This window comes from Rissa tridactyla, chromosome 2, assembly GCF_028500815.1.
Source record: "Rissa tridactyla isolate bRisTri1 chromosome 2, bRisTri1.patW.cur.20221130, whole genome shotgun sequence".
In the NCBI taxonomy this organism is placed as follows: Eukaryota; Metazoa; Chordata; class Aves; order Charadriiformes; family Laridae; genus Rissa; species Rissa tridactyla.
This window is the reverse complement of record NC_071467.1, coordinates 128,357,688-128,429,776: the sequence shown is the minus strand read 5'-3', so window position 1 is coordinate 128,429,776 and position 72,089 is coordinate 128,357,688.

Here is a 72,089-nt window from a genome sequence, read left to right as displayed (position 1 = left end):
TAACTGCTTTCTGCAGAGACCAAACAGCTCCTCAAATGCCTTACCACAAATAAATCATTTAAGTATCTTCTGCTTGTCTTATAGCATGTCCTGGCTACCAGTACACTTGCTGTCAATCTTCAGTAATGGCTTGTGTCAGGTGGAACCTCCTGGGAAAGAAATGGGTTTATCTTAAAAAGTTTATGAGAGCGTCTCCTATATCTCCAATGCGTGTCATAGAAAGGGATTATTAAATATAGAATAAATAACAGACAGCCGTATTACTGGGCTTTAATTCCATTGAGGGGCTCCATTTTTTAAAAGAGGATTCAGTGCTCATGAAAGCTGTCAGGTTGAGGTCGTCGGAAGCCAAAGTGGTCTTTTAACCCACAGATCAGGAGCGGCATTGGGAAGAAGCGTGCAAGCTCCCCCACGCTGTCCTGACCTGCGGCACCTGGATTTGTGCTTTAGCCAGTCCGTACGAAGGGAGTATCAGGGCAGGTCCAGGCGGTGCAATGGAGTTTGGTGCAACTAATCCAAAACTAGCTCTGAGAGGGCTGGTACCTCCACGTGCCACGGCGATGTGTACAGAGGCATTAGCTGGGGTCCCAAAGCTGGGCTTGTTGCCTGAGCATGGTGACCCCCTCCGGAGCTGCGCTGATGGGTGGGCACAAGCTCCCAGCGGCAGGCAGGCGCTGCATCAAGGGGGGAATAAACCCAGAGCAGGGAAGTCTATAAAGCCCATGGGCAAAATGATCTGACTCAGAGGACTCTTATCTCTGTTAGGCTAACCCATAGGGAGCCTCACGTTGCTGGGGCTCGGCAGGATGTGTGGGCATATTCAGGCTTACATTTTAAGACTACACCTTTATAGCACAAGGCCTATCAATTAATTTACCTACTCTTGTGTCAACTTTGGCAGCTTTATAAATTGGAAAAAGAGATTCATGATCTAAATCCAGCCCCTCACTCTGCGATGCATTGATGCCTGTAATTCCTCATAGAAAATATCTTTCCTGAAGTCTGCAATGTGTTATAATCTCTAATTATGAATATGTTCACAGAATTTGTTCATCTCAAGATGCACTTGTGCATCTGTTATTTATGCACTATACATTAAACTTTACATATAGCTTTAGAAATATTTCTGCAGATGTGCACTTGTACTTAAAAGACCATAGAAAATGATCTGTTAAACTGCGTGACGAGGTCCTTGGGTAAGGATTATAAAGTACTGGAAGGAGCACCATCTTTCCCCGTGGCGGAGTCGTAGCTGGAGGCAGACAACCCTCTGCTGAAATTATGGGCTGTGGAAGGGGGTCTCCAACGTCACGGCTGCAGGCGATGCTGCCGTCCACCTTCACCAGCACCTCACCAGCTGTCTGTGGGCTGCGTGTCTCTGGTGTCAGGCACGGTGGGGCTGGGGGGGTCCCTGTCTACCCAGCAGCCCGGGCACAGGCTGCATTTACAGCCTCTGGGTCTTCACGGCAGGCAAGCCTGGTATCGAGGGCATCCTCAGGCCACCCTTTGAAGATGATACAGCAAGAAGCCAGTGCGTTTGCGAGGGCAAAGAAAGTCTGGCACTGTGCAAGAGAGACTGTAAACTTATTAGGGAGGCTGAACTTTATGTTTAAATAGCGCATAATGCAGTGGGGACTGGTCCCTGCCTGGCACTTTTAATTGCTGCTGTAATAATACGAAAAACAGAGCCACTGTTCTGTACGCAGCCATATAAAAAAATGATAAATTGTTATTCTACTTGTTTTCCTATTGTAAAGTAATGCTGTCAGTATGGAATTTATTTAACTGGAAGATTAATACTCAAATGATTACCTTAGAATCTGAAGGGGAAAAAAACACAATTCAGCACTGGCCACTACAAGAAGATTAGAATTAAAGCTAATGTAGCTTAAAAAAAACCCCACGAAATATTGGAGGACCAATAAACGCATGATGTACAAAAATATACTTATCTTTGAGCGCACCTAAAGGTCTCCTCTGGGCCATGGTTCCAGTCAGTCCCAGAAGGACATAAATGCCACCTTAAAGATGTGACTGCTTCAGGACCATAATGTCTTTCTAATAGTGCTTTGCTGAAATGGAAGCATTAACTAATAGGTTTTGATAGGGCAGATGCTACCAGATTACTTTGTATGTTAGGCTCCCTTGTGCAAGCTAGCTGAGGATGCACATGGTTCACAGAGATGAACCCTGCAAGACCGTGAGCGTCTTTGGAAAGTACTGAGGGTCCTTCATTCCCACTGCAAGTTAATGAGGACACCGTACCCGAAAGGAATACAAATCTGTCGTGTGGGTTTTTTTCTTTTCTCTTCTTTCTTCCTCCCCACCCCCCACCCCCCGTCTGTGTTTGTGCTTCTGTGCTTTGCAAACAGAAGCTTTTTCTCCATGGAGAGTGAAGAGACCAACATATCTATACAATGTGCCCCAGCATCACCTCAAATAGATAGTTGCTTGTTAATCTGGAAAATAACCGTGTGCTACAGCTTCAGAGCTCTATGTTTTCTTTTCACCTTGCAACACTGTTTTGCTTTTCATGTTGTTTATGTTATGCTGGATAATAGAATACCTGAACTATTTGGAGATTGACTGAAAAAAGTCTCCCTCGCTTTGCCTTGAAGCACCGTATCTTTATGGAATCGTAGAAGCTGGAGATTGTAAAGGCATTTTGGGTCATCGGAGCCACCCACGTGCCAATGCTGGATTGACACTCTTTTCTTTTCCTGTGAAAGCTGCTTGTGATATGGTGGTGCAAGGAAATTTGCACTTTAATAGGACACATTTTCATAAAGGCTCAACCTGATTTTGTCTCCGGTTATGGTCCAGATATATACGGTGCTATACAGGCCATATGAAATTACAGCATGAAGTTGTGAATGATGTAGGAAATGAAAAATTCATCACAAAGAGCTAGGAGGTAGCAGAGCTGTGCTGCACTTTACCTTTTGATATTAAACTCAGATATAGCCGGGAAAGGAAACCGGACTCAAAAGGTCTCAGGCAAAAATAAACCCCTAAGAATAAAACTGAGAAAAATAAAAAAAAACTAATTTAAAAACTTTTGGTTTTAGCATATCTTGAAAATGTTCATTCCCTCCCATTAAAAAACCCACAACACTTCCCAGCTGAAGGCAGCGCTTCTAAATGTGGCTTTGTCCCAAATCAAGACAAACTGAAAGGGCTTCTGACAGTTCTGGGAAGTGCTAGAGTATTCACACCAGAGAAAGCTGTTTGGGTTTTGTTGGATTTTTGGTTTGGTTTTGCTTTTTCCCTGCAAGGGCGGGGGCTGGAATCGCTCATTCTAGGGCTGGTAAACAGAATATGTAGAACTTATAAGTGGTGCACATAATAAAAAGAAGTCCTCTTACTTGCTACAGGTGGCCTCTCAAGGTGAAATCAGGTAAAAGGTAGGTAATGTTTAGCACATCAGTGCTGCAGCTATTCCGACCTGGTTTACTTCCACCCCATTGCGTAAGCATTCTATCCCACACTGTTTTGGGGGAATAGCAAATGTTAGAAATTTCGACAATGCGCTATGCAATCCTTCTACCTTCCGTTTGGGCACACAGATTTCTTAATCACTTGCAGAACACTTATTTTTCTGGTGGTGAAGAAGGCATGGACTCCTCCTCAGGCAAAGTTCGTGCAGCACGTGAGGAGGTGTATGTCCCTCGCTGCTTAAAGCTGGGCATGTTCTTCAACACCTTGCAGAATTAGGTCCTTAATCATCATCACCCTCAATAGCTACTGCTTACCTGCTCTCCTTGCAAAATGCGACTTTTTAAACGTGCAGCCCTGGGACTTTGTGCTGGTCAGCAAAGCGTCCACGCTGAGCGATGTTCCCTGCTCTCTGCATACACATTACTTGAAATCGCTGCTGTAGCTCCAGTCCTTTATGCGTTTGCTAGTGAGCACCTGCACCGAACATGTGGGATTCTAATCTTCACATGCTAGATGGCCTCGGATAATTTCTGTGGTTTTTATAGGCGTTTCTGTGGTGATCAAACTACTGTAAAGAGAGACCTGTGTCGACCTACCATTTTTTCCCCTCCTTTCAAACATATAATCTAAGGTTTCCCTTGTGGGTGGCCCTTCTTTCTTTTGTGCCATTGTGATTTCTTCATAGGTGGTACCTGACAAGTCCTTTTTTACCCTTAGAGTTTTTTGTTCAGATTCCATTCACTTCAAAATATCATTACCATTGCAAACAAGGAAAATGTGTTTATCAGAAACTGCAAACTCCTTTAGGGCCTCATAGGATTAATCACGGTTATAAAGTTTTATTAAACACAATTTTTGTTTAATGACAAGCTCCACCAGTCCTTCCCATTCCAAACCAATCCTGTCCTAAGGGTGTATCTAGCACAGCAGATTGTTTTCAACAGACTCTCAAGACAATCCCTATTACTTTGTCATGCACAGAGATATTTTTCTTCCTGGATAATTTGAACTTCCTTAAAAATCACATCTGTTTCATACTTTATTTATTTGTAATTTAAATCCTTAAATTGAATCTTTCATTACTAACATCTGGGCTTGAAATGCAGCCCACTTGAAAAAATACAAATTTTATTTTATTTGTAGTTACCCCCCTTCACTCAGTAGCATTGGTACAAACATTCCCTGGCCAGAGGCAAAACAGCCGGGTATCTTAAAGCTGTGATGCCGTACCACGTGTAATATGGCTCACTTGAATGTCCCTGAAGTGACTGGCAATTTGCCCAGAATTAGACTGAATGCAAGTAATAAGCTGTAGAAATTCCACAATATTGACAATTAGATATCTCTATACAGCAGCAGCTGTGTATTGTTCTCATGGTATATTCCTCTCAAAGCACCTCCTAAAAAAAAGGGGAAAAAAAAACCTGGCAGAAGGTTGCAGGCGGCAGAAAGGTAATATACATTGTATGAAATATCTCAAATTCACATTAATAGGAATGTTTCTATTAGTACAGTTTTCTACAATAGAAATAATGGCTAAAACAAAATGCTGAGGAATTTTCAGTTTATAATACAACATCTGTACTGCAAAATTGCTACATTTTAAACATATTTTCTGAGAAAGATACCTACCCACTCTTTCCTTTCATCATGAAAAAGAGGAAATGGGAGTACGGGCTTGCCTTTGGATGCTGGTTGGGAAAAAGCTTCACCTGGCCCCCAAAACAAAAAGAGACATTAGTGTCCTGCACAGTGGGGTCTCCACGAGACGTAACAACATGGCCCGGAAGGGAAAAGCACTGCTAGGAGAAAAGCTTTAATTTTTTACCTGATTTGAGAAAATTCAGATAGCTCTGAGGGACTCGCTGGAATAAATACATTTATTCCCTATCAATTCTCAATTCCCTCACATTTCAAAGTTTATTTGTCAGCCTTTCTACAGAAAATGTGGAAAATGAATTCACTGAGCATTTATTTTATTTTACTCACAAGAAGCAGCTGCCCACAGTGAACGGATTCAAATTTTATTTTTTAAACCATACTTTTGAAGTTTGCGTTATGAGCTATTCATCTTTGATATTTTGCCCAGTGGATATCAATGGAGCTTGTTTCTGTCTGCTACTAAGCTTGTCAAACTTTGGTTTTGGTATCTGCCTTTATTGTAATAGAAATGATCATTTTTAAAATAAGCTGCAGGTTTTTTCAGAAGTACCATAAAACTGAGGGAACAATAAGATGTCAAGTTTTATATTGCAGATGCTAATTTATCAAGCTAATTACCAACAAAATGCAACTAAATTGCTGATAATCTTGAGACTGATTAATTCAGCAACGGAGATATTGATGAGTATTTAAAGGTTAGGAATAGGGGTGTTATGATGCAGGATCCCCTTCCTACTTCTGTGCTGACCACAGGAGAAGAATAATCCCGGCACCGCATGGCGTACACAACATTTTGACGGATACGTGTGCCGTATGCCAAACAAATCGCCGGAGAAAGGAAGGGCCAGTTTGTGCATTTCTCTGCATGGTGGGACCATGCCGAATATTGCTAAAAAAGAGGGAAAGGTTTTGCATGGCAGTGTGTATTCAAGGTCCCCCCTCTGACATCCGTCATGCCGGCTCCTGATATTTTCATTTCCTCTTCTATATTGCCTGCCTTTGTGCAACTTCCCTGCCTTTCTCCCTCTCTGCCCTGCAAAAAAACACACAAAAAAACACCCCACAAATGCAAACACAATAAGAGATCGTGACTCATGGTCTTCTCCAGCAGCAGGGAAAGCATAGGTGATGCCCAAATCCATCAGTCCTTTGGTCAGAGGTGATGTTTCCTCCTTGGGCAGTGGGGAGAGCGCTTCTTCTGGGCTTCATCCGAGCTCTGCCTCCTCTCCTCTGGGCAGTGAGGATGCTGAGTCAGTGCCGGCTGAGGTCAGTCGTGATGCCCGTTTCTCGGAACTGGAGACCAGGCTGAAACGGCCCAAAATTGCATCACTTGGGCCCTTCTCCTGCCAGCAGCACAACATCGGGTCCCTTCCGTGCCAACCGTACTCCAATAAAGGAGGTTAAAAAGGCGCTTCATTAATTGACTCCAGCACTGACTGAGTCCCTTTTATAACCTGTGTTATCAGCAGAAGTACAAGTGTGGTGTGGCGAGGAATGTGATTACGGACGAGATTTCCTGGGAGAGGAATTAGCTGGCTCTGGTGGCAATCTCCGTTGTAATGAGCACGCTGCCATCTTTATGAATACAGTTACAGACGTACTCCCACAGCCCTGAAAAACGCAGAGCTCCTCTGCCTCACCGAGCAGCGCCAGCCGGGTTCTCAAAGGGTTAATATGCAGTTTACTATTGAATAACATAAAATGAGCTGTAAATAATGTAATGATATGTATTGTTAAGCTACATATACTGTACCAGGTGCAAGTACTCCCACTCCTCACTTAGATATAATCTGGGGCAGTCAACAAACACAGATGTATTTTAACAAAAAGAAAGAGAGAGGAGAAAAAGATAAAGAAAGGATGAACAAGAAAAAAATTAAAACATATGTAAGATAATTTAACCGAGATAACGATCCAGGTAAAACCTGGGCTATTTTTTAGAGCCACTTTAACTGCGCCGTGTAAAATACAATGGCATTTTGACTTGTTTTTGGAACATGCATGAGCCAAACACGTGTGGAAACACCTTGACAGGCCTTTTGTATAACTACAAGAAAACTGATAATCCTAAATCAATTACATGGGGGAAAATATGAATCTTTGAATACTAGTAATTATAATGGTTATTTTTCACTTTTGTAGCACCTGCAAATGATGCACTGTATATATAACAATGATTCAAAAAGCCCTAATTAACTGTTTATTTTTTTCTTCTTGTTTGCTGGCTGTAACCAGTCTGCATTAATTGACAATTTATATGTATGTGTGTGTGTGTGTATATAGATATAGATGTATATTCTCCCCTGCCCCCCACCCCCCAAATATTTCCTATTACTTCCGACTGCCTGGAAATCAAGCATTATTGAATTTGCCTCTTCTAGGTCCGTTCCTAAAGCCTCATCAGAGACTTTTTGCTGAACTTCCAGTAACACTCAAGGGACAGAAAAGCGTGGTAGAATATGCTGGGCTGATCCTACCTAGTGGGGACAACTGCGGTCCCTTCTGTAGTGCAATGACATGACTCCTGACTAATAGTGCCAGTCAGAATTCCTAACTGCTCCTACCAAATGTGAAAGAACTGATTTTGGAAGACCTCCAGCCACAGCTTTCCACTGCCGACAGATTACTCTGGGCTATTCATGGAGCAAGATTAGCCTGACCACCATGAAGAAAACTCTTTGTTCCGTGTCATTACCTAGGACGGGTTGAACCGTGCTAAGGCAAAGCTGCATTAGTGAGCTAAATTCATACGGAAATTGGATCAGCGATTATTCTGAAATTATGCTATTATGGTCGAAGGGGAGTGGAGGCGGCGGATTTGTCAGGGTTCTAGGTAGGGAATGTAAAATACAGCAGAGCTCGGCGTAGGGAGCATGGGGACAGCTTGTGGTGGGCACTGTTAGGATTTTTAATGTGGGTGCGGGCATGCGGTAGCCATAAAAGCAAAACACAGCGGAGCTTTGTGTTGAAATGAAAATGCAACCGTGCCGAGGCAGTGGGCAAAGGGTGCCGAGCCTTGGGCGGGCACCACGCGCTGCGGCTGCTCCAAAGGCACCGGGAGCGAACCGGCCGGCGCCTGCAAGGAGGCACGACAGCGCCACGCAACGCGAGCGCAAGATGGCTGCTGTAACCATCTGCAGGACATCAAAGTCTGCTGCCTGATGGCAAGTGGGCTGCCAAAGCTTCTAAAGGCTTTGGCGCCTGCATGTAAATCGGATGCAAACTGTCCATCTGCTGCATGGCACAAGTGACAGCTGATTCTTTTTGCAGTCCGTAAGATGAACTAGACCTAAGCCAATCCGTCCCTGTTCCTAATCACACAAGGTTTGTCCTACCAGTTTCATTAGCCAGACACACGAGATACAGTATGTGGTTTTTCATTTTGCTCGGTACGTGACACTATAAAAAACAATGCTGGGGATGGGCTGTGAAACCAAAGGGGACACACTGCTGCTACTGCAGAGAAAGCATATTGGCAATGTTCAAAGCATATTGGGGCATAACAGTAGTCTAAAAACCCCAATATGGATTAGGACAGCTGACCAGATGTCTTGACTGACATTTTTTAACACGATTCAAGGGTGTCCCTACAGTACATAAATGCAAACTATACATCTGTGTACTTTTTTTTTTTTCCACTGGAAATACCATACATGGATGCTTTGATTGTAGCTGACAGCTCCAGTGTGAGGAGAAAGCCGTACAATGCTGCGGCTCTGGCCTTCTCCTCCGAGGAGCTTGCTGGGAAAAGTTTGACTTGGGTTTCTGCGCAAATAGGCAAGAAAGAGATGTTGTCTTCGGCAGAAAGTTACCTACCTCCTTTCCTCATCAGATGGGTAGTGGGAACTCGCTGGGATGCTGTGTTGAAAGTGGGGGATGAGATGTGATATACTGTTATAATAAGGGAATGTTGTTCTTTTCTAGACTGATCTCAAATTTAGAAAGCAGGATTACTATCAAAACGTAATCACTCAGCTGCGCAATTGTTTGTGAGAGGGAGGGATCGGGAAAGGTTGGGGAGGGGAAGGCGCTGCAGGTATATCAAGGAGCAAGGAACAAAGAGGGCGAAAGAACAAAGAAGTTTCTCATTTCTCACTTCGCAGGAGTCAAAAATGAAATGCAGACCCCCTTCCCTCCCCACCCTCCTCAAATTGAACATGAGAAATGGCAATGTTCAGTTTGAACCAGTGCACCGAGTCTGGACTGCCTGCCCGGTGTGCTTGTGTAAGCCCAGCCGGCGTCGCTCCCCTTAGTTTACAAGAAATGTTTCATGTGCATCCATAAACATGTGTTGGTACTTTTTCCCCTTCCATCCCTTGCACATTGCTGGTACGGGATTAGGAGCTCTGCAGGTAGGAAGCCAGTTTTCACACCTGCCCGACCAGCAGCAGCTTGAGGTATGGCAAACACCATTCTCAGCAACTAGAGTTTACTCCAAAATATTGTTCTTCACCCCTGACCCAGCCTCAAAGTACAGGGAAAGCTGAAATCTTGCCTTCTTCAAACGGGGAGCTGTGTTATAAGCTAATCACAGACTCTGCCTCTGTTCCCACTGGGCTTCGGTGCGAAATTTGGTCTCCTCCACTGATGCTCCTCATTAGCGTGTTAGAGAGGGCAGATTTACAGTGTTTGCAAGGACATAACCAAATAGACTAGTTGGTTTCAGCATGTACTCTCTGGTTTCCTGGTAAATGTAAAGTGGTGTCTAAATTTATGTTTGCTTTGATCCAACAGTTTCCTCCGTAAAACTTTCCTTTTCCCAGCAACCAGCTCCAAACTGCACGCAGAAACAAAAGATGCCCTTATAAAGAAAAAGGCCCCATAGTATCAGCGAGGCTGCAGATAAAGTTCTGCCCAGCATCTGCGTGTATGCTTTCTGTGGTGCCGGCTGCTTGGCTGCACACTTTATGGAAACACAATTCTTATTTAACACTTTTGATAACATTAAGCTTGTGCCTGCTGGTGATAAAACTTACTGATGCTTAAGTTTGGCTTTTATGTACCTGTTCAGATTTGTAGTGTACCCTTAAAAAAGGCATTCTCCTGTGACTTTAATTACCTTTGTGCCTATGCAGATATTGTATATTTACCCCAAATCTAACCTTGGTGACTTAGATGAGTATTTGAATCTACGGGGAGAGAGTTTCTCTGTGAAACTGTTGAATGATAAAAATCTGCTCCTGTGGTTCCCAGGGCTGGAGACCCCCCAGCTCGACCCCAACTCCTTCTTGCTGCTGTAGAGGATCTCACAGTGGCAGCAGACCCCACATTCCCCCTTTCCCCCCCAACTCCATTCCCTCCCTGCAGATGTCCTTTGTGTGGCCCTGGAAGACTCTCCGATGAGCTGCTCATGCCTGGTGTCCTCAACGGTTGTCCTCCCTCCAGACAGAGGGGCTGCAGGTGTCCCCAGCTGTGCACAGCCCTCTGCTGCTCATGGAAAGGATTTTCCCGCTGTGCAGGTGAAAGCTTGGATGGACGTGTGTGCCAGAGCAAATGGCCTGTGCCTGCTCCATCTCTTTCAGGCATCAGCCGATGGCTGCTATATCGGTCACCTACATTAGGAGGGTGGAAAGAATGAAAAATGAGGTATATGGGGTTTTAGAGGAGGCAGCACAAGCCTATGAAAAGAGAGCTGTCTACGTTCCTGTGAACGGCGATCAAGAGAAAACTCTATTCTTGAACACAGAAAATCGCTCTTGGTCTGTGTGGTGATAAGCACCTACGTACGTAAAAATTAAAAACTTGCTAGCACTGGCAAGCTACTGATAATGTGCTAACATGACTTTTATGCTTACATTGTTAACTATAAAACTGGTGATTCGAACTAGAAAGTGCTAATAGCATACATTGAACTGTGGAGGTACACTACAATTCATTTGTCTTTCCCGAAACGACCTTCCTCTTTGCCGACTGATGGAAAATCACAAAGGTGAAAATGTCCAGGATGGAAACTGATGGGAATTTTCCTTCCTTTTGGCCCTGTGCATGTAGTGTGCCCTCTCTCAGAGAGGGCCCAAGATTGCAGGGATTTTACTGCTGAGATTGTAGGTCCTACAGTAAACCTGCACTGAACAGACACACCTATAAATTGCTATCATGCTGTTGCATCAATAGATCAGCTTACAGTCCCTTTTAGATTCTCTTTGTCTTGCTATTTTCATTCTATTCAGGAACTGAGCATCAAGATTGATATTTAAAATACAGCTTTCAATTTACTGATCTACAAATATACCTCTGACCACCACACACAGGCTATTAAATCCCACTGATTTGTCTTCCCGGACTTTTCTTATTATTATTTCCATGAGAAAGCCTATTCCTGCAAACCGGATGGGGATTTTGACCCAAACAGAATCTCTGACCTGGGAATGTGCCTGTCACCAATGGTTATTGGAATACCCATTTGTTCATGCTAGACTCTAGCTCGGTAGCTCTGCGAAAATAAAACGCATCACAACATCCACTTCAAGGCAATTCTGAGAGCCTCTGAAAAGTACAGTTCCCCACATCCCTGGAAATAAGAATTAACACTACATCTCAGCATCAAATTCAGAAACATAAATAACCTCTTTGCTAAGGATGCTCCATTAGTTCCCCATACCGGAAGCCTTACTTAGAGCATGAGGAAGAAAAATAACTCTCTTACCTCTACCAGTGAATAATGTAAAAGGAGGGCACGGATACTGAATAGGCAGGTGGTGCTGCCACACTGTGACCCGAGGGCCAGGGGGCCTTGGTGGTAATGATGGGGGGCAGAGGTAAGTGCTGGTGGTTGACTGCAGTCCTCATTGCAGACTTGCCTTGAACTCATGCCAACCATCCTTCAGCAGAGGGGCCACTTAGCATTTTTCTCCCTTTTATTGCAATGAAGCTTAATGCACAAATGGGGGAAAAGGCTCTTAACGATGTAAAGGCAGCATTTTCCCTTTTCTTTGATCTCAGTTCAGATCTGTTCTTTCATTCTTTTTGCCGCCAAATGAAAGAACTCAGCCTTCGATGTTTTATACTCTGACGTGACAGAGAAGGTGCTTTCTGCTTTTCACAGTCCAGTGGTTATGAGTGGTGCAATAAATACATAGGGGTAAGGTCAAAGGCTTAGGGCTAATATATATGTATTGAGATGTATATATTTGTTCAAGCCTGAATATTATGCGGTATCTGAAACAAAATCATCTAGCTAACTCTCTGTCCATCCTTCCATCTGTCCATCCAACGTCTAGGTTATTTGTGTAGTACAAGGTCTCTAAATTCTGCAGAATATCTCTCTGCCATGGCAACTAAGGGCCAAATCCTATTGTCTTCACTCAGTTTCACTCAGACGACCTCCCTCTGTATGGTACCTTTGCAACCCGATAGAGATGCAGTGCAGTCTGCATGCTGGCCCTGAGCTAGAACACATTATTGCTCAGGCTGTGGAAAGGCTGATTTGGATCCATTCTTTGCACTGCGGCAGTCCTGTGCGATCCTTGCCTGGCATGAGCTTCTCATCTCATACCAGCTCCTTTTGGGCTAGTTTTTGTGCAGTGTTAATGTAGACCATAGTTTTGTTTTTTGTTTTTTGTTGTTTTTTTTTTTTCTTTCTTGTGGAAACAAAGTGGCTCCTGACAAGATCAGGGAAAACATTTGGGACACTGCTCATTGACATTTTACCTGAGGAAAAAGAAGATTACGGCATACTCAAAGTAAATCAAACAGCAAAGGGAATGTCCTCATTTTAGACTGCAGAGCAGAGAGCCCGTGTGCTGCAATTGCTAAGGTAATGGTTGCTGCCGCTCAACTGTTTCCTCGAAATGCAGTCACTCTGCCTTTTTATTTTTGGGCACTTTTGCATGCATAATGATATCCATCCATTTAAAGGCAAATGTCCTCCTAGTTTTAATGGGCTTCTGTTCATGGAATACTGGCAGATACTGTCTTTACTTTGATTTTTTTTTCTTTCTTTTTGTAATTTGGAGCTAACCGTTGACTTGGCATGACTCTACTGGAAGCACAGGGTACCTGTGCCCTCCAAGCAGCTGCTCAGCATCTTCCAGAACAGGACTGGTCTGTGTAAATTGTGGAAAATATAAATTTTTATGGTGTAAGTGTTTTTACAATGGATTTATCACATAAATAAGGACTGGAAGAGACCTTGTTGGTCTGTTAATTTACCTCCCTGTAATAGATTATTCTCTAGAGTGTATTTTCTAGATGGGCAGTCCAATTTTAAATGTCGCAAAGGATGGGGTTTACACAGCTTCTTACAGGCGAATTCATAGCCTGTATGGCCTCGGTCACCTTTCAGATATTTACATGTTCTCTTCTTCCACACTTATTTTTTATTTAAGTTGGCATGATGCATACAAGCATTTCATTTTCAACTTTCATGAACAGTCTATTGTCTCCCTGCCTAAGAACATTTTTAGGCCTTTCCAAATCTCCGTACTTTTTGCCACTATCCTTTCCTATTAATTCCTCCTGTCAAATTAGATGCTTTGTGGTTTCAAAATACTCTTTTTTCTCTCCTACTGTCAAACTCAGCTCCATCAAGCACTGCCTAACCTGTTGCCTCTGTACCCAGTGTTATGTTCAACACATTCCTAGGGGTGATACTTATTATTTAATGCCTGATGCAAAGGTTGAGAAGACATATCTGTAATTTTAAAAGGACTGAATCCTTTCCAGGTGTCCATTTTACTTACATAGCAATGTATGTGGGAAAACAGTGTGTTACAGAAAAAGCACAGTTCTAAGAAAAAGTTTCAAATAATAGTTAGCCAGATTTAATATCTCTCTTTTTTCTAAATTACAACATGAGATATTGCTTTTCTCTTCACTCACTATGAATATTTCTGCTCCCTATACCTCCCAATTAAACATAATTTGTGAATTTTCCTCCTTTTTCAGGTCATTACCAAAGTTTACTGAGTTAGATTCCAAACAGTCTTTTAGAGTATATGATAATTGTAATACTTTATGTTATGGTGCATCTTCAAAGATGGATTTAATGAGTCACAGAGCCTACCTGTAAAATTGTGTCTGGAATGAGTTGAAAGGGGAATCATATTTTTTTAAAACAAAGATATTTTTTGCAGTAGCTCTGAGTAAAAAAAAAAAGGCAATATTTCTTAAATCTAGCTATCTCCAAGCTTTGCTTTTTTGCATTAATTTTTTATTTAAAAGTTTTTCATTCCACTTGGCTTGCGAACCTTGTAATAAAGTGCTTCTAGGATCAAAGGAAGCTATTTTTATAGTATTACCTCATTTTCTTTTATTAAAATTGAGAACAGCTTTAAGTTATACATGTATTTGGTCAAAAGGATAGGACCCCTAACCATACTTTCAGTATTTTTCCTAAGGCACAAAGGGTGGTCTAAGCTTTGGGTGACAGGCGTTTAGGGGGGCACGGGACCTCATCTGGAACAAAACAATGCCGTTCTTTTGTGCAGTGTCAGAAACTCTCTATGGCATTTTCCGAAATCCCATCTCCTAGGCAATAGCAATATTTTCATTTGATGTAATTCCAAAATAAGGGCCTTGCCTTTCATTTTATTCATTGCAGTGGAGTTTAGGGTGCTCAGGAAATGAAGGCCAGGGCCCTAGGTAATAGTCTATTCAGGTCAGGAAGGCTAATTAATATGCAGATACTAGCTATGTTTCCAGTGTTTTGTTAGAAGACTTGGTTTATTTGGTCAATGACAAGTGCAATCTGATGGAAAAGATTCAGCCTTTAGAATGGCAATATTTACTCGCACCTACTCATGTTAGAGGGTGAGGACTGTGTCCTGTACACATTTTAGGATAATGCAAATTTTTTCCTAGAGCTAGAGCTGAAAGAGAAAGAATCCATATTATGTACTGGTCTAAACAAAGATTAAGAGAGATAAAATTTGAAATTTATTCCATCATTCCTTTACAGATTTCCCATTAGACTTTGAATAAGGCATGTAACCCTTACAAGCCATGCTCTTCTGTGAAAGGTGTGTCACAATAACCCCTATTTCAAATGTGTACGTGTTTAAAAGGCACCAGGGAATTCAATGAGAAAGAACTATAGCAATGTATATCTTAAAGACTTCATCTCTGTTATTCCTTTTGGAAACAAAAAAATAAAAGTCTCACAAGCCTTATTGGGCTCAGAAGACGATTCCAGGTGCAATGTACCATGACATATCAATCATAGATAATATCATAAGATACTGGCAGGGGTCCTTATGATTAATATAGCTCTTGATCATGAAAGTTGTCTCAGTGGTTACAAGGTCATTCAGGCACTTCTGTACCATATTTGCCTACTACTCATGTTGTTTGTATGCAAGCATGTACCCATGTGCCACCACAGGCCAAGGTCATAAGCATGCGTGAGTGGAAATACTCCAGCCTGAGTATTGCACTGAGCGCTTCATCTGAGATTAGGCTCACGCTCCCTCTGTGCATAGAGTTGAGCACAAAAAAGTTAAATGTATTGGAGGCCGTTTCATCAGGAGATCCCCCAAGCTTGGCTTTTCCTGAGCACAGAGAATGATTTGAAACTTAGTTATAGCTGGGATAGTAGTCAGTGATGTTCAGTGCGGAATACGTGGGTCATGGGTGTGGCATAGTTAAGTCTGATCTCTGTTCTGTGCTTCTATTAACATCACAGAACTCATAACTGCTGGGCACAGTAGCAGTTATGGACCCCGTTATCTAAATGAATAATAGATGCAGATCTGGCCCAAAGTTTTTTTTTTACAGATATCACACAATTACGAAAGGAACCTGGAAAATGCTTCTGGTACATGAATGGAAAATCCACCTTACTCATAGAGTTAAATCTACCAAAAGCAGGATCGATTACAGGGTAATACCAGAAGATGTATCTGTGTCTGTAACAATCTATTTCTGGAAGCCATATCACTGCAAACCATTTGCATGTTAGACTCATAAAGCTACTTGTGGATTTAGGAGATGTTATTCTCATTAATGATATATAAGTAACATGAGTCAAGACGTTGCTTGTCACTTTAGTAGAAGAGAAGCCAGCGGCTGGTCTGAGGGATGGTGTCTTCAGAGTGTATACCAGAAGGTACTTAGTGAAATACAAAAAATATCGGTCAGTTCCGACCAACCCAGACACTATTGTTTTACAGAGAGACTTAGACTTTTAGAACAAAACCGAAGCCCGATAGCTAAGAGTACCAAACAATTTACTTTATCTTATCATTGACTGCTTCTAAAACACAACAACAGAGAAACGGCCTGGGATAATATAGCCAACAGGCTGACCGAGGGCTTCCTAGCATCAGTTGAAATATTTCTATTGACCTCACTGTCATTTGAATTTGTCCTCAAATTATTTACATTTTTGCAGTTTAAAACCTCAAGCTGATTTCTGTACCACATGTTTCACCAGAAACAAAAAAAAATGTAGTGTCTGTGGATATAAAAATTAGTATTTTCTTAGAGAACTAATAAATAGTATATACATGTTGTGTCATTCATTTAAAATTCTTACAGGATTAAACATTCATGCTTCCTCTAATTTGTATACTGTTTGGTTTTTTTCATCTGGAGGTAATAACAAGGCAATAAATATATCTCAATTCAGTGCATGTATAAAACAGATTGTTATAAAAATGTCTTTAATTTAGGTTTATTTACACAATTTTACTATGTAGAAGTCATTTATAGTTATATACATTTTAGAATTAGGACTACTGTATCCTGCTAAGGCAAAGCATTTCATTTTTTTCTATTGTTTGAGAAGACTTCTTTTTTCCTGCCCTTCTTTAACATTTCAGAATATAAGTTGATTAGGAATGTTCTGAATTGATGGAGACTTTCGGTTTTGCTCTTAAAATTTAGCTCTTAAAGTGCATTTTCCTGTACAAGCTTTGGATATATCTGTGGCTGCGTTTCTGTTACTCAATATGAATAATGTCTGGCCACTGGATAGACATATATTTATTTACAATAAAAACTGACGTATTAATTATTTCATTCAGTAGACAAGTATCATCATAAAGGCTGGGCTTATACAACATAGCAGGCATCACAGCAAAAATCATAAATACTGTAGTTCTGTTTAGCTTGACAATGGCAGGTAATAGACTATCATTTCTGTTCCCTTAGCCACTGTATCCTTTTCTATCCATCATTCTTTATTGTTATTATCACACTTATTTCAGCATTCTTATATCAGCAACATTTAGTGACATTGCGAAAACATGGTTCAGAAAGGCTGAACTTTTAATTGTGATGAGAAATAAGTTAGCTTAATTATTCTATGTAAGTAGAAAAGATGTGGTTTGTTCTTCTTCCTAAGTCCTTCCTTCCTAATCGCAATTCAACACCCTTTTTAAGCATTGCTATGTATGAACTTCATGCTGCTAGACAAATAAATTCTTTGGAAAAATGCACATTTTTATTTGGAAATAATGCCATCTCTTTGTTAGATTTGCAGCAATCCTATTTTGCCTCTACTGTTTTTAAGTCGAAAATGAAAAATTATATAGAAGATGTTTGTGCATCATATTGTGCTGAATGGTATGTAGGTCAGCATGCTGCACCATAGCAGATAAGGCACAGTGAACAAGTGTTCTATGTACTTACAAGCAAATATCAGTCATAATAGAAGTAGACAGATCTACAAGAGCGTTTTGGCTTAGGAAATGTTTCTTGTCATTAGCATTTAAAAAAAGCTATGAGATTCAGGCCTATCAGCACCGATTCACAGCAAAGCCTGGCTTGCACAGGTTGTTATCTGTTCAGTACAGAGGTGCAGCTGGTTAGCAAATGGATTTGCAGATTTTTTTTTTTTTAGCAGGGATGAGTAAAAAGGCAAAGAATCAGGTACTTACAACCCATTCAGAATGTAACAATTTTGTTTGTGTTATAAACCAAACCTTCTGTTTTTTGCAAACTGCATTATTTTTAGAAACAGAACCAAGAAAAAACGGCTGATTTAAAAAAAAAATCTTTATTCATATTCCAGTTTCCCTAAGGGCTCCAATATCCATGAAGTAATACCAGCAAAGGGAGCAATGAAGACTGCAGACTTCCATGATTCAGTTTACGATGCTGCTTTATTGTGTTAGCAGTCAAGTCAAAAGGCAATATCTAATATTTTTAATTTTTTATTTCTTCCTCTATGTGTTCTCAGAAATGTGAAGGGGAAAATATATGACTGATACCCTAATGCTATGGCTGAAGGTAATTTTTATTTCATGTGGAAGTGGAATCATTCCTCATGGAGATAATAATCAGGGCTGATACTGAAAGTAGCTCAGTCGTACCTGAATTGTAGGGTGCTGCTCTGCACAGCTATTTGCAAGGTGGTAGGGGTGGGTTTCCTTTAAAAAGAAAGATGCTGCGCATAAGCTAATGCGACTGATTATCCGGTATGTGAATGCCCTTCATCTCATACGGCAGAGAAAAAGGCTAAAAAATGAATGGAAATGGTCCCCTGAGAAAGCTTCCCTGGCTGAGGTGGGGCTGGTGAAAGGGCTGTGTGGGTGTGCATCCTCCTGCCAGCCCTATGTGTAGAAGGAGTGACCAGCACATAGTGCCCCAGACAGGACCATCACTTCTGCTTGAGGTTCCACCTGAGCTCCCTGGGCCCCACAACAGAAGGTCAGTGCGAAGGTCTGTGTGTTGAAAGGACCACAGGATGGTTGCTGACCTGCCTCCAGTGCTTGTTAGCTGAAAACCAGCTCCATAGTGCGTGAACTTAAGGAAAGTGACTGTACTTAGACAAAATGCATGGTTACAGCCAGCGTCTTTTCATTATGGATCTTAACTTATGCTGCTGGACTTGGAAACAGGTTTCAGACAAAGCTCATATTTTTAACAGCATCAATAGTCACTAAAAGGAGGATGAGATTAGTAGCATACCTGCAAATATGAGGGCTGGAACAGTCTTTCAGTCAATGAGCATGTGAGCTCTATCAGATATCTGCAGCTGAAACATGACAGCTTGCCACACTGAACCTGTCAGCAGAGGTGGCAACAAGCCAAACAACCAGCCAACCAACTAACAAACCAAACAACCAACCAACCAACCAACCAACCAAGAGAAAGGACAACACAAGAGCTCAAACATCCTAAACGGTAAACACAAATGGAGCAAGTGAGTCACTGGGCCTCCTCAACATGTTTTTATCAAGTGATCAAATTGCTCCAAATTTTAGCGCAGTGTTAAAAGTATTTCGCCTGTGTATGAAACAAACATTAACATTTTACGAACACCGGTCTTGGACGGTGTCCAAACAGGAAGGTACTAGAAATGTGTACATTAAGGAGAACACTGCTGAATCCCTGCAAGCAGAGAACCAAAGCTTAGAATGAAAGGAAAAAATACTAGCAAACAAGTATGAATGAAAGGATTTGATTGAATATGTAGGGACTATACAAGTGCTGAAACTACGAGGTGAAATATATAGTAAATATTTATGTTGCTGACTTGGAAAAGGGAAAGAAAAAATATTTGTCTGGACAAGTGAAAACAGAAAGGAATCATAAGTAAAGTGCCACAGAAGGTAGTGCAACTAAATATTTAAGCTTTGATTTTTCAGAGAGAAGTGCTAAAACTAGACAAATAAATGTATCAGGTGAATATAATTCAGAACAGAGTATGTTGTCACATTTCTGCTTCTTAGGATACTGCTGCCTTATTTAATATATTTTAGATGTGAATCCAGTGGCTCACTAAGTGTGAATCTCCTGACAGTATTTTCTGGTAAGAGTGGAAACAAGAGAAGAGCCTCTCCAAGTTAGATTACTTATGGTGTCTACTAGTCTTCTGTAAAATTAGCTCAAATTTGCCAAGTCAAAATTATTCTCTGAATTTCCTGGTCTAAATTCATCTCGCTGAATTTAATGGGCATTCTGTGGGGGTAACAGAGAGTAACATTTGGCTTTGGAGCGACAAAGAGAAACATCTCCGACATGATTTTCATAGCTCAGTATCTTACATTGAGCATCTTACTGTTGACTTTAGTAACAGGTCTCTACACTCTCACTTTGCCATGGACTGGCGTAGCAAAGGATCTATAAAAAGATAAGAGGCATTTATAAGCTATAGCATTGATAAGATTCTCATACTTGTTCATGAAAAATTATCAAGATCCACTGGCTCTTACACATGTTTGGTAGCAATACATGATCTGGTGGACAGAAGGAGGTAAGAGAATTCTATGCAGATTTTTTTGGAGATGAATATCCTATAGTATAACCATTGTTAATGCATAACTATATGGGAATCTCTGTGCAGTGAATTTAAAATTTACTTTGCTATTGGTTTAACCTAAGTTTTTCAATAAAGCATTCATATCTCTATAAATTTTGTAGAGTATTAATTTAATGGTCACCTGAAAAAGCCAAAGTAAGAAGCTACGTTTTTCCCAGACTGGCTGAAGTTCATGTATCAAAAATAAGAGCAGCAGAGATACTGAACCAATTCAATAGAGATGTGAAGATGTAGTGCAGATGACCTGGACATAAATGTGAACTTCAGAGATTTGCAAAATGGGTCCTTCTCCATAAATATAGCATGTCCTTTTGATTTACTACCACCTTTTCCTTTGGCACTACCTATCTAAGCTATTGACAGTATTTAACAACCTGGGAGGTGGGCTGGACTTTGCATACAGAAACCCAAGGTTGCACACACAGAGGGAACCTTGCTTCAATAGCAATGTATTTATATCAATTCATCAAATTATGAAATGTAATTCTGCACTAAAGCACAATTTCAAGGAATGTAATGAGAAATGTAACTCACTTCAGGGCCAATTTATAGATCTAATAGTATCTCTTTTTTATAGTAACGGAGATATATTTGTTAGTGCATATAAATTTATAAATAGTATAACATTTCCATGAAAAATCAAGGATGACATGATAGAAATCAGTAGGAAAATTTCCATTAACTACAATGGGGTGGATTTTACCTGGTGAAACAGCCATTTGAATCAAAATTATTATCTCTTTCTGATGAGCCAAATTTTATGTAATTCTTTGCCTCTTTGTCTCACCATAAGTTTGACATTTTCGGGTTGTTCTGGAAAACATGTCTGAGGCACACTAGGAGATAGTTTAGTTGCAAGATCTTGCATTCATCAAGTCCACTTATGAAATCTATTGTCTTAGTAAGGTGTGACCAAAAATCACTGCAAAGCTCAGACCGTGAATTAAGGAAATGTCACTTTGCTCACACTGTAAAACTGGTCCCACCCCAGGGAAATAGGTGAGAACAACAGCTGAAGACTCAGGGTGCCTGTGCCGAGCACTGACCACGTAGTGCAACATTGCGTGAAGCGTGTGCAGCAGGAGAACACAGCTCAGGCAGCCATGTGTGGTTTAGCCCTTGAGCCTGCTCGCTCTCAAGGGCTTCCTGGCAGGCTCCGCTCTAGCAATGGAAAAAATGAAGGAACGTCACCTGCAAGGGACAGATATTCTCAAGATATGTTCAGTGCTTTGACATCTACTACCTGCAGAGAAGAGCTGCAGGTCTACTGGGGTAGAGCGAGGTGGGTGCAGAAATAATGCAGGTAGAGACATTGAGGAACATGATTTTGGTATTGGGCATGAGGCAGTTTTGGATATTCAAAGCTGTTCTGTGTGTCAATAATGAGATAAAGTGTTTCTTTCTGACCTGCCCCACTTTTCCCACTGATGCACGTAATGAATGAGAAAACATTGTGGGCCACAATTGCAGCAGCACTGTAGCTGGCTATTCGTGTTTAGAAAACAGGGGTCAGAACATCAGCTGTTGTAAAATGGCGTTGCGCCACTGCGATAAACTGAGTTATAGCAATTTGCACCAGCTGAGGACTTGGACCCGGATTTTTAGGAACATTTGATTGAACAGTATTAGAGCAAAACTCTGTCTTAGCCAGTTCCACATTTTACCTGCAACAGTGACCTGTACCTGATGTCTTAGAGGGAGAAAAGTAAAATAAACCACAAAACAGGAGACAATTAGTCTGATGAATCTCATGCAATTGGTTTCCAAAGCTGGACAAGTCAAGCCCATACATGTAAATAGAAATCCACTGATTTTTTCATTTCAAAAGCAGATCAGCAGAACTTGGTCTTGCTTGCACCAGCACTGTTGATACCACTGATATGAGTGACAGCAGGATCAGGGCTTTACTTATCACAGAGCTAAATTCAGCCTTACAGCAAGTGGAAGAAGAGGTGAGAGTTGATACAGAAATTCACCTAATAATCTCATTTTGGGTTTTACATTAGTTCACTGTAGCTGCTCTTAAGTATGGTACTAAAAACTGGTAAATCAAATTCTTCGACTAAGGGCTGATGGAGGGCACCTGCTTTTTCCTGTATTATATAAAATGCACGGAAGGAAAAATAAATAACAAAACAAGAACAGCTATAAAAAGGTAGGCAATGAAAAATGACTATGTTCAAGGATAGAAAACAAATGCCAACCAGCTCATATCTTGTATGGCTAAAGAATGTTATACATATTGTCAGTAAGCCAGCGTATACAACACATTACTCTCTTAAACATTATGGGTCAAATTTGTAAAATCCTTCACACCTTCTTTTTGCTCAGAATATATTGTGACTTATCTAGAGTCAGTCAGAGGTAGGATTTTTAGGATGTATCCAAGTTTGAATAATTCTATTTCCATTCAAAGTGGAGGTTCATATTCTTAACTCTTTGAGAGATATTAGTGGAATTTACAGCATTGGCACAATGGGGAAAAGAGGCCAATTTAGAGCAATTTAGAACAACACTACAAACATGACACGCAATTGCTTGATGGTTACATTATAGTTATTTGCACTTGTAAAACTGCAGGTACAATTAATGAAACATGGCTAGGACATCCCCAGAAAATTAGATATATATTGCTGTGATTTCATAGAGTGCTTCAATCTATGTTTGAAAACAAGGAGTAGGTGAGGAAACGGGCTAAGAGGAGAGGAAGAGAAGAGCTTGAAGGTGGCAAAGAGAAGATGTGGTTAAGCAGATTAATGAACGTCTGGGGAGGGAGGTAGTGTAGATACCCTTAGTAGGTGTGATTTATATGTGAAGCTGTACCTTCTAGAAGCTCCCAGGAGAAAGGCTGATTCCTGTCTTGGTAGCTTGACTTCAAGAAAGAAGCGTTTCAGCTATTTGTTACCTTGCCTTGCTTGGCATTTTATTCTACCTAACATTTTAGTCACACCAAAAAAATCCTCATCACAACCCCAAAAAAATCCTCATCACAACCTCAAAAAAATCCTCATCACAACCCCTGGATGTAGTCTTTCTGTTTCACCATTAGGTCCCACCCCAGTAGCACCAAAGCAATGTAGCAGTATTTGGAATACCTTTCTTCGTTACCTTTAGGTCTCACAGTAATGACTTTTAGTCCATAATCAGCATCTAGAGATGTCTGCATAATTGTGTGGGGCTCCTATCTCAAAAGACATTCCAGAAACGAAAAGCAGCCTTTGCTGGATAATTGGCTCAGCCAGCCCTTTTGCAGGCTTCTTGCTCATCCCAATTCCTTTTGGCTGTTTGCTCACATACAAACAATAGAACGCACTATCCTGATGTGAGACAAAGGCTTCCCAAAGTAATGCACTTATGCAGGCATTTTCGGGAAATAACAACGTCTGAATTAAACAACTCTGCTGGATTGCAAATGCGGGAAAGTACATACACATGTGTATAAATACACACTTTTAGAAATGCTCATTTGGCAAATTAATAACCTAAAGACTCCCAAAACAAAATAAACATGCAAATAGTGATTTATATAAAAACATTTTCTTCAGTTTAAAGTGTCAATTTGGTGCAAACAAGGCAGAACAGGGCTTTTAAAGAGAAGAAGGTGAAGCCCTTACAGTGCCGTGCTGCTCCTCAGCATGCAGTGACACAGGGGTTCATGCAGCTACTTTTTGCAGTAATTGCTCACGTTGTAAAACAGAGGCTTACAAGCTGGTGCTTTGTAATTTGGTTATGAAATTAACTGATTTGTGCACGTATTCCTGTAGATTCAAGTATTTTATCAGTATGGAGTGCAAGGCATGAAGGCCATTCCTGTGCCACAGCTGTCTAAAGTGTATACGTGAGGCGAACAAAATGAAGTAAAAAAGAAATTTACGCACAAAAAAAAATTCTAAAAAGGGAAGGGAAACTGTCCTTGATGTTCGAGCTTGTCTTGCTTTATGCAGGAATTCTGTTGTTACTTTTGAAAATGTAAAAGCGGTTCCAAAGCACATTGGCACGTGCATGAAACTGCAATACTCACTTGGCACTGCTCATTCCCAATGCTGGCAGTGTGGCACATAGACCTCTTTAGCCTCTTCCTCTGTTGTTTTCTGCACAAGAGCCAACCATTGTGGCTACTCATGAGGCAAGGCTGGCAGCTGAAGAACCCAGATGCCAAGCTCTGGATTGTAAGTCTGTTCGGTTTGTGGCTGGTCTCTTCCCTGGCATCTGCCCTGGCATTGCAGCAGGCTGTGTAACCGTCTGTGGAGTTGGGTTCAGGATTAGTCTTCTGCTGGATAGCATGCTCTTCTGGTCACTGTTTGCCTTTCGAATTACCCTTGATTATGAGGAATGTGCTTCTCTCATGCACACTCCACCCAAGACGTGTGTGCTTGTGCGGTGCTGTCTGATGGCTGACAAGGGGTGCTCCCCTTCGGCTGCACAATAGGTTTTCTCCTTTAGATCAGAATCCGGTGAATTTCAGCCACATAAACCCAACCATCTCCTCTCAGCCAGGAAAATTTTCAAGTTGAATGTGATAACACACTTGTGTGTCTTTTATGAAGATGAGGCCCCAGGCCCCAGGCCCCAGTGAAGGCCTGAAGACTGCCATCTCTGGTTTGTATTAGCCCACGTGTCCGCAAGATCCTGTTTGGGCTCTGGCTGATTTTTAATCTACTGTCATCATCACAGCTGAGCAATATGAGGTATTTGTCTCTCCTGTCGTGTATTTAGTTTTGACATCCAGAAAATTTAGCAGGTGATTTAAGCAGAGAGACTTCCAGGACAATAGAAACCCTGCTAGTGTGCGCCTGAAGGGGTAAACTGTCTTTTCTCATGGTTTGTTAGTGCAAAGTTGTTATATCTCTTGACAACAAGCCTTAATTTTTAATATATATTCTCCTACCTTTCTTCTCTTGTGCTTGAAGAATACCAGCTGACCAGAACCTGTCTACCTCTGGATCAAATTTCTTTGTCGCCGCATCTGCCTGTTACTGGGGGGAGCAAGGCTCTTGCCACACTGACAGGCCACTCGCCTGAAGCTTGATTTTCGAAGGGCATTTCTTTCCTCTGAAGTCCCCTCTACCTTATCTTTGGATTGGTGTAGCTCCAGGTCCCTGCATGCATGTGTGCATATGATGAGAAAGGCAGGAAAAGCTGGCTAAAAGACAGTGATGTGAAGCCTGTTTTGAACCCTTCAAGCATTATGAAGTTGCGTTTATAGCTGTTGTGTCAGAATTTTGCTAAAGGAAAGTATTTGTAGTGAGAAAACAGATAAATGGATTGGTTAGCAGTGCATTTGCTGGTAAGCACATCCTCAACAGATACAAGAAGAATGTGCCTAATACAACATCTGTGGGTGCTAAGCCAGTCTGAGGGTAATGGACAACATGAGGGCTCATATACTTTTTGTAAACAGTATCTCTTATTGAGACTTCTGGGAAGAGAATACTGGGCTAGATGAACCATTGGCTTGGCTCAGCAGGGCATTTCTTATCTTCTCATGCTGAACACCAGCATGGCTGTAATGATATGTGGGAGTGGAGACAGTATTGCACTGCCCGAGTTTCTTCTTTTCCCTCTCATGTTAGCTGATACTTCAAGTGTCTCCTACCCCTTCATATTTCATACAGCTAGCAGTGCAGAAGTGCAGGAGGGATGCAACACGCTGCAGCTGATGCCCCAGAGGCGCAGCCAGTAGCATGTGCTCACCACATCGGGAGAGATTGTCACACCATCTATCAAAGCCTGCCACGAGCATTGTGTTGGCTACCCAGTCAGTTCCATCACATCCAGACCTACTACATATTCAGTCCATCTCCAGTTTTTCCACTACAAGTTGCTTTCAAAAACATTTCTGTTGGGAGCTGGAACACTCTGAGAAAGGCCAGTGTCCATGTTATTCTTTCTGACCAGAGGCAAAGGAAAAGTGGCTTTTCGACAATTCATCAAATTCCGTTTGGACCAGAGAACTTTACTGTGGTATTGTGCCAAGCTACAATGCCAGCTTTCAGTAAGATGTCACAAGATAATTTAAACAGAAATTGCATACTCAGAATATTATTGAACAATGCCTTTCCCAGTCTTTTAAGAATTAAGATCTTCTGTAAACCTCAGAAACATAATGGCATGTCTCATGAGCTATTCCCAGTGAACAAGAACCCTATTAATTTATTTTCTAGTGAGTACCAATTTTAATATTATTAAAACCAGTTCTCTTTGTTTATAGAATACGTTTTTGCTATCATGAGGAAATAGAAAAATTTCAGAATCCCAAAATTATCAATTTGTTTTAATAAGCTTCGTCACAAGAACCTGTTGGTAATTTCTAAGGTGTAATTTGCTTTCACTTGGAATATGAAGTAACTCATAAAATTTTGAAAAAAAGTTAATTTTGTAGATCTAGTTTGGATTCTACTTCTACCTCTGACGGCAAGTACAAATTCTGGCAGCAGTATGCACAGGTAAGTGAGAAGAAGCATTTCCCACTTTGAAACTCACATTGCATAAAACCCTGTAAACTAAGTAGTCATAAGTCTCTTGTGTAGCCCGGACTGATAAGGTTTTTCATTCGTAGCTTCTAACCTAGTGATGGCCTTTAAATCTATTCTTAACATGTTTCATGCCAGTATCCTGTGCAAATGACCAGAATCAGAAAACATACGTAGTTGTGCTGGTCGTGGGGAGCCAATGTTCACGTTAAAGAAGGATGTGACCCAATGGCTAAAAGTGCCCTCCTGCCCTGAAAAATAGGGTGATGCTGCAGCATGGTTTCAGGGTGCTTTGTGAAGTGCATTGCATTGTGGTTGGGGACAGAATCAAGCGATGACTTTCGTTTTAACCACTAAACGCACCGTGCTTATTTTATAGCTGATATAAATCACCAGAGGCAGATGCTCATCACTTTTTACATCAATAAATCCCTTCTCAAAGACTGAAAAGATATACTAGTCATCAAGTCAGCATTTATTTTGAAAATCCAATGTAAACATTTTAATTATTTGAAATTATATTTGGGCAACAAATGACAGATGTGTGTTGGTGTTACATTTACCTGTTTTCTTTAATCACATCATTTTATAAAACACATAATTTTGGTCTCTCATCCCTGAAGGATTTAATCAATAGTGGTTGGACCATGTTGATATTATGTAGTCAAGTTTTTTGTTACAAACCCCTTTAAGAATAAGTTGGCAGAAAAAAAATTATTTAAAACCTCATTAAAAGGAGCAGCTAAGGTTTGGCACAAACAAATCTCAGTGTGGGAATTAATTCTTTTTCACCAAATTAAAAAATATCGGTTTGTTTGTTTTAAAATGATATCAGTGCAGCGAAAAACCCCCATACCCCTCCCCCAAAATATAGCTGATCTGCTGTTTTTGATGCTTTTTTTGTGCTTGTAGAACTCCTATACAGCTTCTATTTAAGATGAAATTTGGCAAGTGATTAGACCATAATATGTCTAAATGCTTTGTGTATTTTGGAGAAAAAAAAAAAAAAAAGAGAGCTGAGATAATAAAGCTCCAAAAGTTGCCGCTGTGTATGTACTGCAAGAGCTTTTCAAAGAAGTTTCTTAAGATTTTTAATTAGGTGGCTAAGACTATACATGGTAGACTGGAACTGTTTGGTCTGTGGGGTAAATAATGTGCATTTTAAAAACATTTATAAATACATATTCCCCCACTTGACAGTGCTATTCCAGTCCACTGAGTAAATAATGCATATTTTTTAAAATTCATAAATACATATAATATGTAAAAAAGCTGCCCAGATACCGTATGTGTGGGACCTAGAAACTTGGATGATGCTGAAACAGACACAGTCCCCAAGGATAATGATAAATACTCTATAACCTCCCATGAAAGATTTCTTGCAAAATAAAGCAAGCCTGTAAATTCTATAGACCAAATTACCCTCAAATAAGATGAAGGCTGTGACGCAAACCTCCAGAACTCTGCAGAGTCAAAGTAAAGTTTGCCTTTGTCCTCAGAGCATGCTGCTGAGGTTTTTACTCCATTCCTTTCTTTTCCTTCTCGCTACCTTAAGAACAGCATGATTTAAGAAAAGAAGGTCAGCATTCATGTTTCATCTCTTGAGCCCTGTGTGTTTGAATACACTTGGATTATTCAGATCGAAATGTTTTATTTCTATTCATTATTTTTCTGGACTTTTAAAAAATTTGTTTCTTATTAAAAGGAATATGGGAGTAAACTCAAGCAGCCAGAAAACCCTGGCTTGACGTAGTGCATACAGGATCATGCGTCTCTAAGAAGTATAAACGAGTAGGTCAGGGTTTTTACTTTTGTAGTGCTTTATACAACAAAATACTGAAGCACACACTTAACTTTAAGTGTGTGCTTATACTCACCCCTATTCAGCAAAAAAACGTAAGCACATCCTCTAATCTACTTTAAGTAGAGCATATGTTTATATGTTTTTCTGAGTCAGTGCCTAAAGTTACACCCATAAAGGAGCCCTGACTGAATCTCTGTCATCGACATTAAACGTTATAAAGGTATGTGGACCTGCTGGGAGTTGTGCTATGTGGTAGTCAACAAATCTGCTTCCTCCTTCTTTGTGCGTTTATTCGCAGGTATGCAATAAGGTGTGCCCACTGGGAGCAAATTTTGCCCAACCTGAATGGCAGCACTTCATGTCACCCTGAATTTTATATGGTGCAGAGGAAAATGAGGCCCCAAAGAGAGATGGATAGCAAAATTGTCCATAAAATTATAGAAAGCAAATCTGAGAGGAAATGTTTTGAATTTTAACATTGGTTTTTAGGTTTTTTTCCCCCCTTCTATACAGAGATCACCTTCATGTGATCCGGTTCCTTAGTGAAATTATTCCTGTGTGTACCTTTACGTTATTTTCTTAGCTTCTAACTACTATATTTCTGCACAGTTTTGTATCTGCTAGCCCCAGCATTTACAGCCTACGAAAACCTCATAAATCTACTTCATTTTTCTAATAAGACATGAAAGTCCTTAATTGGCCTTAATGAAATGCACTTAAAGGGCAATAAACGTGTTTAAGCCCCTCTTTCAGGGTGAGCTACAGTACTCTCACTCTGCTCTGTTTTAGCCTTTGTGGTAATTAATCACTTATTCATATGTGGCACATCAGTAACAAGATCAAGCAACTACTGCACAATTGCATGATAATAAGCTGCTCATATATGTGTCAAGATTTAGCAATCCTTTTTAAAGCCTAATTTAAACTCATTTTACAACTAAGCAGGCTGCTTCTCTGAAGTATTTCTACCCAGTATCTTTTTTACATATTTCTGCTGAAATGCCATCTTTTTATTTTGTTTATAGAGCTTCATTTGCCTTAAATCTACTCATGGCACCAGAGTGAATTACAGCAATGTAAGAGCCTTACCATTGTATTTTTGCAAAGGCTTTATCTTTGATCCAAGACCGCAGTCACCCTCACACAGAAGGAAAGGCCACAGAATTAGCACCCATTAGGATAACTTTTAAAATAAGTAATGAATTACAGTGAAGGTTTATCTACCAGGCTGCTGAGGCTGTGTCCCCTGTGCATCTCATGCTGCTTGCCTCCATTGTTGAGCAAAAGAACAATCTGGGTGAGGGGACTCAAAATTCTCTCTTAGGAGCCAGGCTTTTGATTCCCGGTAATGAACCTGCTCCTAAAATCTGAGCTCTGATTTGTATTTGCTGCAATTTCCAGAATTTCCTTCTTCAGACGCAGAGCAGTGTATACATAAGAATTTGAGTTCAAGTAACGTTGACGAAAGCTGATGTCTTCTAATGATCCACTGCCCAGAGACGAAAGACAACAGTATCAAAAATGTTTTTGAGAAAGATACTTACTTTTACCAGCTAGGTGTTGTACCCCACGGTGACATATTAATAGTAAATGACCTGAGCATTTATGTTTGGTTTTCATACAAACAAGGGATCAGGTCAGTGCTTACTACATACAAAAAACCACCAGTGAAAAATGGGAAAAGTATTGGCATGTTGTTCTCCATGGATTATCTCAGGTGGGACAGCTGTTAAAAAGTTTCAGCTTTGGAAGTCTGGAGCCTATTTTGTATGACCTTATTTTACAACAGCAGTCAATAAAGCCTGCAAAATCATATTCAGATTTCTAATGGGTATTTTATGTCTTGTAGGCATTTGCAGTTGATCAAAAGTGTCCATTGTCATATTTGATCTACAAGAAGTGGTTTGTGTTTCTTATTATGAGTGCAGGCACTTACAGAGACCAGTGCACAGGCACTTAAAAATCCCTTCTTAATCCAGCCCCCCACAGTAACCTGGATATGGCAAAAACCTAGATAGTCATCTGTGCGTGTGCCTGTGGGAATGTGTGTGTTGGCTGTGGTAAAGTTGTCAGTAAATCTAGAGACATGCCCTATATTCTGGCAGCTCAAGATCAGCACCCATGTATATTTTCTATTTTGGACTCAATGTTAGTCTAGGGAGACAGCGGAAGGCGGAATACAAGCCCTTTTCCTAGTCATGTTCGCCATGCAAAGAAAAAGGACCGATACCATCTTCTGTCGTTAGGAGTTTGTGGGAGATGGTCTGGTGGAGGAAACTGTTTCCAAAGGGGATGGCACTGTACTTTGAGGAGGAATCTGTCACAAGCCAGGTGGAACAAATCTTTTTGTTATAAAAGCAGTTTATGTTACGTATTGCTAACCACTTAAAACTCAGAAGCAGAACGCAGCAGGCTTTTGTCAGTCTCAAAATACCCCCATACCTAGAGTTAAGCAATTTGAGGAAAGAGACAGAGTGGAAGAATGGAACAATTAAAACCCCATTAAAGTTTAAACTCTTTTTGAAAGTGGAGGATAGCTAGGGAAGGTTTAAACCGTTCTTCAATCTGTAGCTGCGAGCAATTGGGACCAGCAGGAAAGAAGGCAGTCGGGAGACAGCCTTATTCCAACAGTCGCTCATTCTGCAGTAGTTGATATTGCAAGTACATTGCTAGCTCAGGCAGAGGAAGCTAAGCTATGAAACAGTACCGCAGAAATATGAGGATTTCTGTTCTGCAATTAAAAATGTAACAGAAAAGCATTTGTTTAACAGAGAATAGGAAAAAGAAGGTGGAAACAGTGAAGAGTTTTGGACTTGACTAAATCTGAAGACTCCATTTCAATTCTCAAGGCACTCAGTCTCTGATTAGAAACCAGATTGTGCCTGCAATCTGGGACAAGACACTTTGAGGGATGTTATGGGAAATCCTAAAATTAACCCTTGACAAAACTATTCAGACTTGTCAAGCATCCGAAGCCACCCATTAGGAGAAGCTTATGGGAGGTGATTGGTGCTGTGAGGTGCTGGACATGGCACAGAATGTAAAATGCTACCTCAGAAAGCAATGAGGATGGGAACAGGGAGGAGAAAGCTACTAGAAATATCCCCAGTACCCACTTTAAGGAATAATTCTCAGCAATAGACATGAGGGTTTTTTAAACAATAAAGAAGATGATTCCTAAGGTGTTTCAGAAATGTGTATTAGAAGGAATACACGAATGTCATTTAGAGACTGGAAAAATCTCAGAGGATGACTAGAGCATTTTACACCGGGCTCATGTCCTTACTACAGTATACCATGGAAGCCAAAAGTGTAAATGGGTTAAAAAAGGGATTATGCTACCAAACACTCATCAGTTGCAACCTCTTGTTCAAGAAGCCCTTAAAGCAGCTTCTGATGGAAGCCAGCGAGGTATAACAGGGAACCAGTCAGTTCGTGCCATCTCTCATCCTCTTTCTTTTAACATCCACAGCTAGTCACTGTTGCAGTCAAAAAGAAAGATGGACCTTTGATATGACCTTGTATAATGGCCTTATAGTAAACTGAGAAAGCTATAAAAGCTTCTTCCTATGCCAAATATATAGTCCAAGTCAAAAGGAAAAAAAATACTGATGGCACAGGGAAAATTTGCATTAATTTGTTTATATTGGCTGGAAACATCCCTGTACTTGTCCTCAACTGTTATTTTTATTCTTATTATTTCTCTGCGATATTCTGCTAGAGACAGAAAGGTGGCTGCATATCAAATCTATACGCTTCAAATGCAGTTCATAAATGCCTGATGCTGGATATAAGGTAGATGACAGGAATTTACACTGCTCAAGCTGTGAAATAAGGTTGTAGATGCATAACTACTGATCCCATTATCCAGCAGATTCGTAGAAAACCACAACTAAAATACTAAAGAGTCTCAATTCAGGCTGTAGTCAATCTCATGTCTATTTAGCACTCTGAAATTACAGAGCAGCGCTAACGAATCAAGCATGGGTTATCAACTGCTACCACTTTGTTCGGCTGCAAACTGAAAGCCAGGATACCTACATTGTTAGAAAGTAATGTCAGAATCCCCAAGGACTTGCAGAAATAAAAAGGGACAGATAAAGCAAAACAGGATTACTTGGAACTTGGGAATTTCCACCATGTCATGAAAATGGTGCTATGTGTAGCTACAACACAAAAAAAGAGGCAGAACTAGCAGTAGTGTCACAAAAAGAAGCCTCAGGGTTGCACATCTTACATGCTTTTTTTAGTTTTTCATCCCTGAGGAATATATAGTAGGGATGAATTGATCGCTAATGGGCTTAGTGCTATCTGTCAGCAATGCTGCTGATGCAGTTACCTGCACATCACCCACAGGTCTGCAGAAGAGCATAGGGCCACTGGTGCAATCTGGTGCATCTTTTCTTACATTCGCCTACCCTTAAAGAATTGACTTTAGAAATTTCAAGTTCTGCATTATGTTGATTATTCATTGTTATTGTCACATCTAGTGGGAAAAGGAAGATGCATATTTTTTAAGAGGTTTGAGGCAGATGAAATAGTTGATAGATGCTCATGTTATACGCTGCCTAACCAGGACTCAGGTGCTGAGGAAACTCTTCAAGAAAGACAAGGAGCTTGGTCCTCTCTGTGGCTGCCTAAAGAGTAGGCAACATGTGCCAGGTGAGTGGGCTGTACATTTGTGTTTCTGAGTAAGCACCTTGCTCACTTTCGGTAATGTGAGCAAGAGCACAAACTCCTGCCATTAGAAAGTTGGCACAATATGATTGTACCAAGTCACATGGATGCAGACCACAAACCTCATACAGTTCACCAGGTAGTGGACTGAAATGAATGGAGGGAAAAGCTGTATGTGGGAAAATGGGCATTGGGTGGAATCTTGTAAATGAGGAGATTTGTACTCAGGATCAGAGCCAGATTTTTAAATGAGATGGCTGATGCTCCACTCTTTAAAGCCATGCAGAAGTGTAAGTTCATTCGGTTTCTGAAGATCCACCACCTATTTAGAATGGCTTGGTATGACTGCTGCTAACATGATCCTCTATCTATCCATCTTTTCCCTGCAAACAACTTTTGAATTTTTTGGTGAGCATCAGCTAAAGGTGATAAGACATCATGCTAGTTGGTGTGCACAGTGCCCTCCATCCAGGGAAAAAAGGTTCTACTTCTCTAGGTGCTCAAGAATCCTAGAATTTTTTTCTGTGCTGAATGTTTACTTTCTGGTGTTCAGCATGAAGGTGATACCATATAGGTCAGTGTCTTGGCTCTGGTTATAGCCAGGAGTGGAAGTGTAATGAAGGAAAGTAGAGAATGGAAACTTGGTCTCAGGTTTAGGGACTTTTTGAGAGAAGATTGCATCTCCATGATGGACTTTTCTTCAGTTAATTTTCCAGTTGGTATTTTGAACTCATTTATGTTTTCCTCATTACGTTCTACAGTGTAATTAAGCATGGGAAAATATGTCCCCTTTTCTGTTTTCCAGCCTCTGCTGGATAGAGTCATTCGGTGCCCGCTAGTTGGGATGGTGTGAAATCCAGTGAACGACCTTTCCCCATTCACCTTTCCTACACTGCTCGTGATTGTCCATTGCTCTTCCACTCAGTCATTTCTTTTTTCAAGCTGAAAACTCTTGCTCTATCTAATCGCTCCTCACATGGCACTCACTCCACACCTCTGATCGGCTTTGTCACTATCCACAATGCCTTTTCTGAATCTATTGTAACCTTTTCGAGGTGGCTGATTAAAATATGCAATACATGCAGTATTCGAATTTCTAGGTGAACAAGGCAGTGGCAGAATAATGTTCCCATTTTCTTCTCTATTTCTTTCTGAATAGTTTCTAATATTTTACTGGCCTTTTTGAGTGTTGCTGAATGTTGAACAGACATTTTTAAAGTATTGTTCAAAATAACTCCAAGAAATCTTTCGCAGTATTAATACTAGTGAAGAGCCTATGTTTCTGTCTGCGTAGTTAAGATATATATTTTTTTCTGCTTGTTCACGACTTTCTATGGATCAGTGCTCAATTTCACTGCTACTATGCTGTGCAGTCCCTCAGTACTGTAAGATTCTTCTGTAACTCTTCAGTCAGTGTTAGTTCTGAGGATCCTGAGAAACTTTGTGCAATCCGCAAACTTTCTCAGCCTCACCATTCACTTCCTGTTCCACATTATTTATAATATGTCGAAGCACACAGGTCTGCACACAGTTCCCTGCTGAGCTGGTAACCTTCCTCTAACAGGAAAACTCCACTTTATTTTAACTCTTTGTTTCCTGTCTTTTAACCAATTATTAAGTCATCAGAGGACGTTAAGTCTTACTCCACATTGATTTAATGTCTTTAAAAGCTTTCAGTGAAGGATCTTGCCAAATCCTTTTCTTTCAATCAAAAAATACTTTCTCAGCTGGATCACTTTTACTATTGTCAACACTTTCACAACATTTTAATGGATTTCTGAGGTATGATTTCCCTTTTCAGAAGCTATCCCAATGTATCATATTTATTTACACCTCTGCTGCCCATATTCCTTATTATTGATTGTACCAATTTTGACCCTAATGACATCAGACTTGTGAAGCTGTAGTTCTCTGAAGCTTCCCCTGGGAAACCTTTAAAAAATCCATCACAGTTGGCATTTTTCATTGCCTGATATGAGGAATGAGTTACCTATAATTTTAGAAACTTCCTTTAGAACTGTGACTTTATGAAACTTGACAGAGTTTATCCTATTTTCTATTTTCCTCGATTTCTTCTGTTTGAATGATATAGGTATATATATATTTTTTTTTTTTTTTGCTTCCAAACTTCTCTTATACTTTACTGCTTAGGCCAAACCAGCTTTCTTGTATTTTTAAAGTCTTTTTTGATAAGTAGCTCATGTATTTTCTAAAGCTAGTGCCATAAGACCTGAAATCTTTTGCCATTTTAGACGCTCCTTTTAATTTTTTTTTCAGTGTAATCTTTGTCTTTATTTGCATCCCCTGTTGCAACTGGAAAGAACCTACAGTCTATTATTTTCTAAAGTCTTATGATCTGTAAACAAGTCTCATGATTGTGCAGAGGGTTTGATTACAGGGTTCCAGCTAATGGAATAATGAAATTGCTCTGTCTGTGTATCAGTAGCCTCCTAATGACCTACGAGCTTGCTGCCAGTTTCAAACAAATTTGATAGAAGGGTAGATCTGAAATATTATTGCATTTCTAAAGTTTCATGGAAATTGTCTGTGTACCAGAGAGAGACCTCAGCTGAATCATTGCCGTGAGCTGAAAGGCAAAAAAGGTAAAACTCGGGCATTATTCTGTTTGTCAGGAGATGGATATACAGTCAGAACAAGAGCAAGTGCTGTCTCTTCCCTGATAGAAAGTGTCACAGGGGACATTAGAGAATCTTAGGTTATTATGGTGCTGGGAGAAGTTTTGAGAGAAGGAAGACACAGACACATATAAAACCTAGTTTCATTAGTTCTTCAGCTTGTGAAGTCAACTTTTTAAAGGTTTGAGTTGACAACGTGATTAATACGTGCAGCTAAATTACGGCTCTCTCCAAGAATATTCTGTGAAGAGGCAAGACTAAAAGTCCACTTGCTTGACTCCCTACACTACTTCACTGGGAGAGGCAGCTAGTTCTTCACTCCTTGCAGTAAAACAGCCTTAGAAACCTAGTCCAAAGGTATCCAGTCTTAGGGACTCTGCACTGCTGCATCTCCAAAGTGCAGGAGAAACAGCAGCTCTCTGTGTGGTGATCTCTCTGTACCCCCACAGTTTGCTTGTCCAGTCGCTGGCCTTTTCCACCTCGTGGGTGCTGAGACAGTCAAGGAAGACTCGAGCCGAGCCTGATATAGCAAAATACTGCAGTGTGGAGAGGGATTAGACTTCCCTGCAGCAGCCAGGTATCTGCTTGCAGGGAGCCCTTTTTTTGGGGATGCCCCTGTGCTGCAGTGAGGGTGCTTGGAGGTGACAGTCGGTATTGACCACACAAGCTCATCTAGCTCGAATGTCTGCTCTGAATTGTGGTTCCTCTCCTCGCTCACTTACATGCTGCTTAATCCCATGCAGGATCACCCTGCTAATTTGGAATAATTAAAAAAAAAAAAAAATCAACAGAACCCAACTTGATAATATGTGCTAAGGAGAGCTGGCACGATTTGCTTGTCTGTAGCGCTTAAAAATGAAACGCTCCATCAGCAGGCTTCCTCAGTGCCATTCAAGGTGATGTAAACATGTACCAAAAATCTGAATAAAGTCATATTTCTAAGAGTGCAGGCAAAAATTCTGACCTAGTTTAATCAGTCACTGTGCTTTTCTGGTTGTTCTGATTTGTTGTTCATTTACGTTGGGCAGCTGGACAATAGGATTTTGCATGGGCCACAAACAATGAAATAAAACAGCAAGATGTACTGTATTTTACTGAAACATAATATAAAGGGCAGCAGGGGACTAGTCAAAGCCCAATATTCTGAGACTGTAATTTTTTATCACTAGTTTATTTCCTAAACCAAAATGTTTTTGAGTATAAATATTGGATGAAAGCAAAGCTGCACCACGTTTGCTGTCATGGAGGCAAGGCCTAAACCTACTTTTTATTAGAATTAAATTAATATGGCATAAGTAGTTTTATAGTTTTAACATTTTATTATTATTTATGTTCTAACTGCTCTGCATAAATAGAACTGTTCCTTGCTTCTTTTTGTTTTTACTACTAATAAAAAGTAATAGGTATAATAATTCAGGGACTGTTTGCATTTCCAGGCACTTTTGTTCTGTCATGTTTACCTACTCCAGGAGACATACCGAAAGCCAGACCGCAAGAAGCTTTAACACAAAATATAGCAGCCACTTTTCAACCAAACTACGTATCTGGGAGCAGGAGGAGCCTGAAACAAATACTTACAATTAGGAAAATTGATGAAAGGACTCTCCAATAAAAAGAAGACTGAGAAAGTAGATGTGTGCAGAAATCTGCAAGGATTGCTTTTCAGTTTTATTCAGTGCATTACAGTAATTACATTATAGGTATATTAACAGACATATTTCCCTAATTACCAATTGATTTCCCAGACTACTCAAAAATGTGCAGAAAAATAACCCTACTTCTGATGGTCATGAAGGCAATTTTTAGCGGCGACAACTTGTTGCATGTCATTCGACAATAAAAGGAGTTCTTAGGAAGTATGGAAGAATGTCCCCAGTCCCAGAGCCAAGACAGTAAGAATCTCAAACAATAATCAGAAAACTTGTTAAGTTGGATTGTGCTTCCAGGGTCTCTAATAACAAAGGAGCAAGAGTAGATTTCCTTCGCTAACATGTCAGAGGATGTGGCGTAGGAGCAGCATTTGTACATTTTGAGGTATGTTTAGCAGTATACAGCTTGGAATACAGAGCAGGAAATAAGTGACTTTCTGAAACTTGTAGTAGTTTTTCCTTGGACTTCCCTTGGGCCAGGAATGCACCCAGCATACATTGTACTGCTGATGGATTTATGTAAAGCAGCCTACATGTAACTTCTTTCTAGTTAACCCTTAAAGGTTAGGCAATGTGGGCTTTTCACTAACACTGACTTTAGAGAGCCTCTCCTTCCCAGGCTCTTCCTGTTGCCAGTACCTCCTATGAACACTTCAGAGCCCTACAAGGTTTAAAACTCCCTTGCTTGACTCAGTCTCTAAAGTCTTCCTCTCCTCATTGACTCCTTGGGGAAACTAAACAGATTTGGCTTCCTTAGCTAAAGGCAGCTTTTTTGAAAACCCTCTCAAAACCTTTGAACAGTGACTGCTTAATGTGGAGTGATACCTTTCCACTTATTCATGACATGGTACCACTTCAAAAGTTTTTCATAGTCTCCTCGAACACAAATCGTCTTGCATTCATGGGACCCTAGTGTCTCTTGCCGGGTAAATTCTGTAAATTGCATTAGCAGAGTATGTGATGTCACTGTTTCGATGTACTATCTTCAAGTTTTCCTCTGTTCCTAGAAAGGGTGTAATCCTCCTTTCATAGTTGTGTGGTTTATGGATCACAAACAGGAGGGAGTGACGTGTGGTTTTAGTGATTATTAGGTACAATGGGTTACTGCTTTATCACTGCCAGTTCTGGTCCCTTCATTCCAGCAATACCACAAAAGGCAATTGAATCCTGTCTAGTGACTTCATAGGGCTTTGCATAAAGTTTATAGAGGCATATATATTTTATATATGTTCACACAGTTTATTAACAAACCTAAGGATCAGATTCAGCTATTGACTAAACAAGCACAAGCTCCTTGACTTTGACTTCTTACGTGGGATGAGTTTGAAGCTGTCGGAGCCTGCTTCTGTTTTCACTTACATTAGTATAGCAAACACCACCACAGAAGCCAGTAGAATTGTTACACAGGCATAAATTTACTAAAAGTTAGAAGAAAATTAGGCCCTAAGTCTCCTTTGCCTGAGTCATGTTTTAGTCATTGATCATTTTATCCTCAATTTGGGATGAGCCTCGATGAAATTTTGCACAGCCCTATTGTGTTTGCAATCTAAAAAGAGGTTAAGGAAATAGCCACACTGGGAGGAGTGACAATATGCAAATGACTTTGCAAAGCACATTCATCCTCAGCAGAGTTGTAACATGTCCCATGGTTCTCATTAAGGGTTCTTTGCTAAATCTTTTTGTTTTTCCTGTCTTACTGGAAAATGTTTACTATTCCCAGATACTTACTGTATTTAGCATCAAACTGGATGCTGTCTGTAGCTGGAATCACAGACAGCTGCTGAAAAGGTTGGTGTGCAAGGAAAAAGCTGCAAACAAATAAAAGCTGAAGGTGGGAGCAGGGCAGGAATTCTCACACCTGGCGTGGTCAAAGGCTGGGGAATGGGATATGCTTTCCTCCACGGCAGTGCTTCCTCACAGTCTGCACGATCCCCCTTTAAAAAAAGAAATATTTTCTGCAGTCCTCCAAACCTAACCATAACTTAAACACCTATCTTCCCCCAGAATTTGGAAAATAAATGCTGCTGTTATTAATTATATACGTTGACACAGAAACTCCCCCTCCTTCCCAAAGCATCCCAGCTTCAGAAAGTGAAGTGATGGGCTCCCCCCGGCTGCTGGGGCCACTCGAAGCGAAACGTCTGCTTCTTTAGGACAAGCAGGTGTCTCGCAGAATCCAGACGTCCTGCAACACAGAGCAAGGCCTCAAAAAGCATCTCTCTCCCCTGTACCACCGTGCCTGAGGCAGCGTTTCATTCTCTCAGTAGAGGAAAATCCCATGGCACCTCAGAAACCGTCATGTGAAACGCTGACTTCCGATGGTGATTGTTGCCAATTTGCTTATTTAATTCTCAGATTTTGCGAATTGGTCACTGAAGAGTCAAACTCTGGCACAGAAGCCCTGGTATAGTTTTGTAAGTATAATCCCAGAGCAGAGTGTGTAAGCCTGGGAAGTTTGGGCTATGCCACTGCAAGTCTGCATGTAAAAGAACAAAAAAGCAGCGGAGAGAGTCCAGTGTTTAAATTTTGTATTGAAGGTTCAAACCAGCATTGAGCAAGATCTAAAAAGTGAGAATGACTGCTCCCAACCTCTGGGGGAGTCTTTATATCTACTTCAATAGATTCTGGATCAGGAGATTCATACCAGTTTGAAAATGTAAATGCTGTACTGGTATATCCTATTAAAATACTCCTGGCTCAATTACTCATTTCTCCGTTGTAAATTAATTGACTTCGCCTTATCCTGTTCCCAAAAGGGGAAGTTCCTGTCAGTTTGTCCTGTGGAGTTATTGATCTGCATGGTGGCTGTGTCTGAGTCCCTGGAGAGGTTTTTGAAGGAGGCAGGGGATTCAAGTGCTGCAGCCTGAGTTATTGCAAGCTCACATTGGGTCAAATTTTGCTCACCATCTGAACAGTCTGCAAAGCTCAGGGATACAGCGGCATTTGGACGGTAAATAAGAAAGGCCTCGCTCGCTGTGAGGGTGGGTTTTCACAAGTGCAGCAGATCTAATTTTAAGGTCAGAACCCCCAGGTGTCCTTCCTCCTTGCAACGGACACAGATGCGGTTAGGAAAGAAAATATGTTGGCTGGCTTGGTGTGAAATTAACTGTCACACACTGATGTGGGTTTCCTTTATGTGGAGTCGGTGGAACCAGTTACAGCACAGAGCAAATACAGCCGCTTCTCGGTACATTGTTTATGCTCCATTTCTAGTGGTGCTCCTGCTGGTAGACATTGTTCAGCAACCAAATAGCAGGCTTAATCCAGCCGGTCCGAAAGAGCAGAGTTACGTTAAGGACAAATTTGGCCCCGTGGGTCCATGTTGGAACTATTGAATCTTTTGGATGTTTTATTTCTCATTTTTTTCTGTTGGCTTTTGTCTCTTTCATTTGATAAGCCTCTCTTCTTCCATCTGGAATTCCACCTCCTGTGTCCAAATCTGTCCCACTTTTCTAAACTTTAGGAAATAAAGATGAAAAGTATATCAGGCAGAAATGAAAGGCTGGCCCCACTGACGGAAGTAGAAAAACTGAGGCTGATTGAATGGATTTAAACTTTTACTTTCAGTTTTTCAGGTTGAGCACTTGGGGAATCTAGCATCCAGAAAATACTGCTAGCATGGAAAAAATTGTACTTTTTGGAATATCTGATTTTCTTTCTAGTCCATACCTATTTGCAGAAGAATATAGAAGACTCTTTTTTCCCCAGTGCGATGATCTTTTCCCCTGCAAAACATGATAAGCAATATTCAGTGATATTATTATATAGCTCTTATATGATATTTTTGTCTAGAAAACTCAAAGTATATGGCACAGTTAACCAAACAGTTTCATTCCTGTTCTAGAAACTCAGTGCTGTACATTTCTTGCTCCATGCCACATCCATTGAACTATGGTGAAAGAGCAAATTGTGAGTCCACTCACTGTTCCAAATAAAACTGCTCGAACACACATAACTGTAGATGAGAAGGATGTAAGCAGGTACTTGCCTGGTTTATTTAAATGCCTCTCTGCCAGGCACTGGCAAAGGCACTCTATTTCCCATCTTATGACTTGCATACTCACTCATTTTAAAATTTACTATATGCAAGTACTCAAGCATGTAAGCTTAAAATTCTCTTTCTGGGAGCATTCATGTGAATAGGAGTCAAGTACTTGAATGTTTGCGGAAAATGATGACAAAAGAGGTGTAAGCGAATATTTATGGAAATTGATTGTGATATGCACCCCATTCTGTTGGACTAATCAGCACAAGATTGACTTTGTTAATGTAAGGCAGCTTGTCCCTGTCCCTGTGTGGAAGCATTAACAGTGGGTTGCGGAGAGGCCACTTGCCTTCCAGCTCCAGAGCAAAGACCAGGAACAATTGCTCCGAGGAGAGCAATTGCTGCCCTTTGTGCATTCCTGGGACTGTGCATTGCTACCCAGGTCTAGGTGAGAGCCCCAGGGACAGGATAGGCTCACCCCCTCCGTTTAATACAATACTTTCTTTTAAAAACAAGATCATATATTTATTTCCTCATCATACGACTGGGGAAAAAAAAAAAAAAAAGAAAGATAAAGCAGACAAGAATACTCTCATTTATTAGGCTTAGGGAGCTCTGATGTTCAAGCTTGGTTCTTGTGGGAACTGAAGATAAGAGAAAAAGCTCCCCACTGCCAGATATAACCTCTGCAGCAGGATCTTTAGAAAAAAAAAGAAGTACATCTGAAAATGTTTTCCTTTGTACTGTTGGGTTTTTTATGTTCCTAGGGACCAGCTACATGGATCTGGGAATTATATGATAAACTTTGGATTTATGCCGTCAGTTCCTATGCCTCTTATTTTTATACTTGCTTAGATTCTGATCTCAGTGCATTGCTACTTTTCATAGTACATTTAAAAAATCCACTTACACACACATGGGTTTGATATTTGTCATACCCTAAGGACCACAATCTGGCCAAGAGACTAAATTTTAACAATTAAAAGAAAGGAAGAAAGGAATAAAATTATTACCACATTTTATTTTTTTCTCCTGGTGAACTTTATATATTGGCTAAATAGTACTCTTACAAAGTATGACAGGTATCTATTTGTGCCAAAATAGTCTTAAAAAGGTGTGATCTGGTGTTCCCCAGACTACACATCAAAACGTGACCTAAAGCAAAGAGAATGGTGGAATTGATTTGACAAGCACTGAAGATCTCTGAAGCAGAGAGAGAGCAGACATATTGCTGTCCATAAGAAGGGAAAAACATCGTTGAAAGAATGAAAAAGGATTTATAAAAGTGTTTTCTAAATATAATTTGTTTGATTCTTGAAGATTCTTAAAGAATCGTGAGAGATCCCTCCTGATTCTTTAAGAAATGGGTATGTTGCACTCAAGCCAGGCACAAAAACCAAAGACAAACTGCTATTACTTTTCTTATATTAAAATTAAAGTACAATAGTATTTAACACAAACATTTTATAAACACATCACTACTGCAATACATTGTGCTGTGAGGAGCATGCACATGAATTTACAGTTCATTATATGAAAAAAAGTGATAATTTTTATTAGATTATGCACAACCTGTTGGAAGGCATCTGTTAACTAAGTACTACGAAAGATTGCTGTAAGTTACTCTACCGTGTTCTAGCTCCTGATTCTGAGTATTATTCTAACAGATACATCTCTATGCTATGGTGAATAAACATTAGGAACCAGCTCGGATTCCAAAAGAGCAAGTTCAGGTCATGCAAAAGGTTGGCAGAGTGTAGCCAAAACTATGTACAAATGCAACTGGCAAAACAAGGTGTCTTAAGAAAGGTGGATTCCCTGTAGTGTCCTTTCCCTCCCGGTGGGAGGCCTGGCTTGTACTCTTCTCTTGGTGGTCTGTGTTTTTAAATATAAGTAAAGCAGTCATCTTCTCCAAGTATTTTGAGGTGTACCTTTTGGTTCACAAAATATATGCTAAATACAGATATCTTCTTGTTCAGAGTTAACCAAATATACATACCAGGAACTGTTTTTTTTCTACTACCTAATGCCACATTGTAATAGATTTCAGTTAAATATAAGAAAATTATCTCATAATTAATTCTGCAATATTTTGGACATAAATATAATTTTGGGAAAAGTATTTTTTTCTACAGCTCCTATCATAAACAAACAATGATGCTCACACTGCTGCCCCAGGAAAAATATATTTCACTCTCCTGGGCTTTCATTGAATAAAGAGATTTTGAACTGAGCTCCTTAAAATATCAATGCTCTATATTACTCCCCAGATACAGATATAAATCTTTATAATAGTGCACTTTACAAGCAGCACTCCTGAGTCTTTTTTGATTGGTAATCACAGTGTTTCCTTATTAATACAGTAAAAAATGTAAAAGACATAAACATTTTGCAATCTATCTGTTCTTTCTGTATGGATATACATCAGCTTCTGATTTAGGCAGTCCTAATGTTTCACCCATCATATTTTTTATGGGTTTATATGGGAAGGAAATCGTACCAGAAAACTGAATTCAATGACAGCCGTTCTGTGAATAAATCCAGTTATCTTTGGTACTCTGGATATAATAAAAATGTACAAAAGTTAAATTTCTGCATCATCACAGTTATGTTGACTGTTTTTAATGTCAGTAGGAAAATAGAGTTCCAACCAACAGCTTTTTTTCCCCAAATACTGCCTGATTTCAGGTTATGTTTTCATTAAAACAGCTTTTTTAAAACTCTAAGAGACACTGTATGCTTGCTAATCCTGACACTAAAATATCTGATCAAAATGTAGAAATATGCAGGAGTAAAAAACTAATGTACAGTTTGGATAAAACATAAAAGCCCAGATACTCGTAATATTTTTAAGCCTCATAATTTTCCCATACTTTGCGCCATGGCTTTGCTAAAACCTGTGAAGACTGAACCGTAGGACAGAGTATTTCTCTTACCCCCCAGTTATAGAGGCAGTGTGTCTTTCTCTCACCTTGATTAATGTTATGTTTGTGTTTGGTGGGGAGCTATGAATGTATCGGCTCCCATAACTTGGCATGAATTCTGGTAAGTCCGCGCCCTTCCCACTAGCAACTTGTATTTCTGGAAGAATTCAGCCACATTTGGCAGACCTTCATTCCTTACCTTCTTTTTTAATGTCTGGACAACATTTTTAGGAAATCCTCTCTTTTCTTCCGGGAAGGCAAAGCAACAGGTTTTGGTTTGGGTTTTTTTTGTAGAAGGTACAGAGGGAATAAAAGGGTTTTCTTATGCTGTATGTTGCATGCAGAGTTAAATGTTTTGAAACTCCACAAATCGGGTGTCTTCAGAGTAAAGCACAATTTTGGCAGTTTCGGGTGATTCCCATTTCAGAAAATTATTTTGGCTTTATTGCTATTTGCCATTTGCCAGCTGTCATTATCTGTTAGAGTCACCTACAACGAAGACAAATGGAAAGTGAGTCTGTTTCTTAGACTCTAGGCAAAGTTAAAGCAAATCCTGAATTCACCATTGCTGTTTGTTACTGTCAGTAAGACACTTCCCAAATGCTGATGGAGCCCGAGCATCTCTGGAACAGGTCAGGCACTGGTCTACGAATACCATGCAGATTCTAAACCCACCATATTCCAGCAAGTATTTGTGAAGTAGGGTATGCTAACCCTCTGGAATGTGAGTAGCAAATACAAGACAGCCTTCTTAAACTATGCTATATGGCTTTAGGAGCATCTTCACTGGATTTTCATAGAATATCCCCTGGTTATCCCAGCAAGATTCTTTTGAGGCCATTACGTGAATCTGTATAAAATCTTCAAGGGGATGAATGGTGAAGTCGATAGCAAAGATATAGTCTGTAGTCCTGTAATTTTAGGCTTCCATGAACTTATAGTTACTCTATAAAGACTGCATTTGTAGCTTAGATGTGTAATTTCTAGGGTAACCCTGGGAGTTTACTTACTACTTAGTCTTAGGGATAATGATAAAGAGTTAATAGAGACTTTGACCCCATGTCATAGGACATTTCCTAAGAATGCCATGGAAACATGGTTTGGTTGAAGAATCTATACAGCAATACAAAATCTGGCTGAATGACCACCTGCAGGTCATTGAGAGAAGGATTTCCTGTCAAAATGCAAAGTTATGTTGATTAGGATCTTGCGGGGATCTTGGCTACCTCTTTGATCTAATTCAACATGATATATAATGAACCTTATGGGTAATGTATACTTGTAATATTTTCAGATGGTATGAAGCTGGAGGGATTGCAAGGGTGCTGAAAGACAGGATTAGTATTCAAAATTATTTGGAAAAATTGAAGATATAGCGTGGAAAAAATGGATGAAAAACAAGCGCTACAAGAAAGCAAGTATATCAGGTGACCCAATACAGGACAGGAAAGTTGGTTAGGATCAGTTTTTCAGAATTAGTTTTGGCATTAGTGTGGATTAAAAAATGACCATAAATCTTGTTGTTGTGGGAGTGACAAGCTTCATGATGGGATTTACAAACAGGAAGGCAGTCTGTCATGCAGAAGTAATCCTCATACTCTGGTCAGGAGAACCTAGCTGAATTGCTAGGTTCATTTTGTGAGACTTCCACATAAGAGCTCGAGCATACAGAAACAGTTCAGAGAAGGGATGTGAAAAAGAAAGATCTGGAAAGTGTCTTCCATGAAATACTGGAATATCGTTTGTAGAGTTTGGTGACAACACATAGCGGGAGAGAAAGCTAAGGCACTGAGGTGCCGGCTTTTCTGATTCTGTATAGGAAATTCACACCTGCGGTACGGTTTGCCATTTAGAGCAGTCTTGTGCAGAAGCAGCTCTTCCTAGTCAACCATGAATTGGCCATGCTGTCCACAGAGGATAGTAAATACGTAATCCTAAGGCTTCCTAAAGTGCAACATGGATGTCCTGATTAATAGACATAAATCTTATACTTTTTTGTGTATCATTATTATTAAGGATTATTTATAGAGTTCCTTGGGTGGCTCTGGCACTCTATAGTTATAAATTAAGATATTTCCTCTGGCTCTATTTCTCTGCAACATAATCAACAAAGCTACAGATTACATGGGAGTTTTTAGAAACTATGATGTCTGCTTAGCCAAAGTAACGTTTATTCCAATACTGAGTGCCTCAGCGTGGTAATAGCCCAGAAAGGACTCTCGGTGAAGCGCATCTGGGGAATAAAGTGAACAGTGGAAAGGGGTTGTGCTTAAGACTAACAGTGGTAAAATAAACGACACATTAATTGACTGGGATGGAGTGCAACACAGCAGAACATAATAGGAAAACTGGGAGGGTACAATGCTGCAGAAGTCTTGAAAATCAATTGGACCGTAGCAGTGATCTAGTTTCTCCTTTTGCCCAAGGTGTAAGAAGTATATCTAGACCATTCGCAATTATGTCTAATTTATTCCTAAAAACCTCCCTTCCTTGCTGAAGGTTCCACATAGTTCCCAGTTTTCAGGACTGGATAATTTTTCTTATAGATATATATATATACACACACATGAATTCTCTGCTGAAAAATAAGCCAATTGCCAATTGCTTCTTCTCATGCCTTTATTGATTCCTTCATTACCACACCAGAGTGTGATAGTTAGGGTTTATCATAGGTTTCTTTCTAATTTAGCTATTCCTGTAATGCCCCATTTTCTAAATGTTTTACTGTTCCTGCTGCTCTTCTCTTCAGTCTCTTCAATTTGTCTACATCGTTTGTAAAGTATGACACTGCGAGCTGACACAGAAGTACTGCTGAGCTTCCTAGCAATGAGGAGAGTGAGACAATTTCTTCCCATGTCTTACACAGGATGTTCTGGTTAACACATGTCAGAATGAGATCTGTAATTTTTTTTTTCGTAACAGCGTTACACCATTGGCTGAGAGTTAGTTACTTACTCTGCCATCTTCTGCAACACCAGGCCCTTGTCTATGCCACTAGCTCCTGACTAATTAAGCACCACTCTACTTGTGCCTTTGATTTTTTTTCTCTACAGATCCAGTACTTTCTACCTGTCTGTACCGGATTTTGTGTTGTTGATTTAGCCGTATTAATATAGTTAGGGAAGGATCTCAGGCTGTACCAGAATAGGCAAAGTGGTGGTATTTCACAGATATTATGTGTTTACCAGCTACCCAGCTGGGAGTAGCACCATCTCCTGATGGTGCTACAGAATCATTCTTGCAACAGTGGGTCATGTCAAGGACTGACGTCTCTCTCTGTGCTTTGCTGGGTTTTCCCCTGAATTGTCTGGGTACTGTAGCAACTGTGACATGAGACACAGGACTGCCTCAGGAACCAGAGTGGTTGTGAAAGCTGGTGTAAGCATGTATCACGAACCCAGGCACAGCTAAAGATCAGAATGTACCTGTTACTTTGCATGAAAAAGGGAGCAAATCCTAGGGCTTTCCTCCAAAGGACCGGAAGCATTGCAATCCCAGATAAAAGCGGAAATACTCCACTGTTTAGTCACATTTAGTCTAGGTTTTCATAAATCCCTGATCCTGGGTATCTTTACAAATTGCACTGATCGGAGAACTAAGCTGTCCTTGAATATTAATAACTCAGCCTAGCCAGACCAATTCTGTATTAAGGTCATGTCACTCACTGCCTGCCTAGTGATGTCAGGGCAGTTCCAACAGTATTGAAGGCACCACACAATTTAAGGCCCTGGATGCTAATTAAAACTTTTGGTTCCATTAATGCACATGTTTGGGAATGACTTGGAGTTGCGTAAAATGCTGAGCTTTTGTCTATAACAGGAATATCAGTGGAAACTCGTAGGTGCCAAAGGCTTTGCATGTTCTGCCCCCAGCTTTGGAGCATGGTGCCAGCTGAGACTCAGAATGTTAATTCCATAAATGCCTTCAAGTCAAGACTACAGGCATGTTTGTTTAATCTGGCTTTTCCTGAACAATAGCTCTGTCTCTGGATGCATTCTCTGAAGTGCTCTGAGATTTTTTTTGGTGTTTTTTTTTTTAACATGAAGAGCACCACATAAGTAAATGTATAAAATGTGCGATGTATTTTTAATGTGCAGTGATACATTTGTCTTCATCACCCTATGCAAAAAAGGAAACTTGCATTCATTTGATTGCAAGAACTCAAAAGATTTTTTTAATACTAGCAATGAAGTTAAAAAAAAAATCAGCCCCTTCTAAACTTGTATATTACATAAATAATGAACATTAATGCAGTTTCAAAAATGGTAGCAATCATTTCTCAAATGTATTGTTATTTTAATACCCACAAGAGATTACTTTGATTTTCTGAATAATATCTAGGTTTACAGTGGAAACTGCACAGCCTATGTGAGTAATATGAGACCTAATTATGTTATACTCTGAAATAAATAAGTATGTGCTTTTAAAAGTGAGTTATTGATGCCACTTGAATGAAATCACCTTACCTAGACTCTTGATGCAAACTTGGACGTACCAAGTTTGGTTGGAGGAAAAACCAAACCCTTCCAAGCAAGCCTGACATTTTGTTGTTGTTTATCTCGCTTTCACCTTCACCTTCAACCCTCCCCCTTCTCTCCTGCCTGCCTTCACCTGGCTGCCTTTGCTCATTTGCAAATCTCAATTGAACACTTTTTTTTTTTTTTTTTTTTAATTTGCAAGAAGAAATGCAAATTGCTAAAATGCAAATGCTGGTAGTGACAAGAAGCTATATTCGAAAATATGATATAGGACTTTGATATAGAACCAATTGTGTCTGTGGGAATGAAAAATGATACTCATACAGTTAAAATGCTGTGTTTATTTCACCACAGCTCTCCATGTGGACATTCTTAATCAGAAGTAAATACTTCTTTTTTTTTTCCAGTTTAGGTAAACTGCTTTCAAAGAAACAGAACTTAAAATGGATAAAACCACTCATTTTACTCACAGGCATGCGCACATACACATCCTTATGGAGGAAAAAAGGGGTTATATTGTCCAACTACAGTGGTTTAAATTCCCACACTACTATCTATTGTTATAATATCTGATGTAGGCAAGCTCTTACACTCCATATGGCTTCCATATGCAGAAACCCTTGGTTACTGAAGATGGATGAAAGCCATATTGTTTTTTAATGCATGCGTTGAGGAAAAAGAGCTATCGCTAACCTGTGATCTGATTATACCTGGTATACTTAAACTGATGCTCTTAAAGCATAACTGTAGTTGCATAAAACTATGCCTACAGCAGAAACTTTTGCTAGGATACAAAGGGCAATTAAACACATGATATATTTTTTTTGAAAGAAATGTCTATTACTGGCAAAAGTATAGATTATAAATATATTTATTCGGGAAAGGAAATGTTTTTGATGATGCAGCTTGTTTTATAAAAGGAGATGGCAAAAGCTGTGCTAGAAGCAGTGTCCTTTTGCTGGTACAGCAGCAGTGACAGTAGGACGGGTTGCTGATAGAGCTCCACTGAACAAACACTTTCTGGTGTAGACCAGGCCTCAGGGTCCATTTCAAAAGGTATTATGTAAATGGGGTGTTAAAACCGTCGTGACAGCAGAGGAACAAAGACCCTTCCTTGAGGGGGAAGGAATATGCAAAACTGGCTGGGGACAGTCCAAGAGTTTGGAGCCTGTTGTCCTCCTCTGCGAGGATCCGGATGAAAGAGCAAGCAGGCAAAATCGGCTTCAGTAAGCCGCAGCAGGGCCACGAACCCCTCTGAGCTGAGCTGGTGGATAAAGTCCAGGGGCATCTAGGAGATTTGGTAGCACGGGTGGCTCATGTCGCCAAGCCCAAGCCCTGTTTTGGGCCCCTGGTTGGTTTTGCTGGGATTTTGGCGTGAAGCTGAAAGGCTGACCCAAGCGTCAGAGGCAGCTTTCACAAAGCACCCAGACATTTCATAGTCTGTGGTTCCAGACCCGTGACCCTGGAGAGGACATAGGCAAATATCTGCTGAGAAGCAGCTTATCTTAAGTTGTTCATGCGTTTACACAGCTATGGTCAAAATATTGAAGCAAAACGAAGAACAAAGCTGTAGGTGATCTTTGGTAGAGCAGTCAATAGCCTTTGCTTCTCTTCCTCTCCCTCCTGACCCTGTACACCCCTAAACGCTGGCTGGAGCCGGAATCAAAGGCTGTGCTGGGCGTGTTGGTGTCAGCATGCAGTTCAGCCTGGATCCAACAGAAGTGCTCTTGATCTATCAGCAACATGAAAGAAATATTACACCCCAGTGGCAGCAAGCAGGGGAAAAAACAAATAAAATGTTATTATAATATTTCCTGTGAAGGAAGTTGGGATAATATTATGGCTGGTAGCTGACCGGCTGCTTTCATTTAATATTTTTCTAATTTTAGTCAGTGTTGGTCAAACAAACACAGCTTTTAAGGGATTTCCTTCAGTGTTAACAGACTGTCGTGTAGTTAGTTGAACAGAAGCTTTGCAGTGTGAGGTATGATCAAGACATGTGCCCTTTATAAAAACAGTGCCGCCTTGGTACAATTCGCTGTTCTTGAGGGGGGCCAAATTTTCAAAACCTGGGATCGAGATTGCTCTTTTCATTGGCTGCACTCCGCTGCAATTCCACACCTCTGGGGGACTGGATTTGGACAGGGCAGACCCGCTCACGGTGGTGGAAATCAGTAAGGAAAATGGAGAAATTCAGTATTACGGCTCTGCTGAAGCCAGGGCACCGGCCGGGGCAGCTCAGCCCCTGGAAACAGCAGCTGTAGCTGGAGGTGCGAATGCGCTGCCTCGCACCTGCGAAAAGGAAGTCTGGGACTCAGCCCTTCTAAAATTATTCCTGGGCACAGAACGGGCTATTATAGTGGAGTTTTGAAAGAACTCCTTTTAGGGCAAAAAATAAAATTTGCTGGCTGGCTGGTAGCAGAGAGCCATAGACAGTCTGCCACTGTGTACTCAGTGCCCAATGTGCCGCTCATTCTAAGTTGAGCTGCTAAATTGCTTAGTGTTAATAATTTGTTGTTTGTTGCAGTGGTGGAGCTGCCTGCCTGCTTGTGTTATCATGGCCGGTTAACCACTCCCTTCCCAAGGCGTGCTGCCCCCCATCCTCACCTTGACACTCCTTTTGCCGCCAAGTTTGTGGTGACTTTCGCCTTGCGCATCTTTGGCTTTGCAAGAGTTTTTCAGGATGCGTCAAACCCTTGCATGAGTCAGAGAGCTGGCTTCTGCTTGAGATCCCTAAAATCCATAACATTGGGATTCAGAGCCACACGCTCCTCTAACGTTCATAACCAAAATGTCATGGCAATGTGGCTCCTGCATTCAGCAGAATTATGGTTCGCTACAGATGTTTATGAGTGTATGGGCACAGTTAAAAAGTTTGCTGCCCAGTCTCCATTCTGCACGGAGGGATTTGAAGAAAAACCCAGGCACCAGACTCATTTTAGAATCTGTAAAAGCTGTTTTGGGGTATTCAGGACTCCTGACTAAATTCACCCTAATGTTAACAAATTGTGTAATGCCATCAATGTTATGTGTTAAAGGGAGAGGGAACAGCTAGAAACATATGCCACCTTGTCTCTGTTTCATACAGTACTATTACAATCAGAAAAGCAACTCTATGTCATCTTAGTTTTTCGATATTTATGCTCCATCAGTATGTCCATAACACACTGGTTCAGTTGAGAATTTAAGCGATATTTCCATTTTGCTTAATAGTTGGTAATGGAAACAGAGTCTGGTGTCTCAAAATCAAACTGCAAAAGCCCTAAGTCTTTGTTGAAGACTTCAGCGGTGAAACTACAGCTGTCTGAAACCTCTGAGACAACCGGTATGTTTGAAAATACTGTAAAAGAAGAAAAGGAAGACAGACTGATGAATTGCCAGAAGCAAGGACCAGGAAGAAGAACAGTTTTCTGTTTACAAGTGTCCATGTTAGAATGACAGAGTGCATACACCCAAAGGAGGCCAGGCAAGGTAATCTTAATGAAGACATTGTGAGGTTGGTGATGTCCTTCTTATTCCCAACACTTTGTTAAAGTCAAAGAGTTTCTAAAATTTGTAGCCACGGGCAGAATTTGGTCCCGTTGAACTGTGTTTAATATTTAAAAGTTTTATAAGGCTATTCTTCAGCAAAACAACCAAGTGACATGAAAAAAGAACAGTATTTGGAAATTATAGCAAATGATAGACTCTGCTCTTCAGAATATGTTCCCGATTTTTTGCTCTTCCTTTACACCTTTGCCAGTATTGCAACCAAGGCTATCCATAAGTACCAGTGGAAGCAGAGAAAGAGAACGTACGTGTGCATTAGTGACTACTGTGAAGAAAACGTGAGAGAGGGGAGATGTCATGGGGGACATTTGCCATTAACCCAAACAAGAAGAGCATACGTTCCTTCTGTTAGCCAAAACTACGATTATAGTCACAGCGTCAAGAGTACAGACCAGAAGATCTTTTTCAGTGATGGCACTTAAATTTGGTGTTCAGTCTCTGAGCACCAACTATAGACCCTGTCCCAATGCCACCTAAGTGTGCAGGGTGTGTCGTGCTTTTCTACCCACTACCAGCTTTGCACGTACTTTGGAAATGGCAGAATTCACCCTGTCAGTGGCTTGTTGTTAATTTTTCGTCCTCAATTAAAGGAACCACACACTTGACATATTAAAGTTTAAAATTGTGTTTATTGAGACATATGGGTGTTTACTATGTGCAAATGTTATGTTTACTTTGAGATGTTTTCATATGTGCATATTTGTGTTAGTGATAATATTATTATGGTAATTTCTACATAAATGTCTATAGTATGTTTTTTGAGTGTCTCTGGAAGTAATTATTAGTTGTCTTGTTGCTAATCCCTTTGGGAATGTAATACTGAATTGCATGCTTAATGGTTCACATACCTGTTGATTTCACATACCTTTTTTCAGGAAAGTTTGGGGCGATTTTAAGTCTGAATTGAGACAACCTAGGCAAAACTGTCTGTAACTTGTCCGGACAAGCCACATTTGGTTCAGTTTATTGAGAATATTTATGAAAAGACATCTGAGGAGAATAATTCTCAAGCTTTTGGAGGAAAATATTTTGCAGGCTGGCAGGAGGGAACATTGCAGTTTCTAGAAGAGGGGACAGAGTCTGACCTACAAATATAAGTATTGTATTCTTTTCTTCTTTTATTCTTACAGTGCCATTCAATTAAACATTCTCTGAGAAGGTATTGCAATACTTTATCTTTTTTTTCTCCTTAAAAAGCCAGTTTCTTGAAACAATAGTAGGGAAATCTTTGGCCATCAAAATAATTCACTTCTTACTGATCATGACCATGGTCTTACTTGCTCTGAGATAGCAAAGCTAGAAGACCAAGCACTGTCCCCTGAAGTGAACAAGGGTTTTGATTCTCACTTCAGCAAGGCTCTGATTTGGTGGATCTGATGTAGCCACTGGAATACCACCTGGGCCTAGCACCCCCTAAGATTACCCAAAACTTGTGAATGTAATGATAACGTGAAGTAGCTGAAGGGCACATCTACGCCAGTGTCTTAGTCCAGAGAAAAAGTGTGGGTTTGAATGGCAAAAAAAAGTGATCCTGATCATCCCTGCTTGTGGCATATCAGGGAATATCTATGGTGTACAGGACCACAGTTACATGCCTCCTTGTGGATGTGGGATCATGATCCAGGATGAAGAAACATGCCCTGTCTCCTAGCTGCATGCTGGCGAGCCCCAGTTACTAGAAACAGTTCCTTTGCATAATTTGAGTTGGCCTTGTCACTCCCTTGAGATGGCTTGCAGGACTGTGCTATAACACAAGTCAAATAAGTCAAATTATCAGGAAGCCACAAAGACAGAGGTATTTAGACTTCCCATCACCTTATACAGGTTGATTTCCAGGTTTTTCCCAAAGTCTGTGATACTGTTATAAACTGGACAATGCTTCACACATGTGCAATTCTTAGCGTCAGCTATGGTTTCAACTGAGGGCACAGGAGGTAGAGAAAAAAAGAGGACGGTCACATTAACTACTGGTGTCATTCTTGTTATGCTGGCTTAGTTACCTTAGGATGAATTGGGCTCACGGTTGAGAAGGAAATTCTGTAATATGTTTGTGTACCTATCAGTGCAGTGGAATACACTCAAATGCTGTTTTGCAATGACCCACTTCATCAGAGCATTCTCATCACAATAGCAGCTGGTAGGCTTTATGTCAGATGATTTATAAGGCAAGTACCCTACTTTAATGATAGTGATTATCATGATTTATCAGATGCTTTTTAGCATGCTTACAAAGAAAAAAACTTTTTGAAATTAGGGGCATATCACCTTAAACACTATACAAATGATTTGTCTTCTTGAATATCACTTGGGTCTCAGTCAGGTAGGTAAAGCTTGGAATCTTTAAAAAAAAAAGAGGATCAGTGTGAAAATGACATCAGAAAGGAACAGAATAAAAAAATCTATTTATTACATTACAAATTCTTTTTGTTTTGAACACGATATGGATCTTGTAATGGCAAGTCTTACATTTCTGTGAATGTAGCAGATGGAAGAAGGATGTATGAAGAACTCCAAGTCAACTGAAAGAATAATTTACATGAAATCTTTGCCTCTGAAAACACAAGGATTCCCAGGCAATAAGTCAAGTGCCTTTAAACACACCCCACCCCCTGCCCCCCGGATGGAAAGCAGTTGTATTTTTTGTGGTTATCAGGGAGAGGGATTTTCTCAGTATGTTACCCTTGCTCAAAGAAGGGGGTACACTAAGGTTTATGGGCTTAAATGCATCAGTTTTTATCATGAGCATTGAGTCTTCTAAGTGGGTGAGTCCTTTAAAGCACACCAGGCTGCGTCACAGTACCGTGGGGCTGTAAAGACAGGCCAGTAACTCCAAATGTTTCAAACTGTTTCAAAATTTATTAGGGCTGAATGCTCCTGAGAACCTCATATTTTTGTACTTTCACTCTTGCTTAGGTGTTTAATGGCTGCCTGGTGACAGATAACCTCTGTGGTTATCTGGTTAGCTCTTAACACCTAATTATCACTTCACCAAAGGCTTTGGGCTGTGAGATTGAGAATCAGTATGTTTAATAGACTCCAAACAAAGGATTTTAATTTTTTTTAAAGCAGTTAGGTTAATTATTCCCCTAATAGGAATCTCCTCAGTAGATATGGGAGGAAAACGAAGGAATGGCCCAGCACTTTGTGGGAAAAGGCTGGTTAAATTAGGCAAGGAATAAAAAAACCAAACCTGCTCTGATTTTTCCCATATGCTTCATAGCCTTTAGTCACCTAATACAATATAGTAAGGACAAATATGGATTAAGTAAGAAGATTCCTACTTTACAAGCAGTACTAGTTAAAGAACTAAGCAAGACACCTTCTTTTATAGTGCTTCAAAGGAATAGATAAGTGTATATCCACCTTATCTTCTAGGGTATGAAGTGGAATGCCTGTGCTCTAATTTCTGGTTATTTGTGCCTTTACATTTGGTTCTCTAGTGAGCAGATCCAAGAAAAGTGTCCTGCTCCTGGGAAGGAGCTCCTTTAGGGAAGACTGGCAAATACCTTGGTCTTAAACCTGATCTTGCAGGATCACATCCTTTTCTCTTTGTCCTCCTGCCTCCTCTTAGCCCATTTCAAAAGTCTTTGCAAAACATCCAGTGGACACAAAATAGTTGGTTGCTTTCATTTTCTTTGTAGTTCTTGACTACTTACAGCATTCACATAAAGCCCACTGTGGTTCTAAAGCCATTGCTGGTGCTGAAGATGACGGAGAAGAGAAAGAAAAAGTGTAGGAAGCAGGACAATCATTGGAGGAGGAGCCCTGATTAAACCTGGTGAGTGGTGAGAAAGATGGGGCAGGGTCCGCCTTTAAGAAGCCACTGGCTGCTGGCTATATGGTGGCATTTGGCTCTTACAAAGACAGAAAGAACTTGGTGTCCTTGACCTCTCCTGTGTTTACCCAGACTGGTGAATGTAGCTTTTTGCATCTTCTAGTTACTGTCACTACTTTGTTCAAATGGCAGAAACCCAGAAAGAGGTGCTAAGAAACAAACTAGTCAACATGAGACAACCATGAATGAGTATTCCATATAACTGCTATAACCTTTCATCTCATTCATTCACTCTCTCAATCACTCACTCTTTCCATTTATCAACTGTCACATCATCACCTTTAAGATTTTAAGTCATGTCTTCCAGGCTTCTAGTTTCCCTGGAGACTTACAGTCCCAATGCCACGTCTTCTTGAGGACCTTGATGATCCTCCATGTAGCTAAATCTATAGCCTCTCTAATGAATGTTTTATTTATGGATGTGCGCTCAGCTGGTGAGGGGGAACACTTGTGTACAATTGTGTATGTGTGTGCTGCCATGGAAAAGTAAACAAAGCTGATAATTTCTAGAACTATGCGGGGAATGTCAAGGGCACGGATATCAGCATGTTTTATGAAATTCATGTAGGGACAGGCATTCTGAATCAGATCATACTGTTTCCTCTAGTGCCTTATCTGTTGTCTGTGGGTGCAAAAAACTCTCTAGTAAGTATCTATAAAATAATCAGCTCAAATAGAAAAAATGTTTTCCTGATGCCAATTTTTAAAGTTGTTTTTTGTAATTCCTAGAATTATGTGTAGAAGTGAAAAGTCTTGTTACTTTAGGAAATAAGTTATTCTTTTTACAATCACCTACATCAAGTTTCCACTAAAATATCTCGTGACAATGAGTTCCACAGAGTAACAGACCCTTTTGCACTTCTGCGTTGCACTAAGTGAAAGTTCAAAATCAGTAACATGATAACAGATCTCATTCCAAAATTATAAAAATATGAAAACAGAGGTCTGTTGAATTTACTAATATTTGACTCTGATGTACCCAAGAAGAAAATGTGTTTATTTTTGTATATTTGGCATTTTCAATGCCTGAGAGAAGGAAAGACAGGACTCATACCCATAGGTTTATTCTGGGGAAGTGGCTTCCTTGGTTACTGATATGTAGTCCCATTCAGAACTTCCCTTCCCTTCTGATTTAGTTTTGTTTTTAAGTCATTAGAAGAGGAGAAATGAAGCTGAAATGTACCGCAGTGGTTTCTACATGGTGAACATACAAATGTTAATGGCATCTCCTGCTCCAAGGGTATGATGGTCCTCCACAGACGCAAATAATCTGGGAAACAGGAGCAGGTGACAAGGGACTGCAGTACTCGCAGCGCAACATTACATTCAATGCAATTACGAAGACGGCTAGAAAATATGTGTCCAGGCTTAGTTTGAGAATATGGCAAGTTCCTTATGAAATAAGGAAGAGGTTCCAGGGAAAAAGAGGAAGCAGCATTCAGTAAAAGAGTATTAACTTTGATTCTAACTTGTAGGAGGAAGTGTACAACCAGTGTGCAAAAGGCTATAGTACATTTTGGTTCAGGAAATGTTATCAACATGTAGCTTAAAAGGAAATGTTAAGATTTTAATTAAATTTATATATGTTTTTCTCCTGCAACTAAATATTTATTTTGCAAGGAAATTATTTTTTTTTAAGGGAAACATCCTTCCGTGCTGCTGTCTTTCCTGTAAGTGTTTTTTGAGAGGTGGTCTTTAGAGAGTATATATGGATGTGTTGGCTCCGAACATCAGTTTTTTATTGTCTAGTATCACAATTTGAATAATCAGGGATGGGAACAAAACTTACCCTGGTCATATTGTTGCACTAGTCAGAAGCATGTGCTGGTGATATGCGCTACCTGCCTGTACCAAAAGGGAAAAGGGTCCTTGTGGGGAGTCATATGCTTTTCAATGCCCGCTGGACTCAGCAACGGAATTGGGAGACAGAGTCACATTTCACACCTTATTCATGAAGCCTGCTCCTGAAATGCCTCTTATAGAAAAATGTCCTGGACTCTCAGGAACGAACTACGGGAACAGAATTAATAAGTAGGAAGTTCAAAACTTATATGGAACAAAAATCCCACGAGGCTAAACTGCTGGCCCTATGCCAGTTATTCACTAACAGAATTAATGCAAAGAACACATGCTAAGTTGGAACCAGACAATACTGAGCCACAGTTTTCTGGGCAACTCATAGTAAACTTGTGTTCCGACAACATTGTGATAGTCTAATTCTTACCATGGTGAAGTAAAAAGTATTGGGGGAACTGGAAATGTCTTCATCTCATAGTGGTATATTTAAAACTGGTGAACGGCTGATATTCTTCCATGTATTTAGTAGTATTCACAGAAAGTTAAATGAGCAAATGACAAAAGCTAAGCTTATTTTGAACTTGGCAGGGGTCTACATTTCTATCTTCTAACGTGAAAATGAAATGGCAGATGATTTGGTGGAAGAAAAAAAATGAAAACTTACCTGCTATTACATTAACCCTAGTTAACAGAAGAACTGAAAGGAACAACATCTAATTTACTCTTTACTTCAACTATTAAAGAATAGCTATTAATATATAAGTTCAGAGAGAAGTGTCTGGAGCTTAGTGAACAGTCCAATGTCTTAAGGGGCTGCAAGAGTAGACAAGAGGTTGTTTTCCCCAATGATTTTTTTTCTATTTGTGAAAGTAAACTCTGTAAATCTAAAGCCTCGGCAGACTTCTTGTTTTCTAAAGCAGCTATTGTTCTGACAGTCTCTTCATTTTCCCTTTATTCTTTTTCTTTCAGTAGACCTATGCACCAGAAACTGAAATGCAATGAGAGTTTTGTCAAATCTACATCAAAATAAAGTTCCAAAGCTGTATTTAACAGGAAATGGAAAGAAAGCAATCTACTTTGCCACACTAGCTTGATGCTTACTTGTCATATTTCTCGCATTTATGAATTCTCCCTTTGATCATTCTAATAACAATTCCTTAGACTATTAAAACTGGAAGCCAGAAACATGTCAGTGGAAAAATCTACTTTTCACCATTTATGCTGTCTGTTTAATTTCTATGATCTGCTCACTTTGGACCCTGAGAAGAGGTTAATCTCACCACTTTCTTACCACAGTGTTATGGCAGTGTAAACCTGTTGAGACTCATTTGTGAAAAGGTTAGTGATGTGTGATTGATAGGCTTTGACAAAACCTACTTTTGGGCCAAGTACCTTTGGTGAGGTGGGGTAGGTGCAGATAGTTGGATTTTTCTGGGGAAAATGCAGGGAGCAGGTAAGACTGGCGCAACACAGATGTATTTGGCCCTTGCTTTCTTTCTAGTTCTGCTTTCTAGTTCTCTTTCAGAAAAAAAACTCTCCTGTGTGTGACGTTCCCCCAAAAGGGATGTGCTTAAATTATTTTTCAAACTGACCTGGAAGTAGAATACTGGGTAAACGGTCCTTTTGATTTTTGTTCTCTGTAGCACTTCAGAACACTTCCAGATGTTCAGATAATAACTGTTGTTTGTATTCCTCTTTTATTTAACCAGTGGTGAAAGTTGAAGCAAATCAACAAAGGTGAGAATATTACCTCCTACTCCACAAGAGTCTGAATTATCTGATCAGTGTCACAAATGTAACAAGAATCATGGGAGTTACTTGGAAATGTTTGTCTTTCCACCTCTCTGTCAACACCCTTGGAGTTATTTGCACTGGGTGCTTTACATGGTGCTCTTTTTTGGCTGCTGTTTGACACCATCCACAAAGCAATCTCTGTTTTAACATGGAGACTGTTAAAGTCTCTGAGTTGCTAATACCTATAAAGCAAGCTCCGCTTATTTTCTTTGTTTGCTTTTTATGGAATCAATGGGCTGAAGTTCAGTGCTTGTAAAGATGGGGGACTGGCAATGGTAGCTAAAGCCAGCTACTCTGTGAGCCATTAGCAAGTAAGCGCCTGTGTGCAGCTTTGCCAATGCAATACAGCCTAACTGGCAGCTCCTTTGCTATTTGCTCCTAGACTGCTCCTCAGCAGAGGATGCCAATGTGCTTGTTTTTATGACATGGGCAAGTGGAAAGCAAGATGAGGACACCATGGTTATTTCCATTTGGGATGTAAGGCAAGGTTTGAACCCAGGTATTCAGGGCGAAATGCTAGTGCAGTGACCTGCTCAGAAAGGGAAGCTGTTGTAGAAGAGCTTTTCTGCACTGGTGATGATATTTTTTTCCATTTTCTAAAAGTTTACCATTTCAGAATCATTGATACCAGGTCCTGAGGGCATGCTTTGGCTACTGTAGCTGACTAGATGAAGTATGGTTCCCTTATTAACTTGTCAAAGTACGATGCAGCTGCATCATTTGCTCACCCATTTGCTTAACTTAAATAAAGGTTGGTGGTTAGGCTTCTGTTGCATTGTGCTCTCCTGCTAATTATCAGTGTATTTGTTTTAGAGACAATTAGCCACCTGGTTCATTCTCCCATTGAAGTCAGGTCATCATGAGTTACATCTGCTTTCAGGACTCTTCAAGTCCAAGACGTAATAAAAAGATGATGGCTATGATTATAAAAAGCATGCAGGGTTGGGCGTAAGTTGTACAGCATATTGAATTCCCAAGGAGGATTGGGTTACAAAGCTCTCACAGAGGCTTCCTTCTGCATGTCACAGAAGATGGATTTGAATAGAAAACAGTTTTGCGATGCCAGAAGTCCTTTAGTCCATGAATGGTAAAGAGTGTTTGCAAAGGTAGATTGATAAAGGCTAGGCAAAGTGAGACATGATGCTTCCCTTTGGCACTGCGGTGATACAACAAAAAAGTGACAAGTAAGCACGTCTCTGTGCATGCTGCATTTGCATAAAAATAAAAGTTGTTCAGACCTGTGGGTGTTTCCTTTTTAAAAATGTGCTATATAATGTGGCATAAGATTATGTGTGATGCACATTTACTTTTATAATCCCATATGTTCCGGTAAAACTCTGTATTTTGAAGTAAGATTTTATTACAGTAGAACCTCATTAATTCTCACTAATGACTGGGAGACCCTTTGCAAATTACTGAATTTTGTATACAATCGAATGCCATTAAATGCATTGCATTGCTAGATGTTCTTCTACATCCTGGGGAGGACGAGCTGCGGAGAACCCTGCCATTCGTGCATCAGCTATATTCACTCTGGAGAGGAGGGTACAAAGTCATTGAGATGGGTTTGGCTCCAGGTGTTTGCTAAAGATCTTCATGTGGGGCTAGCTCTGGAGAGGGTGGAGCCCTATATGAAAGGAGAAAACAGATGGGAACCTGACAGTGAGTGGATTAACATAATTTACTGTTTCATCCTTTCCGGTTTGAGGTCATGGAGGGATCACAATCTGATGTTTCTGGAGAGCAGAGGTATCACTAGCCTCATCTAATGGCTCCTAGAAGTCATTAAGGCCACTGACTTAAATAGAGGCAAGAGCTAATCTTCCAGTAAAAAGCATGCCATAGCTCTTCCTGAGAAGCTGCATCAGCACCCATAAACAGAGGCAATAGCATTCAGATTTACTTAGGTACGCTACAGATGTGTGCATCCAGTGAAGTGAGACTTAAAGTATCCAAAGGAACTTTTTGCATGCATAAATATACTCCTGGAGATATCTAGTAGATGAGTGCTCGTCAGCTGGTATGAAATGATGGAATACCTGCTTGCATTACTTCCACTTGCCGTCTGATGGAGTAACAATAGCAACTCAACAATTAAGACGACAGAATCTAGATCCTCATTATAAACTTGTTTTTCAACCTGATGTGATTAACTATGCCTCAAAGAAATCAGTCCTCCTGAATCACTCCCTGCCATTGCCAGAGTAGAGATTTTTTCAGTCATACTGTAGTTGAAAGCAAACCCCCTTAATTCTGTTTACAATGGCTGGGCCTGAAGAGGCCAAAAGGAGGAATCTGGGGAACTAGGGGTGTCACACGGGTGTGTACAGAGGAAGGCAAACTCGGGTCTGGAAATGGGGAAATGGGCAAAATCAGTGGGAATGCCTAGGGAAGGCAATGCAATGTTTGGGAGGTCAGGTGAACCCCCGAGCAAGTAATACAGAGGTCATGGGAGGGATGGAAGACACAGAGAAGACTGGAGTGAGGAGAAGGATGGGCAGCAATATCACAATGCACCCATGGAGAGAATGCAAAGGCAGAGGGAGATGGGAGGCATGAAGGTGAATAGCTATGAAAGGAGAAGACAGGCACGGAAGCGGGCATATGTGAGAGGGGCGCATGGTGTGACCAGATTAGGGGAGAGGAATGAAGAGTGCTGGCATAGGCAGGAGAGAAATCGAAGTGAGAGGAAGAGATGGAAGATGATATGGCAATGGGGAACTGGAGCATTCTCCTAACTGTTCATTCACAGGGTTTTTAGCACTTGTCACGTTTTGAAGATATCTATGTTATAGCCAAAGTATAATTTATAGGAGGGGAGGGAAGACCGTTAGCTGGTTTCCATTCAAACACTCCTTTCAGCCTAACTCTTTCTAGCCAATCCTTTGGTTAACAGTGCTCAGACATCAAAGTGACCGCCTGTGCAAATCTATCACATCCGTAAAATTCCAAGTGTTTGGAATCATGAGAATTGCGAAGAAAATGAAAAAGCCCATCATTGCCTGACACCTGAATCTTCTGTCCTGAGCAGAAGGGGAACCACTGGCCACAGCTGCTCGCCGACATTTCCAGGGAGCAAATGCCCTTACAGCCACGTGTGCTTGGACCTGATAGCCCATCCTTTCCTTACTTTGCTTTCCTTGTTGTGTTTGGTTTTTTCACCCACTTCCATGGAACTTGCATGGCAGTCCTCTTTCTCGTGCTCAGTGGCGGTATACGAACAAATCATACGTGCAGTCACACTGAAATGCCTTTTGCAAGCCACAGAGAAATCACTTTCTATGTGATGACTTCCATACAAGTCAGTAGGAGAAGAGCGAATGGGAGACCCTGTGGGAGCAGGATGGCAGTGTGGAAGAGCTAGATGAAAGACACTGGATTGCCCTAATTTCCTGGCATGTAAGAAGGTAATTCGCTTTGATAGCACATCACCACTGGTGGCTTTCCAACAGACGGAAAAGACTTGCTAGTTGAGGAAGTAAGTAATGTCACATGAAACATACATAATTTGCACAGAGAGAAAATGTAAGACCACTAAGGTTATTGTTTTGCTAACAATGATTCATGACAATGACACTTTGGAGAGTGTGGGTCTGGGGTAGAAGCTGCGAATAAAATGTATTTCTGCTGCAGGGATCTGTTCTTGTATCTGCTTTCTTGCAGACTTTTAGGAAGCTGTTGCAAACTTAATCCTGTTTAGCAATTACGATTTACTTCAATTGGCTCCACTCTTCATGCTGTTTAAACTTAGATTTAAAGAATAATATCCACCTTGTTGCTTAACATAAACCCTGTTAAAATAACACATATTTAAAAATGGCATTATTGGCATTATGGAACAATCAAAGGCGAAGACAAAAGCTTACCATACCATTAATATATATATATATTTTTCTCAGGGAAAAAAAGTGAGATCTTTTAATGAAGACATCAAAGAATACATCTTTCTTAGCTGAAAAGAAGAATGTCTCATGACAAAAGCCAATTAAGGAGTGAATACATTTTGTTTATTTAGACTTGAAAAATGTATATTCTTGTAAAATGGAAAAAAAAAAAACTGCAACCACCCAACGCAGTGTTCTTTTAAGGCTATGAAGTAGCTAAGGAAATATAAAGATGTATGACGCATGGAAGCTTGATACTGCACGAAAGAAACATAGAGACTGTGACTTTGCTGTTACCTAAGGCATGATATTGAAATATGTGTTCTGGGAGGGCTTTTTCTCAGCTCGCCTAGAGATTCTGGAACAAATTCTGCTCCTATTTACACCTCTGTAAAACTGGATTTACTAAATGACAGGTGGTAGCATTATTCCAAGTGCGTACACTTCTAACCAAGAGTGGGACTTTGCCCTACATTAAGAGCAAACTAATAGTAGCTCTCCCATGAGATCCCCTTGTTTTGTGCATTCCTCACCCTGTGCTTTAGGCTGTTATCCTACATGCTATCTACTCAATTTTTAAAAATCAGGGTGAGAAGTCTTTCAGCCTGGGATAGTAAATAGCCTCTGTTGGAGGCCCTGAAGGGCCATACTCTTCTTATCCTTTTCCTTTTTTAAGGCAGGATATGAGTGTATTTGGACTTGCTTCTCTGGTGCTTGTATAGCAGACGAATCCCAGTGATGGAGGGGAGGCTGGGACCAGCTCTGAGGCAATTTGTGTTGCCCTTTATCTGCTGTCTTGTGACTGGCAAGGGGTTATTCAGTCAGGTGAGCTCCCCCGTGCTAGGCTGAGATTCCTTGCCTGTGTTTCAAATAAATATAACCAAGTATCCTGAAGAAGTTAGAAAACATCAGATATATTTTTAAAATGTTTGCCTGTCTACTCTGTGGAATGGCTAGACAGTTAAAAGTAAGTAGTCAGGAGACATAAAAGTGCAAAACAAACTGAAACAGACTGAATTGTAAAATGTATGGAATAAACGCATAAATCAGCTCTTGAAGACCGAGTATGATTGTGGAAACAGCCATGGGAGTACAAAACATTCTGCCCTGCACAGGACTTCAGCCAAATGGAAACAGCAGAACCTGTACTGTCAAACTTGATTGTCCTTCAAGTCCTGTATCTCGCATCCGTGCCTGTGCAATCAGATTCACCTGGGGAAGAAGGAATAGAGGGCTTTCCCCACGCAGAGTCCTTAACAGACGCTCCTACCACCTGCTTCAGATTATGCTTTTAGGACAGTGTTTGTTGTCAACACTTATTCTTCAAATATCGACATGAGATGTGCAAGAAGTTTGGTGCCTCAGTTGAACTATTTAAGTCCTGCCATTACTCCTGTGTGTAAATATTTGCACAATCAGGACCATAGATTCTAATTTCCTTTGAGCAAAGACAGTGTTGTACTATAGCTAGCATGTGGGCTGTTTTAACTTTGATAATATAACAGTACAAAATATCAGAAGAAGATAGTAGAAGTTGGCTAAAATATAGAAGGAATCAGGGGAGTTCTGCTGTATGCCAAGCCAACTATCTTTATATTGGTGCAAGAAAGTAGCAGATGAAGATTTTAGAAAGAAATTAGAAATAAAGCATAACCAACCATATTGTGCAAACCATAATTGAGGAAATTTCTTATTATCTTGGAGTCCTATATATATATGGCAATTGTGATTACAAGGCCTGCGTGGTGATACTGGAAATAGCACTTTAAAAAGTTATTCTGGGAGAGTGTAACTGATGCAGGAAATCTTATACCGCAGAATGATAACTGTCTTTAAATTGTATATTTTATAACTGCATTTGTTTCTCTAATGGGACCGTATTCTTCCTCTGCCACTTAATTTTCTGCTTTCCAGGCTTTAAATAAAGTCTTAAACTTTTTAGGATACATTTTACTTTGGAGTTCTGATGAAAACAATGGATTATCTTTCTTAGGAGTTGCAACAAACTTTTCATTTATAACATGACAGTGAAAAATAGGTTGTGTCAACATAAGGGTATTCTTTCCTGTGACAAGATGAAACTGTGGCTCATCAAACTGCTGCGGATACGGATCCCGCATTTGGATTTATCCTGAAAATATTGGGTACCACTTTTATTAGACTGGAACAGGCTAATCGGGACTTATGAAAAAAATTAATTTGTCTGTGTTGTTAGAGGAAATGAGAACCTGTAGGGAAAAGCTGGGGTCCCATCATGAAGAAATCTCATGGTAAATAGAGTTTTATTGTGTACCACAAAGAGGGAAGTTGAAGAGTGTTTTCTTTTATCATTCAGAGTCATACTGGAGAATGGATGGTAAAAACTTCAAAGTCAAGTGCTTATTGATGTTTTTGCTTATAAAAATAGTACAGGCACTTAACAGCCTTTGTATTACGTGCACTCTTCAGCATGAGTGGGTAGCTGTGTTAGTCAGCAGGACAAACTAGATAATAAAGTTACTGATACATTTTTATAGACAAATCAAAACAAATACCTGGGCTTTCAGAATCACTCAGGATGCCTCTTTAAAACAGAAGCAGCCACAGAAGCCTGAGCTGTTCCAAATGTTGTGTCTACAGAATATTACTTATAACAGCGGTGTAGCCAGAGTCCTATTGTGCAACAGTAGATGAAGCTGAAGCACCTCTCAATTAATTGAGCATTTATTAAACACTATGATTTACAAGAAAAAATGTAGTTCATAGGGGGAGTTCATACCTAAGTTTTTATGCTTCAGCAAGAGCCTGCAGGCATTTCAGTATGGCACATCATTTTTAAACAGAAAATAAACCTATAGGCCTGAGCAAAGCACGGCTTCATGGGTATGCTACCTTTTCTGATTTGAGGACCTATTCAAGCAGCTGGAACTCCACCTCTGTTTCTGCATCTATTCACAGGAGGAAGCTGGGTGATCACTGACGGGTGAGTCAGGGAACCTTGGTAATGCCCTAAGGAGACACCTGGAGCCAGCCAGAAAGAAACACAGACATGGAGATGCTGCTGGACTTTAATCTGAGGATTGCTGTCCTCAGCTCTATGGTGACAGGACCACTCCTGCACCCAGGCAGCTTGTGCACCCCTAAGTCTCCACTTACAGTCTGAAAAAGGAGAGTCAAGACGATACTCCTGTCTACCTGGCCTACTAGACAAGCTGCATTTTCACCCTTACAGATGGGAGAAAAAAGATAGTTTGCTTATGGAGGATGAACCTAAATTGCCTACAGCTGCATTCTGGGGTGAAGAAGAAGGAGTGCAGCCCCTAGAAACCTGGAAGAATCAGTTTACATCAGAGTGACACAAAAGCACTGATGGGTTCAAAGTGATGTAGTACCACAGCCTTTATTTAGGGGTTTTGAATGTATCATTGTTAAGTCAAATTTAATCAGTTTTACTAGGAATTGTATTTCAGATTAGAGTCTTCAGGGCAGCCATCATCACGCCTCTTTAATTCTCCTAACCTATACATTTTTACTGCATGGATAAATATGCTTTGAAACTAATACAGTGTCATTGAATCCGATACATCTGTAGTGGAACAAATCCATGCATACTCAAGTCACTAAATTTTTATGGAAATGAATAGATTTCCTTTCAAGGAGTAAAATTTTCACTTACACCAGTAGCTTTTCATTGAAACCAATGCTTTGTTTTCCAAAACCAGCATATTTCAGACCAGGCTCATATACATCTTGCTTGAATTTTTTTTTTCCTTTCTCATAATTAAACCCATTGAACTAAACACAGTATTGGATGTCTAATGAAACCAACACATTTTGATAGGGACTACTTAGAGCGAGTTTAAGCCAATGAATACACTGTACTTCTCAGCGTAATTTAATAAATGTGCAATGGAACATGCTTTTACAGACAATATGCCCCCATATTTTCCCATAAGTTGAATTCGAGGCCTTAAGGTTTTCTGCTCTTTTGGAGGATTTTGCTGTTCTGTGGTAGTCAGACAGGCTACGAGGAAGATAAGAAGGGGCCGGGGTGAATGGATGAGCAGTGGGTGAATGTGCATGGAGTATCAGAGCATCTTCAGTGGAAAAGAGAGTAGCCAGATGACCAATGTGCTGCAGTGATTCTTGATCAGTTTAGCAGCCCCTTGGGACTCTTGCTAACTGATATATTTTAGGAAAGCCTGTGGGTTGCTCTGGATATGATGAAGTTGGCTATCACACTGCAGTCCCCCCAGCATTCATCTGTTATGGCTTTGCAGAGCTGCACCCAAACCTTGCAGGGTTCAGGTGGTGGCCGTGACCACTTCCATTACACATCAGCGCAAGAGGGGAATTCTGGGGCAAATCCAGAATAACTCGACTTTCAATGGACTATTCTAGAATTAAACAGTGATCAGTTGACAGAATTGATCAATTTGACTCAAGAAGTTGCCACACACTGTAAAGAACTGTACTGTAAAGTGACAGTGATTAGTTTAATATCATGCAAAACCCAGATATTTGCCTCACAATTGGATAGAAAATAGCCACCATTTTGCTGTAGATGTTTCATTGTTTTGGCAAAGGTCAGATGTTATTTTTATAGCTCTCAATGGTCTTAGTAGGTTTCTGAGTCTGCTTAGAAGGGAAAACCTAGGAAAGGAATGAGAAGGCTGTATAGAGAACTGTGTGCTCTTTAGAAGAAAAACTGTCGATGGAGCTGGGGAAATGAGGCCTCTAAGTTTCTAAGAAGCAAAAACTTTGGCATTTTGTGAACAATAGAGGTGTTCACAGCAGTTTCTTCCAAACTGCATGGCACTTTTCAGCTAGGATTGTGTGTAGTTTATGTCAAAACATTTCAGTGAAGAAATACAAATACAGACTAATGTTTGACTTCTTTTGTTGTGTTGAACTGGAGCCAGAGAAAGTATTTATATATAAATCCACTTGTGAAATGCATAACCCTCTCAATGTGACTTATATGTCTGAGGCTTACAGAGAATTCAAGCTGATTGACAGAAAATACTGCTCTTACGGTGTCAGAATGTATTATCGTGCTTATATAGAAACACAAAAAATCCCTTTTTTCACCAATGTACGTGTTCATTGTCATTACGTTCTGGTATACTGGAGATGTTCAGGTACTGAAATACCCAATTTGTTAGGACCTAAAGCTACCATGAAAATATATTAGGCAACCAGATGGATAATTCAGCTTGTTGGTTTAAAAAAGTATGCATTAAACATTCAGTATTTGAAGCCTGATCTAAAAAAAATGATTCTGTGGGGTCAAAACTGCCATTCAGTGAAGGAAAGAAAAATAAGAACTGAGACAATTAAATCAAGCTTTCCATGTTTGTGCTACAGTTAGTTAGTTAGCTACTCTTCCTTTTTTTCCTTTCTCCCCCCACTAAGCCCATGCACATCAAGCAACTGACAGTTAGTACAGTCTGCAAATAGATCATGAGCAGATTACATACATCTTTATGTATCTGGCACACAGGTGCTATCTGCTTTTGCAGAATAGTTTAGATTAAAGCAAATTAATTTTGTGTCATGTGTCCTATATGAGGATACCCTGTGTCACTTCAATTGCTCCCATGGCATCCTTTCTTTTTCCCTAATCCCAGGCTTGCTCTTTAGACCACTTGCAGTGCTCATATTTTCCCTTTGATCTTGTACCACTGTCTTATTCCCCTCTCTTCTGCTTAAATATGGCACTGTTCTTCACCATTTACGATTTGTTAAACACCACTAGGACCTGGCATGTTAAAGGATTGTTATGTGAATGAAGAGGAAGAAGAGACAGTTGGCCCTTGGTAATTTTAGTATCATGACCATTTTTATCAAGTGGGTGGCCCGCACTGGCACTCAAAAATGTTCTCCCGGTGACAGCGCGGAAAAGTGTGTTCAGTTCCTGCGAACGGGCAGCACCTTAAAGAGTAGACAGAGACAAGTGTCACTTCAGAGGAGAAGGAAGTACAGAAAAAGGGCTGCTTGGAAAAGCAACCTTGGTGCCGCGTTACACGTGCAGCTACACATGGGGGCATGGCACAGGGGAGAAAGGACAACAGCTTCAATGTCCACCTTGCTGGTACAGTGGCTGCGGCAATCAAGAAAGAGACAAGGGAGGAACAAAGCCATAGAAAGGCTTGAGGGGAAGTTTAAGATGGGTCAGCTTGACATGGCAGTCTTAGAAAGATTTAGAAGATAGTATGGCTGAAGCTACGACTACCACAGGGCAGGATTCTTGTACCCTTAACTGCATAAAATGATCCTTTACCGACTGAGTGGTTTAGCTGCTATGGGTAGCTACATCTGTAGGTAACGTCCTCTGCTCTTCTCCCAACCAAACCTGGCTCTTAGAGTTTCCCTGAAAATCATGTTTCACACAGTGTAGAACTGCTTTTACACCTCCATATCTCTTGTACATCATCATACGTATTTATTAAATTTCTAAATCAGAGCATCATCCACTTGATACAGTTTTGCTATTACTTATTCTCATATTGTGGAGCAGAGTTTGGGGATGGCTTCTATGGAGCAGCAGCCGATCAGCTGCTGTAAGTCTTTCCACTCTAACACTTCTGTTAGTAAATCAATGGGGTAATGAATAACTGAGGAGTTATTTCATTCCACTCAGTGTTTTTATCATGATGCTGTGCTTGCAGGTATTTATGCATCCCCACCCCCCACCCCCCCTATAGATAAGGCTCCCAGTGACATGACAGGACTTTGAATAGAAAAAAAATTTCCTAAGTTTCACATCTTACCAGGAATTAATACTTATATGTGCTAATGCTTATAAAGAAGCAGTGATGAAATTTGTCTGTGGAGTTCACGTGCTCTACCTAGAATACAGAGCAAACTTACTTAGTATTCTGTACCCTTTCTATGCTGTATCCTATGAATGACATTTAAAGAACAAATGCGTCCCCCTCACCTGTGAGGCAATGGCTTGAGGGACATAGCATACAGGAAGCTCTGGGAATTTACACAAAGCATATGAAGGAAATTAGGCTGGAGACAGTGGCTCAATCTTATTCTTACATCTTTTCCATCAGATGCTGCCGTTACACCAGTCTTTGTCCCCTAAAACTCAAAAATCAGAGAAGGAATTATGTATTTTGCCAGAAAGTTTCTTACTTTGCTCCTGGGATGGCGAGGCTACATGAGGTCATATTCACCATATCGAATAGAAAGCTACATTCTAATGCTTGAAGATTTCAATCAAGAACTAAAAGAGAAAAGTGATGAGAAAGTACCTGTTATGCTAAAATTGAAAATATGCCAGCTCTGAAGCCTACTCAGGGAAGTGGAGGGATTTTTTTTTCTTCTAAAAGGTATAGATTTCATATTCAGGTCTCAGTCACATTTCCATTAGGTGACTAATTTTTTCCATATGCAACTAGGGGAAGAAGGGTGAAGAGGGTTTCCAGATTTAAATGAAAGAGTATTACAAAAGAAGCTAATATACAAAACAGCAAGCTTTATGAGAAGTAGGATAACTAACTGTTCTCACAATAGAAAGAGAAGTGGAAGGACAATAATGACTGTTCACTGACAGCTTGAGAAACGATAAGAGCTACTAGCAGCAGTACATACCCTTCCATTCTCGGCCAAGAGAAGTGTTATCTAAAATGAAGTAGAGCAACTATAACTGATAATAATGATTTTTATCATAGCCATGACCGCTATGAACCTGGTCAATGGGATAAGTGCAGGACAAGTGGAAGATGAAGCATATAAATAACATGTGTAAAAGCAGGACAATAAGCAGCACTTCAGAGAATACTGTCTTCCCTCAGTCATGTTCAAAGGTCATTTTAGAGAGCAGTTTTTATGTGGGTGGGTTCAAAAGTAGCATTAGAAATTCTCCAAACCACCTATTGAGCAGGGATAAGAGGACAGTGGAAGGGCTGCCCTGGACAGATTAACTTTCATCTCGTCTGGAATCCACCTTCTGGGCTAAGCAGAGCTAGGAAGTAGAAGAGAAGATTTGAACAAAACACTGCTGCATCCAATGAGGCTTTAATATCATTTCAAGCACTGATCTTCTCTCACCTTCGGGCAGACAATGGGGCAGTCTTTTCTGGTTCAGATGGAGCATTACCTTGCAAAATTGGGTCTGGACGCCTCACGAGTGCCTTGGAGCATGCCAGGTGAGGATGGGATGAGCAGGATGTGAAACTGGGCACAGGCATGCCTACAGAGCTGTCCCGGTGGAAGCCAGAGGGACCCGAGCTTAGGTGCAGAAGTGGCTGCACTGAGGGCCCTGACAATCTCTGGGTACACGGAGGGAAGGACATAGTACCCAACT